General features: G+C 43.9%; 7 protein-coding genes and 3 non-coding genes across 22 annotated transcripts; 4 read left to right on the forward strand and 6 right to left on the reverse strand.

Annotated features, from left to right (window-relative positions):
- The first annotated feature begins 16,524 nt into the window (after positions 1-16,524).
- Positions 16,525-18,547, forward strand: LOC125553124 (Translation elongation factor EF1B/ribosomal protein S6 family protein). The gene is made up of 2 exons (XM_048716911.2): positions 16,525-16,958; positions 18,134-18,547. Exons 1-2 carry the CDS (start codon positions 16,593-16,595, stop codon positions 18,377-18,379), a joined length of 612 nt encoding a protein of 203 aa, XP_048572868.2. The 5' UTR covers positions 16,525-16,592; the 3' UTR covers positions 18,380-18,547.
- A 1,166-nt stretch (positions 18,548-19,713) lies between these two features.
- Positions 19,714-25,180, reverse strand: LOC125553123 (U1 snRNP-associated protein usp106). 5 transcript variants are annotated; one of them, XM_048716909.2, is made up of 13 exons: positions 24,882-25,180; positions 24,556-24,608; positions 24,267-24,435; positions 24,111-24,174; positions 23,661-23,740; positions 23,382-23,535; positions 22,817-22,878; positions 22,538-22,603; positions 21,469-21,527; positions 21,300-21,381; positions 20,407-20,453; positions 20,080-20,319; positions 19,714-19,991 (listed from the first exon to the last, which is right to left on the reverse strand). In XM_048716909.2, the coding sequence occupies exons 1-13, from the start codon at positions 25,026-25,028 to the stop codon at positions 19,973-19,975; spliced, it is 1,242 nt and encodes a 413-aa protein (XP_048572866.1). In that variant the 5' UTR covers positions 25,029-25,180; the 3' UTR covers positions 19,714-19,972. The 5 variants fall into 5 exon arrangements, 3 of the variants coding, with proteins under 3 accessions (XP_048572866.1, XP_048572867.1, XP_087375282.1); XR_015601759.1 differs by lacking the exon at positions 19,714-19,991 and adding an exon at positions 20,806-21,092 and having other exon boundaries at positions 20,407-20,708; XR_015601760.1 differs by lacking the exons at positions 19,714-19,991; positions 20,080-20,319 and adding exons at positions 20,603-20,708; positions 20,806-21,092 and having other exon boundaries at positions 20,426-20,453.
- A 1,907-nt stretch (positions 25,181-27,087) lies between these two features.
- Positions 27,088-28,124, reverse strand: LOC147977112 (E3 ubiquitin ligase PARAQUAT TOLERANCE 3-like). Its single transcript, XM_087519157.1, has one exon. It carries the CDS (start codon positions 27,591-27,593, stop codon positions 27,255-27,257), a length of 339 nt encoding a protein of 112 aa, XP_087375283.1. The 5' UTR covers positions 27,594-28,124; the 3' UTR covers positions 27,088-27,254.
- Positions 28,125-28,262: 138 nt separating this feature from the next.
- Positions 28,263-30,268, reverse strand: LOC125553121 (zinc ion binding protein). The gene is made up of 3 exons (XM_048716903.2): positions 29,984-30,268; positions 28,638-29,549; positions 28,263-28,541 (listed from the first exon to the last, which is right to left on the reverse strand). Exons 1-3 carry the CDS (start codon positions 30,169-30,171, stop codon positions 28,439-28,441), a joined length of 1,203 nt encoding a protein of 400 aa, XP_048572860.2. The 5' UTR covers positions 30,172-30,268; the 3' UTR covers positions 28,263-28,438.
- A 1,374-nt stretch (positions 30,269-31,642) lies between these two features.
- On the forward strand, positions 31,643-38,352 carry LOC125553122 (poly(ADP-ribose) glycohydrolase 1). Of its 8 annotated transcripts, none has more exons than XM_087519159.1 (5): positions 31,643-32,446; positions 33,521-33,589; positions 34,240-34,497; positions 34,567-34,672; positions 38,247-38,352. In XM_087519159.1, the coding sequence occupies exons 2-5, from the start codon at positions 33,523-33,525 to the stop codon at positions 38,350-38,352; spliced, it is 537 nt and encodes a 178-aa protein (XP_087375285.1). In that variant the 5' UTR covers positions 31,643-32,446; positions 33,521-33,522. The 8 variants fall into 8 exon arrangements, 7 of the variants coding, with proteins under 7 accessions (XP_087375285.1, XP_087375284.1, XP_048572861.1 ...); XM_087519158.1 differs by lacking the exon at positions 38,247-38,352 and adding an exon at positions 34,767-35,176 and having other exon boundaries at positions 31,644-32,446; XM_048716904.2 differs by lacking the exon at positions 38,247-38,352 and adding an exon at positions 34,903-35,176 and having other exon boundaries at positions 31,645-32,446.
- On the reverse strand, positions 33,954-34,025 carry TRNAC-GCA (transfer RNA cysteine (anticodon GCA)). The gene has a single exon. It is a non-coding gene; the product is annotated as a tRNA-Cys (tRNA).
- On the reverse strand, positions 37,149-37,220 carry TRNAC-GCA (transfer RNA cysteine (anticodon GCA)). Its single transcript has one exon. It is a non-coding gene; the product is annotated as a tRNA-Cys (tRNA).
- On the reverse strand, positions 37,795-37,866 carry TRNAC-GCA (transfer RNA cysteine (anticodon GCA)). The gene has a single exon. It is a non-coding gene; the product is annotated as a tRNA-Cys (tRNA).
- A 676-nt stretch (positions 38,353-39,028) lies between the features above and the next one.
- On the forward strand, positions 39,029-41,783 carry LOC125553120 (putative receptor protein kinase ZmPK1). Its single transcript, XM_048716902.2, has one exon. It carries the CDS (start codon positions 39,029-39,031, stop codon positions 41,540-41,542), a length of 2,514 nt encoding a protein of 837 aa, XP_048572859.2. The 3' UTR covers positions 41,543-41,783.
- A 19,583-nt stretch (positions 41,784-61,366) lies between these two features.
- On the forward strand, positions 61,367-68,392 carry LOC125553119 (putative ion channel CASTOR). Of its 2 annotated transcripts, none has more exons than XM_048716901.2 (12): positions 61,367-61,820; positions 61,903-61,974; positions 62,056-62,673; positions 63,183-63,365; positions 63,538-63,597; positions 63,668-63,871; positions 64,346-64,594; positions 65,239-65,337; positions 66,418-66,612; positions 66,728-66,820; positions 67,027-67,293; positions 67,637-68,392. In XM_048716901.2, exons 1-12 carry the CDS (start codon positions 61,413-61,415, stop codon positions 67,853-67,855), a joined length of 2,667 nt encoding a protein of 888 aa, XP_048572858.1. In that variant the 5' UTR covers positions 61,367-61,412; the 3' UTR covers positions 67,856-68,392. The 2 variants fall into 2 exon arrangements, with proteins under 2 accessions (XP_048572858.1, XP_048572857.1); XM_048716900.2 differs by lacking the exon at positions 65,239-65,337 and adding an exon at positions 65,390-65,488.
- The last annotated feature ends 1,100 nt before the right edge of the window (positions 68,393-69,492 follow it).

Genomic DNA, 69,492 nt, shown 5'->3' on the forward strand with positions numbered 1-69,492 from the left:
GTATTGTTGGATGAAGCGGCTCAGACCGACATTACACGTACGCTTATGCGAGACTGGTTCTACCGACGTGCTTCGCACACAGGTGGCTGGTGGGTGTCAGTTTCTCCAACTTTAGTTGAATCGGATTCAATTAACAGGGTTCTTTCTGAAGATCAAAAAGCAATCACTATATCGTGTTGTGATTTTTGATGCGTAGATAAGAACGGTTCTTGCTCAGCCCATAGCAGCCACGTAAAACTTGCAACAACAAAGTAGAGGACGTCTAACTTGTTTTTGCAGGGCATGTTGTGATGTGATATGGTCAAGACATGATGCTAAAGTTTATTGTATGAGAAGATCATGTTTTGTAACAGAGTTATCGGCAACTGGCAGGAGCCATATGGTTGTCGCTTTATTGTATGAAATGCAATCGCCATGTAAATTTCTTTACTTTATCACTAAGCGGTAGTGATAGTCGTAGAAGCAATAGTTGGCGAGACGACAATGATACTTCGATGGAGATCAAGGTGTCAAGCCGGTGAAGATGGTGATCATGACGGTGCTTTGAAGATGGAGATCAAAGGCACAAGATGATGATGGCGATATCATATCACTTATATTGATTGCATGTGATGTTTATCCTTTATGCATCTTATTTTGCTTAGTTTGGCGGTAGCATTATAAGATGATCTCTCACTAAATTTCAAGGTATAAGTGTTCTCCTAAGTATGCACTGTTGCTACAGTTTGTCGTGCCGAGACACCACGTGATGATCGGGTGTGACAAGCTCTATGTTCACATACAGCGGGTGCAAGCCAGTTTTGCACACGCGGAATACTCGGGTTAAACTTGACGAGCCTAGCATATGCAGATATGGCCTCGGAACACTGAGACCGAAAGGTCGAGCGTGAATCATATAGTAGATATGTTCAACATAGTGATGTTCACCATTGAAAACTACTCCATCTCATGTGATGATCGGACATAGTTTAGTTGATATGGATCATGTGATCACTTAGATGATTAGAGGGATGTCTATCTAAGTGGGAGTTCTTAAGTAATTTGATTAATTGAACTTTAATTTATCATGAACTTAGTACTTGATAGTATTTTGCATGTCTGTGTTGTTGTAGATAGATGGCTCGTGTTGTTGTTCCGTTGAATTTTAATGTGTTCCTAGAGAAAGCTAAGTTGAAAGATGATGGTAGCAATTACATGGACTGGGTCCGTAACTTGAGGATTATCCTCATTGCTACACAGAAGAATTACGTCCTAGAAGCACCGCTAGGTGACAAACCTACTGCAGGAGCAACACCAGATGTTATGAACGTCTGGCAGAGCAAAGCTGATGACTACTCGATAGTTCAGTGTGCCATGCTTTACGGCTTAGAACCGGGACTTCAACGATGTTTTGAACGTCATGGAGCATATGAGATGTTCCAAGAGTTGAAGTTAATATTTCAAGCAAATGCCCGGATTGAGAGATACGAAGTCTCCAATAAGTTCCACGGCTGCAAAATGGAGGAGAATAGTTCTGTCAGTGAACATATACTCAGAATGTCTGGGTACCACAACCACTTGACACAGCTGGGAGTTAATCTTCCTGATGATAGTGTCATTGACAAAGTTCTTCAATCACTGCCACCAAGTTATAAGAGCTTCGTGATGAACTATAATATGCAAGGGATGGATAAGACGATTCCCGAGCTCTTCGCAATGCTAAAGGCTGCGAAGGTAGAAATCAAGAAGGAGCATCAAGTGTTGATGGTCAACAAGACCACCAGTTTCAAGAAAAATGGTAAAGGAAGAAGGGGAACTTCAATAAGAACGGCAAGCAAGTTGCTGCTCAAGTGAAGAAGCCCAAGTCTGGACCTAAGCCTGAGACTGAGTGCTTCTACTGCAAAGGGACTGGTCACTGGAAGCGGAACTGCCCCAAGTATTTGGCGGAGAAGAAGGACGGCAAAGTGAAAGGTATATTTGATATACATGTTATTGATGTGTACCTTACTAATGCTTGCAGTAGCGCCTGGGTATTTGATACTGGTTCTGTTGCTAATATTTGCAACTCGAAACAGGGACTACGGATTAAGTGAAGATTGGCTAAGGACGAGGTGACGATGCGCGTGGGAAACGGTTCCAAAGTCGATGTGATCGCAGTCGGCACGCTACCTCTACATCTACCTTCGGGATTAGTTTTAGACCTAAATAATTGTTATTTGGTGCTAGCGTTGAGCATGAACATTATATCTGGATCTTGTTTAATGCGAGACAGTTATTCATTTAAATCAGACAATAATGGTTGTTCTATTTATATGAGTAATATCTTTTATGGTCATGCACGCTTGATGAGTGGTCTGTTTTTACTAAATCTTGATAGTAGTGATACACATATTCATAGTATTGAAGCCAAAAGATATAAGTTTAATAATGATAATGCAACTTATTTGTGGCACTGCCGTTTAGGTCATATTGGTGTAAAGCGCATGAAGAAACTCCATGTTGATGGGCTTTTGGAATCACTTGATTATGAATCACATGATGCTTGCGAACCATGCCTCATGGGCAAGATGACTAAAACTCCGTTCTCTGGAACAAAGGAGCGAGCAACAGACTTGTTGGAAATAATACATACTGATGTATGCGGTCCGATGAGTGTTGATGTTTGTGGCGGGTATCATTATTTTCTTACCTTCACAGATGATTTGAGCAGATATGGGTATATCTACTTAATGAAACATAAGTTTGAAACATTTGAAAAGTTCAAAGAATTTCAGAGTGGAGTGGAAAATCATCGTAACAAGAAAATTAAGTTTCTACGATCTGATCGTGGAGGTGAATATTTGAGTTACGAGTTTGGTCTTCATTTGAAACAATGCGGAATAGTTTCGCAACTCACGCCACCTGGAACACCCAAGTGTAATGGTGTGTTCGAACGTCGTAGCCGCACTTTATTAGATATGGTGCGATCTATGATGTCTCTCACCGATTTACCGCTATCATTTTGGGGTTATGCTTTAGAGACAGCTGCATTCACATTAAATAGGGCACCATCAAAATCCGTTGAGATGACACCTTATGAACTGTGGTTTGGCAAGAAACCCAAGTTGTTGTTTCTTAAAGTTTGGGGCTCCGATGCTTATGTGAAAAAGCTTCAACTTGATAAGCTCGAACCCAAATCGGAGAAATGTGTCTCCATAGGATACCCAAAGGAGACTGTTGGGTACACCTTCTTTCACAGATCCGAAGGCAAGATATTCGTTGCTAAGAATGGATCCTTTCTAGAGAAGGAGTTTCTCTCGAAAGAAGTGAGTAGGAGGGAAGTAGAACTTGACGAGGTAATTCTACCTACTCCCTTATTGGAAAGTAGTTCATCACAGAAATTAGTTCCAATGATTCCTACACCAGTAACTGAGGAAGCTAATGATGATGATCATGAAACTTCTAATCAAGTTACTACCGAACCTCATAGGTCAACCAGAGTAAGATCCACACCAGAGTGGTACGGTAATCCTATTCTGGAGGTCATGTTACTTGACCATGACGAACCTACGAACTGTGAGGAAGCGATGATGAGCCCAGATTCCGCAAAATGGCTTGAGGCCATCAAATCTGAGATGGGATCCATGTATGAGAACAAAGTATGGACTTTGGTTGACTTGCCCGATGATTTACAAGCCATAGAGAATAAATGGATCTTCAAGAAGAAGACTGACGCTGACGGTAATGTTACTGTCTACAAAGCTCGAATTGTTGCGAAAGGTTTTCGACAAGTTTAAGGAGTTGACTACGCTGAGACCTTCTCACCCGTAGAGATGCTTAAGTCTGTCTAAATCATGTTAGCAATTGCCGCATTTTATGATTATGAAATTTGGCAAATGGATGTGAAAACCGCATTCCTTAATGGATATCTTAAAGAAGAGTTGTATATGATGCAACCAGAAGGTTATGTCGATCCAAAAGGTGCTAACAAAGTATTGCAAGCTCTAGCGATCCATTTATGGACTAGTGCAAGCCTCTTGGAGTTGGAATATACGTTTTGATAGTGTGATCAAAGCATATGGTTTAATACAGACTTTTGGAGAAGTTTGTATTTACAAGAAAGTGAGTGGGAGCTCTGTAGCATTTCTGATATTATATGTGGATGACATATTGCTGATCGGAAATGATACTGAATTTCTGAATAGCATAAAAGGATACTTGAATAAGAATTTTTCAATGAAAGACCTCGGTGAAGCTGCTTATATATTGGGCATCAAGATCTATAGATATAGATCAAGACGCTTAATTGGACTTTCACAAAGCAAATACCTTGATAAAGTTTTGAAGAAGTTCAAAATGGATCAAGCAAAGAAAGGGTTCTTGCCTGTATTGCAAGGTGTGAAGTTGAGTCAGACTCAATGCCCGACCACTGCAAAAGATAGAGAGAAAATGAAAGTCATTCCCTATGCCTCAGCCATAGGTTCTATCATGTATGCAATGTTGTGTACCAGACCTGATGTGTGCCTTGCTATTAGTTTAGCAGGGAGGTACCAAAGTAATCCAGGAGTGGATCACTGAACAACGGTCAGGAACATCCTGAAATACCTAAAAGGGACTAAGGATATGTTTCTCGTTTATGGAGGTGACAAAGAGCTCGTCGTAAACGGTTACGTCGATGCAAGCTTTGGCACTGATCCGGATGACTCTAAGTCACAAACCAGATACGTATTTTTATTAAATGGTGGAACTGTCAGTTGGTGCAGTTCCAAGTAGAGCGTCGTGACGGGATCTACGTGTGAAGCGGAGTACATAGCTTCTTCGGAAGCATAAAATGAAGGAGTCTGGATGAAGGAGTTCATATCCGATCTAGGTGCATACCTAGTGCATCGGGTCCAATAAAAACCTTTTTGTGACAATACTGGTACAATTGCCTTGGCAGAGGAATCCAGATTTCACAAGAGAACCAAGCACATCAAGAGACGCTTCGATTCCATCCACGATCAAGTCAAGGAGGGTGACATAGAGATTTGCAAGATACATACGGATCTAAATGTTGCAGACCCGTTGACTAAGCCTCTCTCACGAGCAAAACATGATCAGCACCAAGACTCCATGGGTGTTAGAATCATTACAATGTAATCTAGATTATTGACTCTAGTGCAAGTGGGAGACTGAAGGAAATATGCCCTAGAGGCAATAATAAAGTTGTTATTGATATTTCCTTATATCATGATAAATGTTTATTATTCATGCTAGAATTGTATTAACCGGAAACTTAGTACATGTGTGAATACATAGACAAACTGAGTGTCACTAGTATGCCTCTACTTGACTAGCTCGTTAATCAAAGATGGTTAAGTTTCCTAGCCATGGACAAAGAGTTGTCATTTGATAAACAGGATCACATCACTAGAGAATGATGTGATTGACTTGACCCATCTGTTAGCTTAGCACTATGATCGTTTAGTTTACTGCTATTGCTTTCTCCATAACTTATACATGTTCCTATGACTATGATATTATGCAACTCTCGAATACCGGAGGAACACTTTATGTGCCATCAAATGTCACAACATAACTGGGTGACTATAAAGATGCTCTACAGGTGTCTCTGATGGTGTTTGTTGAGTTGGCATAGATCGAGATTAGGATTTGTCACTCCGTGTATCTGAGAGGTATCTCTGGGCCCTCTCGGTAATGCACATCACTATAAGCCTTGCAAGCAATGTGACTAATGAGTTACTTACAGGATGTTGCATTACGGAACAAGTAAAGAGACTTGCCGGTAACGAGATTGAACTAGGTATTGAGATTCCGACGATCGAATCTCGGGCAAGTAACATACCGATGACATAGGGAACAACGTATGTTGTTATGCGGTTTGACCGATAAAGATCTTCGTAGAATAATGTAGGAACCAATATGAGCATCCAGGTTCCGCTATTGGTTATTGACCGGAGATGAGTCTCGGTCATGTCTACATAGTTCTCGAACCCGTAGGGACCGCACGCTTAACGTTCGATGACGATCGGTATTATGAGTTTATGTGTTTTGATGTACCGAAGGTAGTTCGGATACCTGGATATGATCACGGACATGACGAGGAGTCTCGGAATAGTCGAGACATAAAGATCGATATATTGGAAGCCTATGTTTGGACATTGGAATGGTTTCGGGTGAGTTCGGGCATTTACCGGAGTACCGAGGGGTTACCGGAATCCCCTGGGGAGTATATGGGCCTTATTGGGCCTTAGTGGAATATAGGAGAGGAAGGGAAAGGTGGAGGGAGCGCCCCCCCCCCCCCCTAGCCCAATCCGAATTGGGTGCCCCCCCTTCCTCCCCTCTCTCTCCCCCTTCCTTCTCTCCTACTCCAACTAGGGAAAGGGGGAATCCTACTCCCGGTGGGAGTAGGACTCCCCCTAGGGCGTGCCATAGAGAGGGATGGCCCTCCCCTCCTCCACTCCTTTATATACGGGGGAGGGTGGCACCCCATAGACACACAAGTTGATCTCTTAGCTGTGTGCGGTTCCCCCCTCCACATATTTCCACCTCGGTCATATCGTTGTAGTGCTTAGGCGAAGCCCTGCGTTGGTAACTTCATCATCACCGTCATCACGCCGTCGTGCTGACGAAGCTCTCCCCTGACACTCAGCTGGATCTAGAGTTCGTGGGACGTCACCGAGCTAAACGTGTGCAGATCGCGGAGGTGTCGTATCTTCGGTGCTAGGATCGGTCGGATCGTGAAGACGTACGACTACATCAACCGCGTTGTCATAATGCTTCCGTTTACGGTCTACGAGGGTACGTGGACAACACTCTCCCCTCTCGTTGCTATGCATCACCTAGATGGATCTTGCGTGTGCGTAGGAAATTTTTTGAAATTACTGCGTTCCCCAACACAAAATACTATCAGGTACTAAGTTCATGATAAATTAAAGTTTAATTAATCATATTACTTAAGAACTCCCACTTAGATAGACATCCCTCTAGTCATCTAAATGATCACGTGATCCATATCAACTAAACCATGTCCGATCATCACGTGAGATGGAGAAGTTTTCAATGGTGAACATCACTATGTTGATCATATCTACTATATGATTCACGCTCGACCTTTCGGTCTCAGTGTTCCGAGGCCATATCTGCATATGCTAGGCTCGTCAAGTTTAACCTGAGTATTCTGCTTGTGCAAAACTGGCTTGCACCCGTTGTATGTGAACGTAGAGCTTATCACACCCGATCACCACGTGGTGTCTCGGCACGACGAATTGTAGCAACGGTGCATACTCAAGGAGAACACTTGTACCTTGAAATTTAGTAAGAGATCATCTTATAATGCCGCTGTCGTACTAAGCAAAATAAGATGCATAAAGGATAAACATCACATGCAATCAATATAAGTCATATGTGATGACCCACAAGTATAGGGGATCTATCGTAGTCCTTTCGATAAGTAAGAGTGTCAAACCCAACAAGGAGCAGAAGGAAATGATAAGCGGTTTTCAGCAAGGTATTCTCTGCAAGCACTGAAATTATAGGTAACAGATAGTTTTGTGATAAGATAATTGGTAACGAGAAACAAGTAACAAAAGTAAATAAAGTGCAGCAAGGTGGCCCAATCCCTTTTGTAGCAAAGGACAAGCCTGGAAAAATTCTTATATAGAGAAAAGCGCTCCCGAGGACACATGGGAATTATCGTCAAGCTAGTTTTCATCACGTTCATATGATTTGCGTTCGGTACTTTGATAATTTGGTATGTGGGTGGACCGGAGCTTGGGTACTGTCCTTACTTGGACAAGCATCCCACTTATGATTAACCTCTATTGCAAGAATCCGCAACTACAACAAAAGTATTAAGGTAAACCTAACCATAGCATGAAAAATATGGATCCAAATCAGCCCCTTACGAAGCAACGCATAAACTAGGGTTTAAGCTTCTGTCACTCTAGCAACCCATCATCTACTTATTACTTCCCAATGCCTTCCTCTAGGCCCAAATAATGGTGAAGTGTCATGTAGTCGACGTTCACATAACACCACTAGAGGAGAGACAACATACATCTCATCAAAATATCGAACGAATACCAAATTCACATGACTACTAATAGCAAGACTTCTCCCATGTCCTCAGGAACAAACTTAACTACTCATAAAGCATATTCATGTTCATAATCAGAGGGGTATTAATATGCATATAGGATCTGAACATATGATCTTCCACCAAATAAACCAACTAGCATCAACTACAAGGAGTAATTAACACTACTAGCAACCCACGGGTACCAATCCCAGACTTAGAGACAAGAATTGGATACAAGAGATGAACTAGGGTTTGAGAGGAGATGCTGCTGGTGAAGATGTTGATGGAGATTGACCCCCTCCCGATGAGAGGATCGTTGGTGATGACGATGGCGATGATTTCCCCCTCCCGGAGGGAAGTTTCCCTGGCAGAACAGCTCCGCCGAAGCCCTAGATTGGTTCCGCCAAGGTTCCGCCTCGTGGCAGCGGAGTCTCGTCCCGAAAGCTTGCTTATGATTTTTTTCCTCATTGAAAGACTCCATATAGCAGAAGATGGGCATCAGAGGGCCACCAGGGGGGCCACGAGGAAGGGGCGCGCGCCCAGGGGGTAGGGCGCCCCCCCCCCCCACCCTCGTGGGCAGGGTGTGGCCCCCCTCTAGAACTTCTTGTGCTCAGTATTTTTTATATATTCTGAAAATGACTTCCATGAAGTTTCAGGACTTTTGAAGCTGTGCAGAATAGGTCTCTAATATTTGCTCCTTTTCCAGCCCAAAATCCCAGCTGCCGGCATTCTCCCTCTTTATGTAAACCTTGTAAAATAAGAGAGAATAGGCATAAGTATTGTGACATAATGTGTAATAACAGCCCATAATGCAATAAATATCGATATAAAAGCATGATGCAAAATGGACGTATCAATATGATATGGCCATCATCATCTTGTGCCTTTGATCTCCATCTCCAAAGCACCGTCATGATCACCATCATCACCCGCTTGACACCTTGATCTCCATCGTAGCATCGTTGTCGTCTCGCCAACTATTGCTTCTACGACTATCGATACCGCTTAGTGATAAAGTAAAGCAATTACATGGCGATTGCATTTCATACAATAAAGCAACAACCATATGGCTCCTGCCAGTTGCCGATAACTTTGTTACAAAACATGATCATCTCATACAACAATTTATATAATCACGTCTTGACCATATCACATCACAACATGCTCTGCAAAAACAAGTTAGACGTCCTCTACTTTGTTTCGACCCAAGGTAAGTAATTAAGTAGTACTAGCTAGCTAGCTAGCTGCCATCTCTTTAATTATCATGCTTGATTAATTATTATCTGATCAAATTAAATTCCATTCTCGTAATAAAGGCCCTGAAGCAGGCGTAGGGGACTGATCTGTGTGCATTCTGCGTTTGCGAGAACATTCGCATGATGGCGTCCGAAAGGAGCAGATCTCAAAGACAGGAATGGGTACGCTTGTCAGAACACTATTCACAATTTTTACACCATTATCGATATCTAGTCACACAACTAATACACATGCATATTGATCTCCTTCTTAACAGTTCAAAGAGGTGTGGGACAAGCTCCTAGAAACGGAGCGCGTAGAAGCACTTCAAGAGGAAATAGCGGGATTTTTGCTCGACCAGGTCATAAATCCGAAGGGAGAATACTATTACCCACTACCGCCCCCATCGACCAGGTCATGAACCACTTCCAATTGTCATCGTGCTCCGAAGGCACCAATTAGGCTAATGCCACTGGCTCCGAAGGCAACATGCATATGTAGGAGAAATTGTATATAGCTATACATGTGTGTATATGTGAATTAATATGGTGGCTTGTGAGACATTGATGATATATATATGATTGGTTCTACTAGAAATTCTATTTATATATATATGCATAACGTGTACAATGTGTAGTATCGTAAAATACCAGCAAACGAAAAAGAATTAAAATGGAAAACACAAAATTAAATGAAAAAGAAATCATAAAACCAAAAACCCCCCAACATTTTAGTACCGGTTGGTAAAGGGCTCCCGGCCCCCGGAGCTGGCTCGTGCCACGTGGTTGCCCTTTAGCACCGGTTCGTGCTGAACCGGTACTAAAGGGGGGGCCTTTAGTGACCACACTTTAGTGCCGGTTAGGGAACCGGCACTAAAGGGCCTTACGAACCGGTGCTATTGCCCGGTTCTGCACTAGTATGTTGCAAGTTTTATGTGGCTGCTACGGGCTTAGCAAGAACCGTTCTTACCTACGCATCAAAACCACAACGGTTTTTTGTCAAGTGTGATGTTTTAACCTTCAACAAGGACCGGGCGTAGTCACACTTGATTCAAATAAAGTTGGAGAAACAGGCACCCATTAGCCACCTGTGTGTGAAGCACGTCGGTAGAACCAGTCTCATGAACACGGTCATGTAATGTTGGTCTGGGCCGCTTCATCCAACAATACCGCCGAATCAAAGTATGACATGCTGGTAAGCAGTATGACTATTATCGCCCACAACTCTTTGCGTTCTACTCGTGCATATAACATCTACGCATAGACCTGGCTCGGATGCCACTGTTGGGAAATGCAGTATTTAAAAAAATCCTATTATCATGCAAGATCTATCTAGGAGATGCATAGCAACGAGAGGGGAGAGTGTGTCTACGTACCCTCGTAGACTGAAAGCGGAAGCGTTTAGTAACGCGGTTGATGTAGTCGAACGTCTTCGCGATCCAACCGATCAAGTACCAAATGCACGGCACCTCCACGATTTGCACATGTTCAGCTCGGTGACGTCCCTCGTACTCTTGATCCAGCTGAGGCCGAGGGTGAGTTGCATCAGCACGACTATGTGTTGACGATGATGATGAAGTTACCGATGCAGGGCTTCGCCTAAGCACTACGACAATATGACCGAGGTAGAAAACTGTGGAGGGGGCACCGCACACGGCTAAAGATCAACTTGTGTGTCTATGGGGTGCCCCCCTCCCCGTATATAAAGGAGGGGAGGAGGAGGAGGGCCGGAATCAAGGGGCGCTCCCAAGGGGGGGATTCCTACTCCTAGTAGGAGTAGGTTTCCCCCTTTCCTAGTCCAAGTAGGAGAAGATGGAAGGAGAGGAAGAAGAGAAGGAAAGGGAGACCGGCCCCCCTAGCCCTAGTCCAATTTGGTTTGGGCTAGGGAGGGTGTGAGCCACCTCTTGGCCTGCCTCCTCTCTTCCACCACTACGCCCATAAGGCCCAATAACTTCCGGAGGGGTTCCGGTAACCCCCGGTACTCCGAAACTTATCCGAAACGACCCGAACCATTCCGGTGTCCGAATGTAGCCTTCCAATATATGAATCTTTATGTCTCGACCATTTCGAGACTCCTCGTCATGTTCGTGATCACATACGGGACTCTGAACAACCTTCAGTACATCAAATCACATAACTCATAATACATATCGTCATCGAACGTTAAGCATGCGGACCCTACGGGTTCGAGAACTATGTAGACATGACCGAGACTCATCTCCGGTCAATAACCAATAGAGGAACCTGGATTCTCCTATTGCTTCCTACATATTCTACAAAGATCTTTATTGGTCAAACCGCATAACAACATACGTTGTTCCCTTTGTCATCGGTATGTTACTTGCCTGAGATTCGATCGTCGGTATCATCATACCTAGTTCAATCTCGTTACCGACAAGTCTCTTTACTCGTTCCGTAATGCATCATCCCGTGAATAACTCATTAGTCACATTGCTTGCAAGGCTCATAGTGATGTGCATTACCGAGAGGGACCAGAGATACCTCTTCGATACACGGAGTGACAAATCCTAATCTCGATCTATGCCAACTCAACAAACACCATCGGAGACACCTGTAGAGCATCTTTATAATCACCCAGTTACGTTGTGACGTTTGATAACTAATAACCCACAAGTATAGGGGATCAATTTGTAGCTCTTTTTTGATAAGTAAGAGTGTCGAACCCAACGAGGAGCAGAAGGAAATGACAAGTAGTTTTCAGTAAGGTAGTGTCTGCAAGTAGCGAGTAGTTTGATAGAAAGGTAATTTGTAACGAGCAAGTAACGATAATTGTGACAAGTATGCAGCAAGGTAGCCCAATCCTTTTGAGGCAAAGGACAGGCCAAAACGATTTCTTATAATTAGCAAAGCGTTCTTGAGGGTACACGGGAATTTCATCTAGTCACTTTCATCATATTGGTTTGATTTGTGTTCGCTACTTTGATAATTTGATATGTGGGTGGACCGGTGCTTAGGTGTTGGTCTTACTTGAACAAACCTCCTACTTATGATTAACCCTTCCGCAAGCATCCGCAACTATGAGAAAAGTATTAAGAATAAATTCTAACCATAGCATTAAACTCTAGGATCCAATCGGTCCCTTACGGAATAGTGCATAAAGTAGGGTTTAAGTTCCTGTCACTCTCGCAACCCACCATCTATTTACTACTCCACAATGCATTCCCTTAGGCCCAAATATGGTGAAGTGTCATGTAGTCGACGTTCACGTGACACCACTAAGGGAATTAGAACATACATACTATCAAAATATCGAACACATATCAAATTCACATGATTACTTGCAACATGATTTATCCCATGACCTCAAGAACAAAGGTAACTACTCACAAACAACAAACATGCTCATGATCAGAGGGGTATTAATATGCATAATGGATCTGGCCATACAATCTTCCACCAAATAAACCATATAGTAATCAACTACAAGACGTAATCAACACTACTAGTCACCCCCTACCAACAATCTATAGTTCCGGTAACAAGATTGAATATAAGAGATGAACTAGGGTTTAAGATGAGATGGTGCTAGTGAAGATGTTGATGGAGATTGCCCTCCCCAAGATGGGAGAGTTGTTGGTGATGATGATGACGATGATTTCCCCCTCCGGGAGGGAAGTTCCCCCGGCAGAATCGCTCCGCTGGAGGGCAAAAGTGCTCCTGCACAAGTTCCGCCTCCAGGCGGCGGTGCTCCATCCCGAAAGTATTATTGTGATTTTTTTTCTAGGTCAAAACCACTTATATACCAGAAGATGGGCACCGGAGGTGGGTCGAGGAGGCCACAACCCACCAGGGCGCGCCAGGGGGGCCTGGCGCGCCTAGGTGGGTTGTGCCCACCTGGTGGCCCCCCTCTGGTACTTATTGGCTCCAATATTTATTATATATTCCATAAAAAATCTCCGTAAAGTTTCATCCCATTTGGAGTTGTGCAGAATAGGTGGCCTGACGTAGCTTTTCCAGGTCCAGATTTCCAGCTGCTGGAATTCTCCCTCTTGGTGTGTTCCTTGCAAATTATGAGAGAAAAGGCATTAAAATTACTCCAAAAAGCATTATTATGGATAAAAACATTGTAAATAACAGTAAGAAAATATGATGCAAAATGGACGTATCAATAGCACACAAGGTGTTCCTCCGGTATTCGGGAGTTGCATAATCTCATAGTCATAGGAACATGTATAAGTCATGAAGAAGGCAATAGCAATAAACTAAAGGATCGTAGTGCTAAGCTAACTGATGGGTCTAGTCCATCACATCATTCTCTAATGATGTGATCCCATTCATCAAATGACAACACATGTCTATGGCTAGGAAACTTAACCATCTTTGATTAACGAGCTAGTCAAGTAGAGGCATATTAGGGACACTCTGTTTGTCTATGTATTCACACATGTACTAAGTTTCCGGTTAATACAATTCTAGCATGAATAATAAACATTTATCATGATATAAGGAAATATAAATAACAACTTTATTATTGCCTCTAGGGCATATTTCCTTCAGAAATCTCTAAAAAATACTTATATTTAGAAATGGAGGGAGTAGTATTTTACTAGTATGAGCAATTGAACCACGTTTTTTATTCTGTTGAGTGGATTGTACCATCCAATGTTCAAGCGGCATACCCGCACACATCAAAGGTTGATAACGATTTTGCTTCTGGAGGGATTGATGAAGATGTTGGATTATGCAAGCTCTAGTACCTTATTCCTCAGCTTAAAGGCGGGTGGCCCAGTAATTCTGGCCAATTTATGATCTTGTGAAAAATTTATGTATACTTCAATAGTTGAGATATTTACTTAAATGAATATAAGCATAGTTTAGTTGGTTAGGTTCTATGTGTCGAGCGTCCACCAGGCGCCACCACAACCCTGAAAACTTACTCGTGGACATGCATTTACTTGCCAACCAACTTGCATCAAAAGCCACTACAGCTCGCACGTCCGGTGACACCCGATGCCTCCTCGGCGTCGAGTGTGGCTCCCCTTCCGGCGGTCACAGTTTCGGCTTATGCCCGACTTCCGCTTCTCTGTCTCATACTCAGATGGCTTGGGATTGCTCGGTACATGGTTAGGGAGAAATAACTTCATCTAATGCTGGTAGTGGCGACACCCATGGGTGTTGTCTCCTTCTTGAAGGCGCTGCCATGGCCGTTATCCATGCCCCACTTCGAGCATCAGGGGAAACTCTAGGTCTGATTTTTCAGACCGGACGACGATGGTGTCTTGGTGTCGTTCTTCTTCGTGAAGGCGTTGTCTTGTTTGGTCGCGGTGTCCTCAGTGCTAGATGTGGAGATATTGGTCGTCTAGTTGTTGCTTGGGCTGCTTTCCTAGTTGGCGAGTTTAGCTGTGTTTTTCTTTGTTTGGGTCAAGCATCTCATGTCTCTCTGCTTCGGCAACCATGTTCACGCCTCTTGTGTTCGTGCCATGGGTTGTACCATCCCGTGTACTCACTCTAACTTATTCTATGAATGAAATGATACTCAAGCTTTGTGTATTCGTGAAAAAAAAGTATTGTTGTGCCACTTCATCCATCCCACTCAAATCCGTGAAAGTGATTTGGCACTCCTCGACTTTATCCTTTTTTATTTGCTCATTGACCTTGATTGCAAGACTTTGCTCCTCCGCATTGCACCTTCCTCTCTTCAACATTCATTAAGCAAGCTTCTGTCACTACCTTCTCTCTCAACCTCTACTCCTCCAACATTTTGAGCTCCATCCACCTCACCATCTTCTCTTGCTTATGTTCGGCTGCCAACACTTTCTTTGTCTCGATCATCGCACCGTTTTCTTCTGTGAGGTGCCAACTTCACCATTCTTCTTCTTCTCATTTGCTATATTCGTCTCATTTGGCCAAGAGCTTGGAGTGAAGCCACCCTCTTCCCCCTCACCATGATCGCCCACATCAAACGAGTTGGAGATCCTCAATCTTAACCCCCTCAATATTGTTTCTTAATTTTCCTAGCCCGCTTCTATTCTTTTTGGAGAACTTTGAATCAATGGTGCAAAGTGAAAGGTTTGTTTCCCACCCATTTTGCTTCGTTGCTCATACAGAACTTGAATGATGGTTACATACTCGATGGTTAGCAATCCACTCGGCGGTGAGTTGTTCACTTAGTCAACAATTGGGCCACCGGTTACAACCATGTTGGATGACACTCCATCATTGAGCGAGAGAACCTTGTGTCCGGTTGGAGGGAACCGAAACATTACGTGTATAGTCTTCCTTAACAATTCTCTTCAAAAAAATCCTTGGTTTGATCAGCTCCAATTGTGTCATCAAGGGAGATGCTCATCTAAGCATTTCCCAAAGTCTCACCCTCCTCAGCCTTGTAGTTCACCGACCTTGTTAGCTTCTTCATAATATGTGGGTCCATCTCCTCCACTTTGGGACTATATTGTCTCGCCACTTGGATTTCATCCGTCATTGACAAGGCAATGTCCTCGAGGCCGTTGGTGTTAGTTTCATCCAACACAACCATGAAATTTCCATGTCCTTCAAGACGGTTTGCCCACTACAACGGTGACATGGCCTACTTCCTCACTGTCGCCTCTTTCATCACCTTAGCCGTCAGGCGGCGATGCCTCTTGCCTCTGTCTGGTAGGAACAATCACAATTGTGTTGTAACTTAGAACTTCATTTATTTATATCAAACACTTTGAATTAATTAAATAATTCGAGTGAAATCCACGAGACAATTTCTGCACTAGGTAATATCCTTGTACTGCATGTTTTTTTAGTTTGTTTTTAGAATATCAAAATATAGTAAAAAATATTGATAGTATCCTGTCGTCTCCCGGGTAGATGGGCTAGGTCGAGGACCCCCCTAAGATAATTTACCAGTGGACCATGATTCGTCGGGCCTAGGAGCGCCAAAGATGGTTTGTTTCCGAAGACTTGGCACTTACTCCAAGACTTAGAGGCTGTCTGCACCACGATTTCCCCTAGATGTATCCTATGTACACCCTGGTATCTATCTAAACCGAGGGGTGAAACCTGTAGACGATACCTGATGCACACATAGATCTCACGGTAGATCAACATGTAACTTGTACTTCCTCGAAATCAATACAACCAAAGTAGGACGTAGGGGTATTATTTCTTTGGGAGAGCCCGAAGCTCCCGAACATCCCATAATCGTTGTTCAAAATTCAAATGGGATTTTAGAAAACCAGTGGGGGTGAGATTTGAAAAGAAACACGCATTTGAATTCAAGTGCAGGCCGCTTGCCCCTATCCTTATCTATCCACGGGACTCCACTATCCCGCACTGCCTCCTCCCCTCTCCCTCCCCCGCCCGCTCCAATGCCGCCGCCCATGGCGCTCTCCGTCTCCTCCTCCGCCGCGGCCTTCGCCCCGCGCCACCGCCTCCCCGCACCCCGTAGCCTCACCCGCACCGCCCGCGCCTTCTCCACGGGCTACGCCGCGAGCTTCTACGGAGGCGCGGCGTCCGCGACCCGCACCCGCGGCCGCGACGAGGAGGAGGTCGGGGACGAGGATGGGTCGTCGTCGGGGTTCGGCGGGATGTCGGCCTCGGAGGCGGCGATGGCGCTGGAGGAGCGCGAGATGCCGCCCTGCCCGCCCGGCCTCCGCCAGTACGAGACCATGGTCGTGCTCCGCCCCGACATGTCCGAGGAGGAGCGCCTGGCCCTCATCCAGCGCTACGAGGAGGTAACCCTAACCCCCGCCCGCGCAGTGTCTCTTATTCCAACGGATTCGGTCATCTCCTCCCTGCAATTCACAGATGGACTCCTGCGAAAATCTAGTCTAGTGTAGCAGATAATGTGACATTGCATATCTTGAATCGCTGCTTAGTTCACTAGGATTGTCCAGCTGCAATTCACACATGAATTCCAGTGAAAATTCAGTGTAATGGCCAATGTGACAGTCTTGGCTTCAGTCTTCAAGGCTTGGATGAAATGCGGTGCATGAACAGGATATATATCTTTACCAGTTAAATGAACCTAGTAGGTTGAGCGCATAATCAATATTTACCCTTGTTCATCGATTTTTCCGCCTGTCAGTTAATGGTCTATCAATTGGCAGAGAAAAGGATTAGAGAATAGCATCTTGCCACTGACGATCATCCGGCTGCAATTTACACAGGAATTCCTGTGAGAATTCAGGGTGGTGGTGGCCACTGTGACAGTATTGGCTTGAGTCTCCAATCATTGTACTGATGTTTTGCTAATCTGAAGGCCTTGGGTAAAATGTGATGCATGAAAAGGTTATCTTTATTTACCAGTTTAAGATGAACTGAGTAGGTTGATTGAGTGCATGATCGCTATTTACACCACCTGATCGAAACAATGCCCTCTTATTGTTCTCTTGGTCATCAGCGTTCCACCTATGAGTTAGATGTTCTCTCTGCCAATTGGGAGAGAATAACATCTCACCACTGATGATAATGGTGTTCTAGCATCGCACATTGCTGCATTAAACATGTTGGGTACAATAATAGCCTTTCATATAACTTATAATGACAAACTGTGGTTCCATTAACCCCACAAATCCCGACAGATTCAGGGGAATGGGGTTCAGACTCACGTAAGCAAGCGTGCCATGAACCATGCGGTAAATGGTGTTCTAGCATGCACATTGTTGTATTAAAAAAGTTGGATACAATTATAGCCTTCAAAACTTTACTGACTAATGATGGTCCCTTTAAAACCCACAAATTTCAAGCCTGATTTGTCAAACCCGAACAATTTCAGGAGAATGGGGTTCAGGTTCACTGGGATTCGGAAACAGTGTGCCGCGAACTCTAGTACAATTGTATCAAATCTGTTGGCATTTGTCATTCTGCGTACTGATGGAGCTCCTCCCTCGCTGAACTGTTATTGCAGCTGCTCGTGGCCGGGGGTGCCATGTACGTGGAGGTGTTCAACAGAGGGGTCATCCCACTGGCCTACAGCATCAGGAAGAGGAACAGCAGGACCGGGCTGCCCTTCACCTACTACGATGGCATCTACCTCCTCTGGACCTACTTCACCAAGCCCGAGTCGGTGGACACCCTGCAGATGAAGCTCAACGCTGATGACGACGTCATCCGCTCGACCAGCTTCAAGGTCCGCAAGAGGAGAGTCTACTAGAAAGGACGGTTGTGTAAGATTGATTTCATCTCAACTTGGGACTGGATTGAAGAAAGCTCCAGGTTTTGGTTTATGTTTATATAATACGAGAATGCTGCTGCCTTGGGTGTAGATGTATGCCTCCTTTTGAAATTGCTGTTGAGAGAAAATGTTCATCTGTCTTGTTTATATTTGTACAAATTCATGATTGCCCATGACTTTGTGCTAGTTATGGCGATTGTCGAGCAGGAGAGAGACCGAGAGATAGGACTACAGGTCTGTAGAAGACTCATTTTTAGTGCATTTCACCAGAGGATAACATAAAATGATCTTGGGCTGAGCCTGATTTTCAAAAAAAAAAACTGAAATTGTCTACACAGGTGTACATATACAGAACAAGATAACTATGTACCTGTAAAATTTCACAAAGAAAATATGTCAATTTGTGGGACAAAAGATATGATTCTATCGACATGTTTTGTTCCTTTTGAGCACATAAATGAATGTACTCATAAGTATGCAGATCACATCTTGCTGTATATATGTGCGGTTTTCTATTTTAAAAGCTGGAACTTCCAAATATGCTATGTACTCCCTCCGTTTCTTTTTACTTCGCATATAAGATTTGGTCAAAGTCAAACTATACAAAGTTTGACCAAATTTATATAAAAAATATGAACATCTACAATACTAAAACTATATAGTATGAAAATATGTTTCATGGTGTATCTGATAATATTGATTTCATATTGTGAATGTTTATATTTTTTAATATAAAGTTAGTCAAACTCTACAAAGCTTGACTTTGACCAAATCTTATATGCAAACTAAAAAGAAAGGAGGGAGTACTGCTCCCTCTATAAACAACTATAAGACGTTTTAGATCACTATTAATATATTTATTCACAGAGGGAGTAGTTCTTAATTTTAACCACCTTTCAATTCACAAACTGATAAAATAGTCCCTTGATTCTAATAGTTGAAGTTCTAGGATTGTCCCAAGTCAAACATTTTAAGTTTGGCCAAGTGCCAAATCTATAGAAAAAACTGCAAAGATCTATGATACCAAATATATGTGATACGAAAACATATCTCATAATGAATCAAATAAAGCAAATTTTGGTGTTCAAGGTGTTGAAATATTTATAGCTTGACTTAAGACAAACCTAGAGCTTCAATTATTAGGATCGGAGAGAGTAATCACTAATCAGGCATGGAAAATTCTTTAGGCCACGAACCACCTGAGGAGTAGAGCCTTAACAAGACGGAGAAAATTAGCTCCATACCATCATAAGATAAGCAAATTACAAATACCGTCACATGTGAGTTTGACAACCGGGCCAAGGAGGCTTGAGTAACACAAAACTCATACATTGTTGGTAACATATAAAACAGTATAAGTACACAACATCAGGTCAGATAGACAGAAAAGATGCATAACAGGAGCACAGGGTTTGTGACTAACAATCCAGCAGCGAAGACAAACATCAAGACTATCTTCCTTTCTCCAGTACAAAGCGCAACCTCACCATATATCTTAAAAAGCACCATCACTATCATGCAGGAAGACGAGAGTATCCCCCAGGGGAATCAGCCAGCCATGGAGCAACAGACTCAGTATCTTTCATGGCGCCTGAGAATCAAAACAACTGTCAGGATTGGCCTATGATAGTAGCAAGCCTCTGAAATCAAACAGGAAATAAAAAAACATTCAGCAATACCTGCTGCGGTCCCTGGATCGAGAGCGTTCCCTTCTCCTATCACGGTCATGCTCTCTACCACGGGAGGAGCGGTCATGGTCTCTATCACGGTCGCGGTCATGGCGACGGTCCCTGTCATGGCGCCTATCACGATCCCTATCGTGGTCTCTTCTGCTATCTCGGGGCTCAACCCTGTCCTTTCTTTCTGCATCTCTATCCCTGGATGCCCGCCCATTGCGGTCCCTGCTGTTTTCCCTTGATCTAGGAAAACCAAGTATGAACTTTCAAATTACGTCGCTTAAGAATAATCGCCATGATAGAACAAAGCAAAGCTGGGAAAGACCATACCGTCTGTCATCTTCAGGTTTCTCGGTCCTTTTTTTGGTCCTCTCCTCCTAAAAGGCAAATATGACATGGTTTTAGAATAACATTATTCACAATATAGAGATGCTTACCGAGTGGAGATAGCTCGATTCATACGACGACGGAATGAAAAGGGCAAGGGATACATTACAGTTGAGATTTTCTGACAATGACAACTTACATATTTATGGAGCAGGCAGCATATTGAACAGGTTGTAACTTACAGGAAAAGATGGCAAAAGGGTGCGCTTTCAGGGTAACTTAACCGGTACTATTTATCACCAGCTCTACAAAATATGGATCACCAAGCAGAAAGCAAGCTCCAGCTTCTGATCAGTATATATGAGAAAGCTGACACAATTAAGTAAACATGATTCTCCATACCATGTTCTGCTCACTCTTATGCTTACATTTGTCAACATACAGTTGGCAGCTGTTGTTGCCATGGGAAGGAGGACGATTGTCACATGAGATTCCGCTTATGCAACATTGACTAATTCCTGTAATGACTATCGTAACAACCATGGCGCCCTCCAATGTGAGATAAAATTAACATATAGAGAAGGCAAGAACCTGAAGGCTCTTCCTTGAGATGAGAAAACTCACAGATGCCAAAAGGCCCAAAACAGAGTAACTCTTTAAAGCAGAAAATGGGACATTACATTCAGCACCTGATAAAGACGTTCAAAATTTGCAACTTAACAAACTTAGAAAAACGGCAAAAAAATAAAATAGCCACAAACTATTTTGAAAAACAGAATGCAAGTGTTAACAGAATCATGTAGATTTATTGGTTTTAATGTGTATAATATCTGAAATACTACTTTGTTCAATCGCTCCCACCATCGTATTTGTACTCTGGGCATGCAAGAATGTACCTGGAGTTCTTTCAGTTTCTCACGAATCAACATATAACCCAAGTGTAGCTTCCCTCCAAAATGGTCAGCAAGACGTCGATCACTGTATATAATATGGCATGAGATACATTTCCATCTGAAAGATCCAATTTGAATCAACATTTTACAAGTGAGAGATAAAAGGCATTACTTGTCATAGACACTCAAAAATGCTCCACAGATGTCACAGAGGCGCAACTTCTGATCAGTCTATAGAATGAACAGAAGATACGATTAGCAATGCTGGGCGTATGAGCAGTAGTATGAGATGTTTATTCAGATATAAATAAAAGGAAAAGAATAGATAACCCTCAGAAATAATGCAGACCATAGCGGTGACCAAATTCTTAAGAGCACATTACATATGATGCAATTCCTAATTCACCACATTCATGAACATGAAGAATGCACAATGCATCTATACCAATTACAGCACAAAAGAACAAGCTCATAAATCAAAATATGCGACACACAGGAATTCATTCTTCATTGTATAACAACAAAAATCTAATTATGATGAAGAATGAAGGAGTTAGTTCCAAAGTTTAATAGTGTGGGATGGTACAGAAAATAATACAGGAAAACATTAGCACAAAAAATTATAAATATATGTATCCAATATCATCTATTCTGACGATATAGTTACACAAAGTTCATGCAGCCACTTGTGGAACAACTACAAATTCCTGCATAACACTTTATATTCCATTACTCGCTAGCTAATTTGAGAACCATGCAAGTAATAATATACAAAAGGAACATAGATATCCTAATGCACAAGAGTCGAGCTGTCACTTCAATGAGTTTTAAACTGATACAAGAAGTGAATTATAGTACAATATAAGATCAATTTTATCAGAAATTTCAACTTATGCAAAATACAGCCTTTTTCCTAACGCCAATGGCTGGGAAATGCATGAGTTTAATTAGTATTCGAAACTATAGAGAGAAATCACATCAAATACCAAGGTTGCAGAAAACCTTTGCATGTAAGACTTGGTAATAAATACCATTGGATAGTAAAATGGCTGAAAAATACTAGGAATCAAGGAAACTACTAATGTTGGAAGCATTTCTGCAGCATGTACGAAAAACTAACATATGCTACTAACTAAACGATCATCAACGTACATTTAAGCAGAAAAACCTAGTGTGCTAGCAATGTGTAAATTAATGCAGTAACACAAATAAGAAAAAAGAAATGGCCCTTCATAACTCACAATTCGGACATCAGCAACACTGTATTTAGAAGGATCAGCAACTGGCTCCTGCCGTGCCGCTGCCAACTGGTGATAATAAAGTCAAGGAAAGGAGATAAGTGATGGTTCATACAAAACAAAGAAAAGAATGGAAGTATCAGTGACCTAACAGTGCCAAGTTATCTCTACCATATTCTGCAAAGGTAGTGCTAAAAATATATAAATTAACCTTCCACAATTGAGTAATTTACAGATGAAAAGCTAGACATGATAAAATTAGGTAATGATGGCAACAGCTACCTTTTTGAGAGCTTCTGCTTCTTCTAAAGCCTTCTGCGCTTCTTCTACCATCCCTTGTTCACCTACCGAATGGACAAACATGAAAACATCACTGCATACTTTTTTGTGCTTAGATAAACTATCCAGAAAAACTTAATTATCCAACTATTGAAGAAACTGATGTGCAATGTACCAATAAGTAAAGATCTATATAATACCGCAAACCTAATACATGACCCCGACAGGCACTGAGGTCAAAAACATCAAGTCACGCCTAAATGATCCAGATAAAAAAAACTAAAAGCAATGATAAGTTTACAATTCTCCAATAAAACCTTTTAGTTTCTCACCTTTAAAAGAACAAATATATCAAACTAAAATTTCCAGCATATATCAATACAAAATATCTTACTGGTGTGTCAACTGTCAAGTAATCAACTAATTGAGTGGTTGAATTCAAAGCTAGAATGTATTGGAGAAAATTCACACAACTTGGTCCCAATTACTCACACAAATATATGCTTTCAAAAGAATATAAACCCTATAGATGTACTTTGTAAAGAAAAAAGGTAAAAAAAAAACATACCAAGGGCTTCAGCTTTACTTAGCTTCTCATTGATCAGTTCTTGAGTACGAGCATCAGGAGGAGGAGGTGCTGGCAGTGTTGCCATTTGAGGAGGTGGAATAGGTTGAGGTATTGCAGCTCGGTCCTTGTTAAAGGCATCAAGCAAGAGGGTAGCCTGCAATGAAGTGGAAAAAAGAACCTATCGTATTAAAACTAAAACATTACCTGTTTAGTAACATGCGCTTGCAAGATATATGAGAACTGATAACACAGATATTCAAAATTCTAAATAATACATACCTGCAGGTCAGCCCTTTTAGATCTTAATTCTTCGACCAATTCCATGGTCTTGATTTTATCATCAGTCTTCCCTTCAAAATCTGTTTGGGAAGTGTTGACGAGAAGAAACATTTAGTAACATTTCAATTCCTCTGTTTTTCCAACTCCTGCGGTTTCCTATCCTATGTTGTTGGCCCGTAATAAAGAAACCATATAATCAGCTCTAAAACCAGTGCTCGTTTTGTTAGTTTATGAAAACTATGCTGAGAGACTAATTATACCATCTCCCATCCATAGTACTGGTTGAGAATATATATTAGAGACAGGTATGTTTTTTCAGTGTAGTTTCATGCTGTGTCTGCTGAAGAGTGTGTTAAACTTAAGACAGCTACAGTACCGTGAACCCGCTGGACTACCGTGAACAGAAACACTACAACGAACTGGGCATAATATGAATGAGGTGGGCATTACCGAAGATATCAGCTTCTTTCATCTTCTCCTTGATTTCCTTTGACAGCTGCGCAACTTCTTCAGACTGCAAAATCAACAGGAACGCAGGCAATTTAGCTGAAGCCATTAGCCTCTGACAAGAAGATGGGCCTTCATAACACAGGGGTGTCTAAATACCTGAGTGACCTCGGACACAGATATCGCGATAGCAGCCTTGGCATCCTCGTCGGCGAGGCGCTTCAGCGCCCTCTGGATTTTCCGCTCACACTCCACGATGAGCCTGTCTATCATGTCCTCGAGCTCCCTGTCGAAATTCTCCGACCCCTTTGCTTTTACCTCTTCATAGCTACCAGGAGCTCAGGAAGGCAATCGATGAACAAACACTAGCACGCGTGGGAAGAAAAAATTGCTGAAGCGAAACATGCTGAGCCGCATAACAGAGGTGGTTAAATGAAACGAAGGATACTCTTTCCGCAGCTGAAGCGAGTGGACCTTGGGGCAGGGTCCGAGATCCATTTTCTGTCATGAGCGAAATTGGCTGGTTAGATCACAGCATAACAGAAGAGAAACTAATTGCTTTAGATAATCTCAAAGCAGACCACACGCCATACACCAGTTTTTTGTTCTGTGGATGAATTCCACTAACAAACGCAATAGCACAGGGGCCAATTTGAAACCAAATCTACTGCAGGCAGCCTGACGGCAACAGTCGCTCCTCCACCGACCGGAATCAGGCGCCAGGAGAGAGGGAGGGGCGCGGGGACTGGGGGGACGGGGACGGATGGGAAGTACCGTGAGCTGGAAGAGGTCGTGGGGGCAGAGGCCGGCGAGGAAGAGGCGGCAGACGTCGCGGTCGAAGTACTTGCGGTTGACCTCCCGCACGTCGCCGTTGCGGTTGGCCCCCATCAGCACGTCCAGCTGCTTCCGCATCGCGTCCATGGCGGCCGGCGCCTCCGGCTGCTGCCGCCGCTCCGGCGAGGCGGGGGGTTTGGGTTTATACGAAGCTAGGGTTTCTACCCGACGAGCGAGACGAGTCGGGGCGCTCTCCTCTCCAGCCCCAAGCCTAAAGACGGAGAGAGACAAGGGGAGACGGAACGGGACACTGGGAGGATTCGGCCGGGCCGGGCCTCTTGCTTTGTGTAGATGGGCCTCCGTGTCGGTCCGAGGTACCGGCCCGTGGGCTTCTTTCCAGCCCGGCCCGCCAGCTGGCTCCTACACACACATTCTGTTTTGCCTCCACTAAAAAAAACACACACTCTGCTTTGCCTTTAAAAAAAAAACATCCATACTGTACGTGTGCAAGACGAATGCAGAGGCTGGCTATTCTGCGGTGCCCTTGAACTGAATCATGCAGATTCCTTCCTCCTTCAGCCCATGCATAACAGGCAGAGCCTCTGCGTGTTCCTCGCAGCAAGATAGGCATGTGATGACTCCAAGAACAGGCCGCGTTTGGAATCTCAGACCCGTCGACAAATTCGTATTCGAACAGCAATGGATTCTGATGTCCGTTTACATCTCGGAAAAAATGCCAGGCCGGGTTTGTAACAGTTACTCTGAATTCTTGAAGAACCTTATAAAGTTCAGGATATGTATTGCGAAGGGAATGTGCAGTGCCTTCTTAATTCACCCCCGCAAACAGAGGCTCGCTGTTAACCTACGCGCAGTGCAATTCCAGTTCTCGGAAGCCTGCCATGCACTCCTCTGCTATTCATTCTGAATCCGTAATAGTAAATTCCTTTAAGGTAACATCTGAAATCATAAGTACTTATCTAGCACCAGCCTTACATGTTAAGTCAGCTGGGCCTTGTTTTTCCACACTTTTTTTAACTGATCATTAAGTTTTCTACGAATGAACTAAAGCATGCACAGTTCTTGGCCTTCTAATATACTACTACTCCCGCCGTTCTTAAATATAAGTCTTTGAAGAGATTTCACTATGGACCACGTACGGAGCAAAATGAGTGAATCTATACTTTAAAATGCATCTAGATACATCCGTATGTGGTTCATAGTGAAATCTCTACAAAGACTTATATTTAGGAACGGAGGGAGTAACAGGCATGGTAGGCATCGGTTTGGTCATTCTGGTCTTTATATAAAGCGGGGCAGAAGCCTGTTCCGAGAGAAAGCTCTTTTGCTTGTTCATCACAGCAAGGTAGGCATGACTTGGATACAAATCGCGATTAGAGTTCTCATGTTCAATCAACAATGGATGCTGATGTTTATACAAAAAATGCAGATGAATCACAGCAGAAACGTATTTCGATTGCTAATGCTAACACTTTGGTAAATCATTTGAATGATATAGGAGCATATTACTAGTATAGTTGGAAGCATACAATTACAGAGACTGAGCTGTAAATGCCCATTTTTCTTCTCTAAATTCTGGTAATCATCATTTCAATTACAGAAGAGAAACTACGCTCCTGGCGCCTCCGCCCTCCGGTCTTGGCGATCCACACCTTCTCTTGAAGCTACGGTCCTGTTGCCTCCGGTCTTCAAGATCCGCCCTCTTCCTCCCATGGTGGCGATGCAAGGTAGCCCGATGTGCTTCATGGTCACTCTGTGCGTTCGGTTTATTCGGTTTACATGGTTCGGTTTATACGGTTTTTTGATTTGTATGGTATTAATACTTTGATAAATACGGTATAAAATTAAAATACGGTTCGGTTTTGGTATATACCAAATTATTTCGGTATGATTTCGGTATATACCATAAAAACCAAACCTAACGCGAATTTGAAAATGACGTAATAATAACTTACAAATTTATGACTCAAAACACATACTATTTTACACAAATAGTATATAACTATATATATAAGTGTATATGCTTGCATTGATTCATCTGTTGATGGTTATGGACGTGTTTAGCATTTTAAAAAGAGAAAAATAACTATGCTATAAGAAAAAATTACGTGCTTAGTAGTGAATTTGACTCATGTACAAGAAAAATGACAGCTTGTATGGTTGTTTATCTCAAGAAATATAAATTTAGTTTTTACTTCGGTTTATTCGGTTAACCGTTCGGTTTTTCGGTATATATCATATAAACCAAAGTTCAAAACGGTATGAAAAGTTTATACCATACCGAAATCAAAAACTATAAAAACCATAAATCGGTTCGATTTGGTTTATTTTCGGTATGGTTTTTTGGTTCGGTTTTCAAATGCACAGAGTGACTTCATGGTTTTCCATGGTCGTCGTCGCCGCGGTCTTGGATGTGGGCGATGAGCTGCTGCCATCGCCATCTCTGTGCTTGGACGACACGGCGCCGGGTTTCTTGTGTGGAGCGTCCTGCGGAGGCGGCGTCGCGTTCTCCGTTGCGTCCAGCGCGGCGAGCAGGTTGGCGATGGTCTTGCGGACCGCCGGGTTGCGGACGAGCTCGTCGGCGCGCGCCGGCGCTCCGCACGCGCACCTGGACGTCTCGGCGATCCGGCCCCTGACGCAGCGGTCGCAGTAGCTCCAGAAGCAGCAGTTGCTGGCGACCACTGCGTCGGCCATGACGTTGCCGCAGATCCTGCAGTGGAGGTCCGCCGGGATCGAGGGCGGCGGGGCCGGGGCGAGAACCGGAGCAGCAGCAGGTGACGACGTCGCGGCCGGGGACGTCGCAGACTAAGACGAAGAGCCATGCCGCCGCTCCTGCACCGATTTCGGGATTATAGGGGACGAAGGGGTGCCCCTGACGATGAGCTCGGCGGGCGGGCCAGGTGGGACGCGCGGCACACGATCACCGTGGAGTGGAGGGGCACGGGCTGGGCGTCGTCGTCATACTCATCGTCACAGGCCATCGACTTGTAGAGCCTGACGACGCTCTGCCCGTGCCGACGATTGCTGTAGCGGGGCGAGGCCAGGATGAGGCGCTTCAGCTCGCGGACGGTGACCGTGCCGCCCGCCGGCACCGAGAACGTCTTCACCTCGCTCCTGTATCTGTAGTACACGACCGCCATGGATCGGGGCCCCTCTAGTCTAGTCGTTGATCGCTCGATCGAAAGGAGACGGCGGGTGTGGTGGCAATGGCATACTATATAAAAGCCCGCATTGCTGCGCCCGTCTACGTTGAAGAAAGAATGGTATAAGTATTTGACAAATTTGAATTAACCAAGAATTTGGATCAAATACGCTCTACCCATATATTCAGCATTCATGCAATAAGAGTAATACGAATCGGTCTAAACTGAAACACGGAATGTTTTTTGGATTAAGGAGAAAGACAGGGAGAGGGGTGACCAATGGCAATCTTCTGTTGTCTACAATATCCAGATCAAATGCAGCAACACCAGCAGTTTACCAGCAGCGGCAAGGGCCACAACCATAACATGGATTTTGTAGCAGGGTAGGTTGATCATCTATCTAGCAGTAAAAATAGGATCGGCATCAGCGCTTGGTTGCGTTCTTCTTGCGTACTTGATCAGCAACCCTTCTGAAGACGCACCAGGTACGCGCAGGTCCCTGAACCATAGAACATTGGGAAACATGTTTGAGTGAGAAAGATGTGAGAATTACACTACAGGGTTTCTACACACAAAAATGAAGTATAAATTATACCTGATGAAGGGCTGCAGGTCTTTCCATTCCCACCTTGGCCGCTCCCGGAATAGTGCCGCAAACCTCTCAGCTGGAGTCAACGGCAGATCGGCGACACTGAAAGCATGCACCCAGGTCTCAGCCCCAAGCCTTTCGTACAGCACTTCCCCTTCAAGCATCTGAAGATCTGGACGCATTCCTGAAGGGATGCTTCGTTCCCATTTATCCATGAAGCTGTTGAGCTTCATCTTTCCCGTGCTGAGCGCTCTTCGGGCAAACTGCAAGCAGACCAGTCTCTCATCAAGCCTCCAACAACTTCCTCCTTCTTGCTCAACCTTCGTGCCGAATCTGCTGAGGCAGTGGGTTACAATCTTATGGATAAAACCGTCAGATTCCATGACAGATAGCACACCATTTTCCGGCAAAGCATTTAGCAGCCAGTCATGCAACACGGAGTTGTGCAGAATCATGTCCAGAACCGTGTTCACGGAACCGACATCCACGGTCCTCCAGAACCCATCAATCTCGACAGCCGAGAGGGAATTCAGCCCCTCCAGCAGCTCGCTGTCACTGGACTGAACAAGCACACATAGGTCTTGCCACGTGTACAGCCCCTTCTTGTCTTCAGAGCCATCTCCAAGATCCTCATCAAGCACGTATGGCCTCTCCCTGAGAAGGCTCCTGAGTTTGTCGAGCCGCGGAGCCGTTCGGACTAATTCGATGCTCCCTGGTGCAACCTTGATGATCGAAGCGGCCGCATCGCTGGCAACGGTAGCATCCTCATTGGTATGGTCGGGTCTTAGGCTTGCCGCGACAGCTTCACCGGGTGGTATGAGGAACATGGAGTTGGATGTGCCCACAAACTTCATAGCGTAGGTCGCCGATGGTGTGCACAGAACAGCTTCTTCTTCAGGGCGGCCCCTTACTGTCACCCTGCATCAAGAGAGTTCTTCATCAAATTTTCTCAGATGGAAACACCGTGTGTGTGCCCACTGTACAACAATAGCATGACAGATAATGATCTCTCAGTTGAAGCTGGACTAGTGGTGCAAAGATCTGATTAATAACATAGCTGTGGCAAATTTCACTGTTTATTTAACAGGCCTCAGCCTTCGGCTCAGGAACAGTCAACGAACTAAGTTTTTCCATGGTGATGCTCTTTGCCACAGCCCACAGATCGTGTACTCATCTGACTGAAGGGCTAAGAATCAAGAACTACTGTACATATCAACTAAGATATTACATCGACTGGTCTAGGGATTTCACAGCTAAATGGCCCAAATCGAAGATCTGAAAAAAGAGCTCGGCTCTGAATAAAGAGGACCGATTGGATCAGAAGCTTGGTAATCTCGAGGAGAGGGGCTTACCGGCCTTGCAGGAGGTCGGGGAGGAGGTCGTCGGCGGCCTCGAGGAGGATGAGGTCGGCGTGGGGGCCGAAGGCCTCGTGGTAGCACACCGACAGCGAGGCGCCGGCGCCGGCGAGGCCCAGCACCGCGTCGGCCCCGCCGCTGCCGCGGTCCCACTCGCTCCCCGCGTCCTCCATCGCCGCGTCCATGGATCGGATCGAGGCGGCTGAGTTTGGTCGCTCCTCTTTCTTCCTCGCGGGATCTTTTTCCTCGGCGCGTGCTGTGTCGACTGATTTTGGCGCGCGTTATACTTTCGCGGGCGCGTTTCGCGCGGGAATGGCTCTGGTTTGGTGGGGTCAGGCGGTCAGCCTGTGTACACGGTGTGGCAACGAATATTCTCACTTTTATCTTTTTCCCCGAAAACACATGTTAGGCTCAGTTTGCCGGTGTTGAACTTTTTTAGTCTGCTGTGGAAGAATACACACACAAAACTAAAAAAGGTCGTGACTTTAGTTGAGCTTTAGTTCGAACTAAAACCTCGAAACATATTTTCACCCTGCTTTATAACTAAAACAACACTCGAAGAAGTACATAGCTGAATGATACAAGATGATGAGGTAGTCCTCTTACAAAGCAGATCCCGAGACATCCGAAACACCCAAAACGCATATGCGACTACGCTACCCATAACGAGCACGGGAAGAACTGGGCACCCCACTGTACGATCCTAGCACACCTAACCTCCACAGCAACGCCCCCTCCCAGAGGAGAACGGTGCAGAGTGTGGTTGTTGCCAAGTCCACACTGGACAAAAAGTCTTCATCCGGAGCCCTGACATGGAGAGAAGAACCATAACAACTTCTTCAAGAAGAGCGCGACACCCACGGGTGTCGCCGCCGTCAACGCGAAGGCACTGAGCTTTCACTCGGCAACTCACCTGTGCCACCACCTGGCCACCAGGGAAAGCGCGAGATGTCAGAGCCTCAGATATGGATCAAGATGCCGCCCCTCCGGAGAGAGGGCACGTCCGAGCTACTGGCCGCAATGCCTCCAGTTGCCCACACAATCCGGGAGGAGAGCAACCACCACTGTGATGATGTCTACCGTATAGCAACCATGCAGACCGTCATCCGGTGTCGCCGCCCTGACACCCCCATCGCAAGATACTGTACACTTCTCACATCACAACGCACTCAACTAAGATAGGAAGAGCAACGGCCATCCATCTACTTCTAGCCCGACATCAGTCCCCAAGTTTGGATAGGCGCCTCCACCGTAGGAGGTACCCACACCCGTGTGCCCCAGCCAATGCCCGATGGATTAGAGGGGGTCACGACTTAGAGACTGCCGCCGGCACCGGCGAGCCAACCCCGAGCCCTTGGCCAGGCGAGCTCACATGACGCCATGTCCGTGGTCACCGGCGCCGATCCGTGCACCGATGCAACGGTAACACGACCACCACCACCGAGCACCATACCCACGAGGGGAACACGAGCACCGCCCACGAGCATGTCCCAGCAAAAGAAAGGAAGGAAAGGGCTGGAAATGCATAAGCTTTGGTCCAGTGTGGAGGATGGGCCGTGTTGATCATGTTGGCCGAGCCGAGGCCGTGCTTGGCCCAACAAAATAAATCACATTAAGGCCCAACGACCCCTTGAAAAAAATTAAGGCCCAACGATCAAGCATGCGAAGCTACGAAGCGGTTGTGTATTCTCAAAAAAGAAAAAGGAAGCGGTTGTGTCATCCCTAAAAAAAAAGGAAGAAGAGCGAGAGAGAGAGAGAAGGGAAAGCAGTTGAGAGAGCAGCAGCCATGGAGATGATGGAGGCGCGCGGCGACCTGCGATCGATCCCGGTGGTGCCGCGCGGCGGGGCGCTCTTCTGGCCGGCGGCAGCGCAGGAGCAGATGAGGGCGCTGTCCCCCGGCCCCGACGTCAGCCGGGTCGCGTCCGGCGCGCTCCACGACCTCCGGCAGGCCCTCGCCCTCCCGGCGCTCCCCGCGCGCGCCGCCGAGGGATTCGCGCTCACGATCCTGCCTTAGCACCGCGCTCCCGGCGCTCCCCTTCTTCGACGACCTCCTCTTGCGGGCCCACACGCGGGACTGGTTCGCCGACGTGCTCCCCCGCCTCCTCCTCCGCCTCCCGAAGCTGCTCGAGGACCACTACGCCGGCGCCCGGGCCACGCTCGGGCTCCGCCTCCTGGGCTCCCAGGGCGCGGGCGTCGTGCTCTTCGGCCAGGAGCTCGCCACCGTACTCTTCTGCTTGTTCCCCGCCGCCAGCCGTGACAAGGCCCGCCTCCCGGCCATCAATTTCGACGCCTTGCTCTCGTATGCCGCTTGGCTCATTATTTACACTTTGCAGGAGTAAAAGCGATTAGCTGTTCTTACTGATCTCCAGGGCACTTACCAACAATGTGAGGTGCCGGTTTTGTGTCGTCTGACAGTGATGCTTGGATGAAAGCTAGCGCACCCTTCTCTGCCCATTCCGGGTAAGTGGCTTCATCTGTTCCATCTTATTGCTTCTGCACAGTTCCTCTGAAATTAACTAGCACACAACTTAGATGGGTTCACCTGTTTCAGTTGTGAATCAAAGGTTGGCTTGTATACCAACATTGTTTCAGACCATATGCCTCTTTACATGAGACGATATAGCTTACAGAAAGTTGATTAATTAGTTAGTAATCTGGTCGCATCCATCCTAGAATGTGATACCTCCGGGTAGCATACATACTGGATTGCTTATTGAGATTTAGCTGCTCAAGCAATATCAGGACGACAATCTGGTCTTGTAACAACGTAGAACAGCTAGGTACTTATCTTCATATTTCACATTTCCATTAATATTAAGATATCACCCCTTTTTAGGTGATCCCTCCCATTGCCCTAGGCATCCCCAGGGGCATCTTCGGATTTATGCTCAAAACAGGCAACTGCTGTATGTTACACTTACATCAAGTTCAACTTGCTCATAGTACCATGCCTATGGTAGAAAAGTGTCAAGAAAATATCAACAGCTAAACCATAACAGCCTGTTTGTTTCGGGGAAAGTAGTATTAGGGAATGGGAATTAGTAGGGCGTAGTGTTTAAATTCCCTTGTTTGATTGGAGGACATGGGAATTGATGATGGACGGGGAAAGGGAGTTGCCGGTCAAACTCCCACATATCTCTTCCCACGCGGGGCCTAGTAATTGGATGAGGGAATGGGAAATGAGTGAGAGAAAGCCGATCGCCATGTTTGTTGCTCCCACTCCGCAAGCTACGGAAACAAGATTCCCACGACTAACTCCCACCTCCAAACCAAACGTGGGATTGGGATTAACAGTCTACTTTTCATGCCTAATCGTTCAGCTAACTCCCACTTAAAAATTCCCATGCCTTTTCCCTCAAACTGCCAAACACGTTGTAAGGGTGAAGATGTATTCAAAGAGATGGGGGTAGTTTCTAGATTGGCATCTGAGGATTGCCGAGCAAATTTGTCAAAACTGTTTCAATTCAGTGTTGTATCTTTTACGAAGGCCTATTTAGAATATTCATTTGTTTTCAAATTTGCATCCCCTGGCAGGCATGCTTTGGGTCCATACTCATACCAGTTGCATGAGCTATCATAAATTAGGTAAAAATGCACTTCAAGGTGAGCCCATGAACTGCTTTCATGTAATATACTACTTTTGGGTTGTGTAGACCATTCTTGGATTCTTTTAAAGGGCCCTGATTCGTGAAATGTTCTCTAGTATGAGCCTAAGCATAGGTTGGTCTACCATGCTCCACAACATAATGAGCTCAATTTTGGGCATGTCGATTCTTCTTTCTGAGAACCGTTTTGCTAACACTAGATGGTTACCGCTATTTGACCAGTTCTCCAAAATGCATAACATATGAAAAGGGAATAAAGCTAGATATGGTTAAAACTTAGAACATGGAAGTAAATACTTGCAAAGAAAGTGGACACAAGGCAAGACAGTAGTTAAAAATGGAAATAAAAATAGAAGAAGAAAAGGGCCCAACCGGGTTCGAACCGGTGACCTATTGATCTGCAGTCAATTGCTCTACCACTGAGCTATGGACCCATTAATATTATTTAAGTTGACCCTTGTAGATATATAATTAGAGAAGCAATTAGACGGTCACTCTATCCTTGTGTTTAAATATTAATTGGTTCACTCTGTATGATGAATGCAAATTGAATATCATTTTGTATCCTTACAGATTTAGATGCGCATTAGAATGCTAGTTAGGAACTTACACATACTCATATCAGTTGTATGCGCCATCATAAATTAGGTACACATACTTCAAGCTGTGCTCATGGTTCGCGGACGTGCTCCCCTGCCTCGCCCGCCTCCTCCTCCGCCTCCCCACGCTGCTCGAGGACCACTACGCCGGTGTCCGGGCCGCGCTTGGGCTCCGCCTCCTGGGCTCCCAGGGCGCGGGCATTGTGCTCTTCGGCCAGGAAGCTGACCCCCCGTGCTCTTCTGCCTGTTCCCCACCGCGACGTGGCGAAGCCCGCTTCCCGGCCATCAATTTTGACACCTTGTTCGTGTATGCCCCTTGACTCATTATTTACACCTTGTAGGGGTAAAAGCGATAGCTGTTCTTACTGATCTCCAGGGTTTTATCGGCAGGGCACTGACCAACAATGTGAGGTGCCGGTTTTTGTGTCGTCTGACAGTGATGCTTGGATGAAAGCTAGCGTGCCCCTCTCTGCCCATTCCGGGTAAGTGGTTTCATCTGTTCCATCTTATTGATTCTGCACAGTCCCTCTGAAATTAACTATTAGCACACAACTTAGTTGGGTTCACCTGTTTCAGTTGTGAATCAAAGGCGAGCTTGTATACCAATATTGTTTCACACCATATGGTTTCATTTGTTCCATCTTATTGCTTCTGCACAGTTCCTCTGAAATTAAGTATTAGCACACAACTTACTTGGGTTCACCTGTTTCAGTTGTGAATCAAAGGCGAGCTTGTATACCAATATTGTTTCACGCCATATGCCTCTTTACACGAGATGATGTATAGCTTACAAAAATTTGATTAATTAGTTAGTACTCCTTCTATAAAGAAATATAAGAGCATCTGGTATACTGGATTGCTTATTGAGATTTAGCTGCTCAAGCAATATCAGGGCAACAATCTGCTCTTGTAACAACATAGAATAGCTTCTTGTCTTCCTATTTCACAGTTCCATCAATATTTTGGTCTATAAAGAAGTGAAGATATCACATGTGGGGGCATCTTGGGATTTTATGAACTCAAAACAGGGAACTGGTGTATGTTACATCAAGTTCAGCTTGCTCATACTACCATACCACTTTTGGGTTGTGTAGACCATTCTTAGATTCTTTTTAAAGGGCCCTGATTTGTGAAATGTTCCTTGCTACATGTCTAACAATGCGTAGATTGCTCTTCCATGCTCCACACAATAATAAGCTCAATTTTGGAGTACTTGAGAACTGGTCGAATAGCAGTAACCATCTAGTGTAAGCACAACGGTTCTTAGAAAGAAGAATCAACACACACTTAGAACATTACTTGCGAAGAAAGTGGAGAAGGCCAAGACAGTAGTTGAAAAAGGAAATAAAAAATAGAATAGAACAAGGGCCCAACCGGGTTTGAACCGGTGACCTATTGATCTGCAGTCAATTGCTCTACCACAGAGATATGGACCCATTAGTATTATTTCATTTTACCCTAGTATATATATATTTACACAAACAATAAGATTGGCTATGGGTTAGTATCCTTGTGTTTGAATATTAATTGGTTCACTATGTATTGTTAATGCAAATTGAATATTAGCTTGCATCCTTAGAGATTTAGATATGGATTAGAATGCTAGTGTTTATTTTTGCTTGGTAGTACGTGTCTTATTTATATCATAAGGACCATAGTACAAGCCACGTACGTACTGACCTGCCAAAGCTGAAAATAATAGAACGCTAGCCTTTGAACAAAGAAACACTAGCCTTTGAACAAAGAAACACTAGCCATGGAGTAAAATTACAAACAAGACCGAAGAAATCTTTGACCTTGGCACCAACGCCCGACACCTGTCTCTGGCACCACCACAACAGCCATCAAACAAAAAATTGACGGATCACCTCCACACCCTGAGCTCGACGTGGCTCCATCATTGATATGCAGCTTTACAGACCTCCAAGGTGGCTCGCCAAAGGCGAAACCATTACCGTTGAATAAATCAGATTGAGGCAACACCTGGACACGCCATCGAACTCCAGATCTGGCACCCCCACATGACTAAGACGTCGGAGGAGGAAATCATACCTATCATCCACGTACCACAAAGCTAGCATACGACCCACCATCTTCCAGATGCCGTCGATGCAGACCACAATCTGCATCCGTCCTTGGACTACCTCCCAAGCTCCGCGCCGACGCTGGAGAAAACGCCGTCACAATGGCGAAGCCCGAGGACATAGGTTCACCGCGAGGATGCCACCGTCGTACCATCCTTACTTGAACAAACTGGATTCCAAATCCAACCCCAACCATAGGCCCGATCGCCTTCTCGGAGTAGGATCTGAAGAAACTTTATTCCCCGACGCTGAAGCCAAGACGATGAACAACCTTGAAACTAAGCTACTTTGGCCTAAAACTATCCACACACGTGGGTCCGGTGACCCCCCTCACCACTGACGACCGAGGTCATTAACGAAGGGGAGCCGCCGGAGGAACTCCCTGACAAGGGCGCGAGCAAGATCACGTCTAACTTGTAGAGGATGAAAGAACGGCATTGGAACGGTAGTTAGGAACTTACACATATGCATATCAACCGTAGTGCCATCGCAAATTAGGTGCACGTACTTTACGGCTGTGCTCATGGATTGCCAGTTCCTGGGTTATGAAAACTATTTTTAGATTGAAGGGGCTTCATTGGATAAATGGTCTTCCTACATGTCTAAAAATACGTAATATTAGTCTATCATGCTGCACATAATATACATAATTGCCTTAATTTTGAAGTATTTGAGAACTATTCAAATAGCAATAGTGGTAACCATCTAATGTATGTAACCATAACAATTCTCTCAAGGAAGAATCGACATGGCAAACATGCATAACGGATCAGAAGGAATTAAGTATATGGCAAAGAAGGAGTAAAACACTTGAGAAGAAAGTGTGGAGGGGCAAGACAGTATATAGAAATTAAAAAAAAAGGAAAAAACATAGAGGGCCCAACCGGGTTCAAACCGGTGACCTATTGATCTGCAATCAATTGCTCTACCACTGAGCTATGGACCCATTGATATTGTTGCATTTGACCCTAATAAACATATAATTACACAAGCAATAAGATGGACGGTGCATGCACACATATCCTTGTGTTTAAATATTATTTGGTTCACTCTGTATTATGAATGGAAATTGAACATCAGTTTGTATATGGATATAATGGATTAGAACGCTAGTTATGAACTTACACATGCTCATATCAGTTCCATGTGCCAAGCTTTTATGTAACAAGCTATTTTTGGGTTTGCCTATTCTTAGATTCTTTTGAAGGGGCCTAATTGGAGAAATGTTCTTCCTACATGTCTAAAAGTACATATATCAGTCTATCATGCTCCACAGAGTATAATACATAATCGCCTTAATTTTGAAGTAATTGATAACTATTCAAACAGTGGTAACCATCTAAATTCTAATGTAAGCATAACAATCCTGTGAAAGAATTGACATGCACAAAAATACATAATGAATGAAAAGGAATAAAGCTAGATATATGGTAAAAAAAAGAAGTAATACTTGCGAAGAAAGTGTGGAAGGACAAGACAGTAGTTGAAAAAGAAAATAAAAATATAAAGAAAAAAACAATAGGGCCCAACCGGGTTCGAACCGGTGACCTATTGATCTGCAGTCAATTGCTCTACCACTGAGCTATGGACCCTTTGTTATTGTTTAACTCGAGCCTAAATATTTGTAAGACCGTCGATGAGCTGTGAGTATCATTGTATCAATATTGGGTGCTAATGGTCTCGTGTCATATTTGACTGTCTCTGTTGCATATTTTCACTGATATTCTGTTGCAATGTACTCCCTCCGTCCCTTAATATAAAAGATGTTTAACTTGCAAAAACGTCTTATATTGTGGGACGGAGGGGGTATTTGGAAAAATGGTTTAGAATTTTTATGCTACTGCTCGTCTCATCTTGCCTTTTTACTGACATGAATTTTTTTTCTGAGTCTTTTCTTCCGGATTAATAATAAAACAATGATCTGATATGACTGCATCTCCCATTTTCTATGCTTGCATGTTTATCGGTGCAGGGTACCAAAAAGGGTGTGCCATTGCCCACAAAAATGGCGAGAATACGTGAAAACAAGGATTGTTCCGAGACCCAAAACGGTGTACTATAACCGACGAAAACGGTAAAGAACACAAAAATGGGGAGTTTTCAGGACATCCTAGTAACTCTGTACCCGGATCCACTGGATATGCCTAACACTGTAGTAACCATTTACTAGGATCTGTCGGACCTTGAATGTCTTGAGATCTCAAAACGGTGTGCCTTCATAGTTATACCTCCTGAAAAGGATGAAACAATGGCATTTGTACTGGTAGGAGGATCTTAGGACCAAAGCTGATCAGACTAGAGAAGAAAAGCTTAAATTCTTGTCATTTGGACAAGACACGTTACAAAGTAGAAGCAAATGGGCATCTTGGTACCCAACGCAGTATTTTTCAACTTTCTCCATATTTGCAGCGGATGTCGCTTGTATTATTCCACGTATTAGCAAGTTCACATTTATTCACAAAAAAAGCAAGTTAACATCACAGTTATGAAATAGACTGTTTTGACCTGATTCTCACTCCTGAAGCCGGGTCAATTCCTTTGAGTGTTAAGTACAAAAATATCAATACAAAGCACATCAGCTTAGCTGTACATGGATAAGGGAGACCCCACCCTGATTGAGAGTTATAAGCCTGGTACATTGTCTTCATTCATCTGTCCAAGATGTGTCATTCTCCTTGAGGACTTTTCATCAAGCTTGGCGGCCGCAAAAGTCGAACTTGGTCTACTTGCATTGAAAAGCTCTTGTCTGTTGACATGGGTGACACTGAAGCACTCTGTATGCACTCACCTAGAAATTTATGGTATACAAGTAGTACTTGTGCTGCCATAGCTGAAACCATCTCTGCAACCATGGCTCCTACTCTTTCACTTCTGCTTGCCACCACTTCCATAGCTCTGCTCTTATTTTCAAGAGCTATGGCACATGACGCTCTGTCGTTGGGATCCTCTCTAGCCGTCGAAGCCTTCCAAACCGACGTGCTGCAATCACCGGATGGCACCTTCTCCTGCGGCTTCTACAGCATCTACACCAACGCCTTCACATTTTCGATATGGTACTCCAAGGCGGCAGACAAAACTGTCGTGTGGAGTGCAAATCGCGACCGCCCTGTCCATGTCAAAAGGTCAGTCCTGACCTTGCAGAGAGATGGCAATATGTTCCTGATAGATTATGATGGCACAATTGTGTGGCAAGCTGGTGGCAACTTCACAAATGTTCAGCATGCTCAGCTGTTGAATACTGGGAATTTTATCTTGAAGGCTACCAATGGTAAGACAATATGGCAGAGTTTTGATTCACCCACGGACACTATACTGCCGACGCAACACTTCACTGCTTCTACAAAGTTAGTGCCTACAACCCGGTCACATGATTCTGGTAACTACATATTCCGTTTCAGCGATCTTTCGGTACTGTCACTTATATATGACATTCCTGAAGTTTCGGATATATACTGGCCAGACCCTGACCAGACTCTCTATGAGGATAATAGAAACCAGTATAACAATACTAGACTGGGGATTTTGGACAGTAATGGGAGTTTTGGGTCGAGTGATTTTGCTGATGGCCAGCCACTGGTGGCCTGTGATGCAGGACCAGGGATTAAGAGAAGGCTAACTCTAGATCCTGATGGTAATCTCCGGTTATATAGCTTGAATGACTTAGATGGGTCATGGTCAGTTTCAATGGCAGCAATGTCTCAACCTTGCAACGTCCACGGCTTATGCGGTCCTAATGGAATCTGTCACTACTCACCTAAACCTACATGTTCGTGTGCACCAGGCTATGTGATGAGCAACCCGGGTAATTGGACTGAAGGCTGCAGCGCTATTGTCAACATAACATGTGATCATCAGGAACCTATGAAGTTTGTGAAACTCAAGCATACAGATTTTTGGGGCTCTGATCAGAAACATTTGCTCTCGGTTTCCTTTTATTATTGTAGGAATATCTGCATGAATGACTGCACCTGCAAAGGCTTTCAGTACCAGGAAGATACATCCTCATGCTATCCAAAAGCTAGTCTTTTCAGTGGACGGACCTACCCAACAAATGATGCGCGGACAATATATCTCAAGCTTCCTGCCAGGGTAAATGTTTCGAACACAATTTTCCCTCGCTCCGATGTGTTTGATCCTGCACCACCTCATCTTGACTGCAATCAAATGAGCATACCACCAATTCTAGAAGCGCATAACACCGATGTGGAAGAACCAAAGTGGCTCTACTTCTACGGTTTCATAGTTGCATTTTTTGTCGTTGAGGTTTCCTTCATAGCATTCACATGGTTCTTTGTTTTGAGAAGAGAGCTTAGGCCATCAGAAGTATGGGCGACCGAGGAAGGATACAAGGTGATGACCAGTCATTTCAGAAGATACAGTTACAGAGAACTTGTGAAGGCAACAATGAATTTCAAAGTTGAGCTGGGAAGGGGAAGCTCGGGCCTGGTGTACAAAGGTGTCTTAGAAGATGAAAGACCAGTTGCTCTGAAGAAGCTGAAGCATGTAAGTCGGGGCAAAGAAGAGTTCCAAGCTGAGCTGAGTGTGATTGCTAGGATTAACCACATGAATCTAGTGAGAATATGGGGGTTTTGTTCGGAAGGATCTCACCGGCTGTTGGTTTGTGAATATGTCCAGAATGGCTCACTGGCTAGCATTTTGTTCAGTGACAACATCTTGTTGGACTGGAAGCAACGGTTCAATATTGCATTAGGTGTTGCGAAAGGGTTAGCCTACCTTCATCATGAGTGCCTAGAATGGGTCATTCACTGTGATGTGAAACCCGAGAATATACTCTTGGACCAAAACTTTGAGCCTAAGATCACCGACTTTGGGTTGGCAAAGTTACTAAACCGAGGTGTGTCCAACCAGAACACATCTCATGTCCGAGGAACCACAGGCTACATTGCTCCTGAGTGGATCTCCGGCCGCCCTATCACGTCGAAAGTCGACGTGTATAGCTACGGGGTCATGCTTCTTGAGCTTTTATCTGGAAGCAGAGTATCGGAGTTGACCGTCGGTTCAGATGCAGAGGTGCACATGGTGCTCAGGAAGCTTGTGACAATGCTTGCAGATAAACTGGAAGGAAGTGATGAATCTTGGATCGATGAATTTGTGGACTGCAAATTGGGTGGGCAATTCAGCTATGTGCAGGCTAGAACGTTAATAAAATTGGTCGTTTCTTGTTTGGAGGAAGATACAAGAAAGAGGTCGACCATGGAATCTGTTGTTCAGACTCTCCTATCATTACATGAAGATGATAAGTCGTAGTAGTAATTTTTTTTGCGCAAAAGTAGTACTAGTAATTTGATTTTGTTAGTATGTTTTAAATAAAGTGATGATATTTTATTGTAAGGTCAAGGATGTATGTGTGCAACAATGTGGAACAACTATGATATTTTTTCTAATCGTAGTCATTGATTAAAAAGATGTAATAGATCGATGCTAATACATAAGTGTGGGACAGATTTAGTAAGCAATAAAGTGAAAGACGGGGTAGTTGCACATGTGAGGCCATGTGTATGATTGCCATCAGTGTGTTGTATCTTGATTTCCAGCCTTAAGAGTAAAAGGTGGTTAGGCCATGAGTTACATTTTGAAGATGTCAAGATCGCGTCCAGCTTTGTTCGCCTTTAATAGCATTACTTATGTGTATCCTAATTAGATTATTTTAAATTGATTTTTTATGGAGGGTTTGCAAAAAAGATTACATCAGAGATAATGTAGACTTTACGGTTCAATTGAAGAATTTTATTTTGTTTCTCTAAAGTTTATGCAAAGCATATATATTTGGTCCTTCAAAAAAAATGTTGTGCTACATTTCCCTCATGTTTTCAAACAGGACATGGGCCGTCCAAAACAAGACATAGGGCTGATGTATCCCCAGTTTTGAATCTCACTTTGCCTTGCCAAATGGCGGTCAAAGTCAGCTCCAATGCCACGTCATATCTTCTTCTTCTCTCTCCGTGGCAGGCATTTTGTCGAGCACCTTGTGAGCCGCGACGACCCTGCACATTTCCCTTGCCGCCGGCGGGGAGAGCAGGGGTACTCGATGAGATCAGCCAGATACAGCGACGGGTTTTTCTTAAACACAGTACAGACGCAATCGCTCATATACACACGCATACACTCACCTCTATAAACGCACACACGCACACCCTATCCCTATGAGCACCTTCGAAAAACCGAGCTGGCATTTCATCTTGAAATTTATGAAGTCACCGTAGGCACCTCGTCGTCGACGGGAACGTTTCCTCTTACTGAATGCGCATTGCCGAAAATTCTGAAATAAATGCGAGCACCAGAATTTGAACCCTGATGGGCTGGAGATACTACAGTCCCATTAAACATCCAACCACATGTTGGTTGGCAACACAACGACGGGTTGATGCAGTCTGGCCCGGGTGGAAGGTGTGGCAGCAAGCCGGGAGGACCCGTGCTCGTGCTTGTTCATGAACCCGGAGTTCCTGCACATCCGAAGCGAACGAGCGCATGTAGGATCGGAAGTATGTCTAGAGGGGGGGGGTGATTAGACTACTTGACCAAATAAAAATCTAGCCTTTTCCCAATTTTAAATCTTGGCAGATTTTAGCAACTTAGCACTAGTCAAGCAATCAACCTACACATGCAAATCTAAGAGTATAGCAGCGGAATGTAAAACGTTGCACATGAAGGTAAATGGAGGAGTTTGGAGGGAGCAAACACAATGTAGACACGGAGATTTTTGGCGTGGTTCCGATAGGTGGTGCTATCGTACATTGGTGAAGACTTCAACCCATGAAGGGTAACGGTTACACGAGTCCACGGAGGGCTCCACCCACGAAGGGTCCACGAAGAAGCAACCTTGTCTATTCCACTGTTACGCCCTCGATGCGGCTATATCTCCCATGTGTCGAGGCACGACTTAGAGGCATAACCGCATTGAAAGCAATGTCGCAAGTCAGGAAATCATCACACATCCCATGTACATAAATAATATAAAGGGGAGGTACATAGTTGGCTTACACTCGCCACGTCACATCAAAGTACATAAATAACATCCATCAAGCAAACACTCATGGCCCGACTACTGCGCCAAAACAGAAAAGAACCCAACATGCGACAAGGCCCTGAATCGATAACCCCAACTAGGCACCACTACTGATCGTCGGGAAAGGAAACATAATAACGCTGAGAGTCTTCGTCGAACTCCCACTTGAGCTCGTACTCGTCACCTGGACCTGCATCTGAAATTATAGTATCTGTGAGCCACAGAGACTCAGCAATCTCGCACCCTCGCGATCAAAACTATTTAAGCTTATAGGAAGGATAATCAAGTATATGTGGAGCTGCAGCAAGCGACTAGCATATGTGGTGGCTAACTTATCCGCAAAAGAGGGCGAGAAGAGGAGGCAAGGCGCGAGCGAGAAACTAGAGGAACAACCTGCGCAAGCATAACTCCAACACCGTGTCCACTTCCCGGACTCCGCCGAGAAGAGGCCATCACGGCAACACACGCAGTTGATTCATTTTAATTAATTAAGGTTTAAGTTATCTACAACCGGACATTAACAAATTCCCATCTGCCCATAACCGCAGGCACGGTTTTCGAAAGTTCAATCCCTGCAGGGGAGTCCCAACTTAGCCCATGACAAGCTCTCACGGTCAACGAAGGAATAGACCTCCTCCCAAGACGTTCCGATCAGACTCGGTATCTCGGTAACTCAAGACACTTCGACAGGTTAAAACAAGACCAGCAACACCGCCCGAATGTGCCGACAAATCCCGATAGGAGCTGCACATATCTCTTTCTCAGGGCACACTCAGATAGGTCAAGCTACGAGTAAAACCAACCCTCAAGTTTCCCTGAGGTGGCCCCGCAGGCTGCCCAGTTCGGACCAACACTCAGAGGAGCACTGGCCCGGGGGGGGGGGGGGTTAAAATAAGATGACCCTTGAGTCTGCAGAACCCAAGGGAAAGAAAAGGACTAGGTGGCAAATGGTAAAACCAAGGTTGGGCATTGCTGGAAAAGCTTTAATCAAGGCGAAATATCAAGGGGTTCCCATTATAACCCAACCGCGTAAGGAACGCAAAATCCGGGAACATAACACCGATATGACGGAAACTAGGGCGGCAAGAGTGGAACAAAACACTAGGCGAGAGGCCGAGCCTTCCACCCTTTACCAAGTATATAGATGCATTAAGATAACATAGCAATATAGTGATATCCCAACAAGCAAATAAAAGATGTTCCAATAGGAACGGCTCCAATCTTCACCTGCAACTAGTAACGCTATAAGAGGGGCTGAGCAAAGCGGTAACATAGCCACTCAACGGTTTGCTAGGACAATGGTAGGTTAGAGGTTCAATCATGCAATTGGGAGGCTGACAAGCAAGTGGTAGGCATCGTAGCAGTGGCAAAGCAAAAGAGCGAGCAAACTAGCATAGCAAAGATAGTAGTGATTTCGAGGGTATGATCATCTTGCCTGCACAGTTGTCAGAGTTGACTGGATCCTCACAAGCAAACTCAACGGGCTCCTCGGTAGCGAACTCGTCTCCCGGCTCTACCCAAACAAGACAAACAAGCAACAAGGATACAATCAACCACGTGCAAGACCAAGCAATGTGATGAAATGATGACATGCTATGCGGGATGCGATGCGGGATGCAAAATGCAAGATATGACAGGAAATGCATGAACCTGGCCTCAACTTGGAAAACCAAGTGTGCCACTGGATAGAGGGGATGAAATCGCTTGAAAATGATATAAAGATCATTGGAATCGGAGTTACGGTTTGGAAATGGCAAGCGTTTTGAGATATGACACCGGTCTGCGATTTACAGCAAGTAGGCATCTAAATGCAACGAAATAAACATGCTACAGCCACCAAACATGAAAACAAAATACATGGCAGTGATTTACACAAGATGCTTAACAAATCACTAGCACTGAGCCATAGGCAAATTCATCCATTAAGGGGTTCAAACAAGCATGGCAAAAATGAATATGCAAAACAGATTCCAGACTTAGTGAAATTCACACTAGCCTGAAATTTCAGATCACGAAGCCCTCTTCGGAGCAGCAAAACAACATGATACATGACCTGAACATGACAAGTGAGAACATGGCATGGAGCTACCCAACAAGCTTAACAAAACACCCAAAGTGACCTGGGGCCAAAAGGGTTCACAAAATGCTCTACCGAGCTCACGAACATAGCTCGAACACAATCAGTTTTCAGACTTAGTGAAAACTGAGACATGCTGAAATAATAGCTCACGAAGGCATGTAAACGAGCTCGATGCACTCACTACGGTGCAAGTCATGGCAAGGCAAGCATATATCCAGAAAGAATACACAATATTCTAGCTACACATGGCAAGAACAAAGGCATAGCATGCATGGAACACTAACGGTAGCATCGGCAAAATCGCAAACAAGTTGACGATCTGCCCAGATTAACAACGAAGCAAAAGTTGAGCTCGATTGAGTCAACCTAGAGCACTCCACATATGCAAAAAAAGACATGGATGGATAGAGCATAACATAAATATCAAAACTCCCTTACTGATCATCCTCAAAAGAGGCACGGATCACTAGGAAACAAGCTGGACATATAGCATCACGAACTAAAATATCCCAGACTTAGTGAAAATCACTAAGTCCCTGAAATCAGCAATCTCAGGTACCTCTCTTCGCAAGTTTGCACAAGACAACACACACATCCTAAAAATGCATGGGTGGCACCTCCGGAAAGAAGACAAAATGCTTAACAATTCATCCCAAAGGGGCACAGGCATATCATGCACGGATTAAACATGGCAAAAATGACAAAAGTGCATGATGAACTAACGGATCTGCAATTTAACTCACGAAGCCTCCTTCTAACAGCATTTTTGGCATCAAGATGACCTCAAATGCTAATGATGCAATGGAATGAAATGATGTACATGTCGAGACGAAGATTTTGATATATTATACGCCCAAAACGGAGCTACGGATGCAAAGATACGGGTCCTCGAACAGGTCAACTTTGATCAAGAGTTTCAGGACTTAGACAAAAAAAACGAGGTTAGGGTTTACTGTAGCACCCGCGGATCTGGATCGGGGCGCCTCCCGAGGCTGGATCCGGCGAGGTCGCTCGCCGGCGACGAGGCCGGAGGCGGCCGGAGCGGGGAGGAGGTCGCCGGGGGGGGGGGGGGGCGGCGCCGGCGAGGAGGCGGCGGAGGGCGCGGTGAGGAGGCGGCGGCGGGCGCGGTGAGGAGGCGGCGGCGGGCGCGGCGGCGGACGGCGGGGCCGCGGCTCGGGGCGCCGGCGACGATGGCGGTCGGCGACGGCCCGCCGGAGGAGGAGAAGAAGGGCGGCGGCGGCGGAGCTCGGCCACGGGCGCCTCTGGCCCGGGCGGAGGAGGGGGGCCGGCGCTGGTCCTCGGGCCCGCGTCGGTGGCGGCGGCGAACTGGTCCCGCCCCAGGGACAGGTGGCGGCGGCCGATTGGCTGGCGGCGGCGGGGCGGACGGTGTCCGGTCCGATCCGGACACGTCCGTCGGTGGCGGGGTCGATCTCTTTTTTTTAGGAGGACGGGGAGAATCTGAGATTTGGAATGGGGGGTGTTTAAATAGGCAGAAGTGGAGTTAGGAGAGTCCAAATGAGGTGCGGTTTTCGCCCACGCGATCGTGATTGAACGCTCTAGGTCATGGAGCAGAGTTTGGTGGGTTTTGGGACAAATTTGGGGGGTGTTGGGCTGCAACACACACGAGGCCTTTTCGGTCCCTCGGTTAACCGTTGGAGTATCAAACGAAGTCCAAATGACCCGAAACTTGACATGCGGTCTACCGGTAGTAAACCAAGGCCGCATGACAAGTCTCGGTCCAATCCGGAAATGTTTAATCCCCACACACGAAAGAAAGCTAGAAATGGCCACCGGAGGAGAACGAAGCGCCGGAATGCCAAACGGACAACGGGGAAAATGCTCGGATGCATGAGATGAACATGTATGCAAATGCAATGCACGAGATGACATGATATGCGATGCACGAAAAACGAAAACAACACACGGAGGCAAAGACCCGAACCCGAAAAATAAATATAACTTAACACCGGAAACGGCAAGAGTTGGATACAAATATGGAAAGTATATCTGGGGCGTTACATCCACCATGACCATCGCCCATGAAGGACTTGCCTCACTAGGGTAGATCTTCACGAAGTAGGCGATCTCCTTGCCCGTACAAACTTCTTGGTTCAACTCCACAATCTTGACGGAGGCTCCCAAGTGACACCTAACCAATCTAGGAGACACCACTCTCCAAAAGGTAATAAATGGTGTGTTGATGATGAACTCCTTGCTCTTGTGTTTCAAATGATAGTCTCCCCAACACTCAACTCTCTCTCACTGATTTGTATTTGGTGGAAAGAAGATTTGAGTGGAGATCAACTTGGAGAAGACTAGAGATCAAGATTCATATGGTTGGAATGGAATATCTTTGTCTCAACACATGAGTAGGTGGTTCTCTCTCAGAAAATGAATGTTGGAAGTGTAGGCATGTTCTGATGGCTCTCTCCACGAATGAAGAGTGGGTGGAGGGGTATATATAGCCTCCACATAAAATCTAACCGTTACACACAAATCACCAAACTCGGTGGGACCGAATAATGAAACTCGGTCAGACCGATTTAGTTCAAAATGTGAACGTTAGGGTTTTCGGTGGGACCGACATGTCAACTCGGTGGGACCGATTTCATTAGAGTTAGGGCATAACGTAATCTCGGTGAGACCGATTACACAAACTCGGTGGGACCGGTTTTGGTAATAGGCTAACCAAAGAGTTGGTCAGGCAAACTCGATGGGACCGATTTGCTCATCTCGGTGAGACCGAAACGTTACGAAGGGGAAGCAGAGAGTTTGCATTGCGAACTCGGTGGGACCGATCGCTCATCTCGGTTGGACCTAAACGTTACGAAGGGAAAAATAGAGTTTGCAATCCCATCTCGGTGAGACCGAGATCCCTGTCGGTGAGACCGAAATGACTAGGGTTTGTGGCAGTGGCTATGTCAAGAGAACTCAGTGGCGCCGGATGGAATGTTTCGGCGGGGCCGAGTTTGACTTTTGGTTTGGGACACATGTGGATATGAGAAAGTGGTTGAGAGTTTTTGAGCGTATCACTAAACATTTTGAGTAAGCAACCCATTAAGCAACACCTCATACCCTTTTAATAGTATTGGCTTTTTCTATGAACTCAATGTGATCTTGGATCACTAAAAGTAAAATGTAGAGTCTTGAGCTTTAGAGCTTGAGTCAATCTTTTGTCCTTAGCATTTTGAGGGGTCCACATTCTTAATCCATGGCATGCCAATCATTGAATTTTCCTGAAATATTTATCTTGAAATAGCATTAGCTCAATGAATTATATGTTGTTAATAATTACCAAAACCACTCAGGAATAGTTGCACTTTCAGCATACCGGTACCAGCTCTTTCAGGGTGACTTCACACCCAAGTCCTGTAAACTACCATGATCAATTGATTGAACGCATTTGCTATCTTCTCCCTACTTAATATATAAATGCCAACGATACGCTGGTTCTTTCAAAAAGGTACCATATGAATGCCAGCGATACGTTGGTTCTTTCAAAAAGGTACCAGTCCTCACTATCAGTGAAACTTAAGCGGCAGGACACGAGCTTGCTTGGAGATTCGTTCATGAAAGAGAGACTAAAAATGTGCAGTGTGCTTATGCATGATGGAAGCACATCGACATGGCTCAGCCCCGTTCGCTCCTTCTACATCCAGATCACAGGCACTGCTGGCCAAGACACCATTCAAGTTGAGTAAATAGCAAAAAGTAAAATAAAATACCACATTTGGGGCTAGCGTTAGTACAAAATTACCACTTACTTTAGTTTCTCAAAAATACACTGCTATTTTGGTTTACTGTTTGAAAAAAACACTAGTGACTGAAGCGTTAACATTTAACCGCGATTATGACAAGGTTGGCCCCCGCCTGACATGGCATAAAAGTCAACACCGTCAGCTTTGACTGTTATGACATGGGAAGCACACATGTAGGCCCCTTTCAAAAACAAGCAACCGGGTCCATGTAACTTTTTAAACAAAGCAATCAGGTCCATCTAACTTTTTCGAAAAAAACAATAGAGTCCCTTGAATAAGAGTTTTTCAATGAAAGACCTCGGTGAAGCTGCTTACATATTAGGCATTAAGATCTATAGAGATAGATCAAGACGCTTAATTGGACTTTCACAAAGCACATACCTTGATAAAGTTTTGAAGAAGTTCAAAATGGATCAAGCAAAGAAAGGGTTCTTGCCTGTGTTACAAGGTGTGAAATTGAGTAAGACTCAATGCCCGACCACTGCAGAAGATAGAGAGAAAATGAAAGATGTTCCCTATGCTTCAGCCATAGGCTCTATCATGTATGCAATGCTGTGTACCAGACCTGATGTGTGCCTTGCCATAAGTCTAGCAGGGAGATACCAAACTGATCCAGGAGTGGATCACTGGACAATGGTCAAGAACATCCTGAAATACCTGAAAAGGACTAAGGATATGTTTCTCATATATGGAGGTGACAAAGAGCTCATCGTAAAAGGTTACGTTGATGCAAGCTTTGACACTGATCCGGACGATTCTAAATCACAAACCGGATACATGTTTACATTAAACGGTGGAGCTGTCAGTTGTTGCAGTTCTAAACAAAGCGTCGTAGCGGGATCTACATGTGAAGCGGAGTACATAGCTGCTTCGGAAGCAGCAAATGAAGGAGTCTGGATGAAGGAGTTCATATCCGATCTAGGTGTCATACCTAGTGCATCGGGACCAATGAAAATCTTTTGTGACAATACTGGTGCAATTGCCTTGGCAAAGGAATCCAGATTTCACAAGAGAACCAAGCACATCAAGAGACGCTTCAATTCCATCCGGGATCTAGTCCAGGTGGGAGACATAGAGATTTGCAAGATACATACGGATCTGAATGTTGCAGACCCGTTGACTAAGCCTCTTCCACGAGCAAAACATGATCAGCACCAAAGCTCCATGGGTGTTAGAATCATTACTGTGTAATCTAGATTATTGACTCTAGTGCAAGTGGGAGACTGAAGGAAATATGCCCTAGAGGCAATAATAAAGTTATTATTTTATTTCCTTATATCATGATAAATGTTTATTATTCATGCTAGAATTGTATTAACCGGAAACATAATACATGTGTGAATACATAGACAAACAGAGTGTCACTAGTATGCCTCTACCTGACTAGCTCGTTAATCAAAGATGGTTATGTTTCCTAACCATGAACAAAGAGTTGTTATTTGATTAACGGGATCACATCATTAGGTGAATGATCTGATTGACATGACCCATTCCATTAGCTTAGCACCCGATCGTTTAGTATGTTGCTATTGCTTTCATCATGACTTATACATGTTCCTATGACTATGAGATTATGCAACTCCCGTTTGCTGGAGGAACACTTTGTGTGCTACCAAACGTCACAACGTAAATGGGTGATTATAAAGGTGCTCTACAGGTGTCTCCAAAGGTACATGTTGGGTTGGCGTATTTCGAGATTAGGATTTGTCACTCCGATTGTCGGAGAGGTATCTCTGGGCCCTCTCGGTAATACACATCACATAAGCCTTGCAAACATTGCAACTAATGAGTTAGTTGTGAGATGATGTATTACGGAACGAGTAAAGAGACTTGCTGGTAACAAGATTGAACTAGGTATGGGATACTGACGATCGAATCTCGGGCAAGTAACATACCGATGACAAAGGGAACAACGTATGTTGTTATGCGGTCTGACCGATAAAGATCTTCGTAGAATATGTAGGAGCCAATATGAGCATCCAGGTGCCGCTATTGGTTATTGACCGGAGACGTGTCTCGGTCATGTCTACATTGTTCTCGAACCCATAGGGTCCGCACGCTTAAGGTTTCGATGACAGTTATATTATGAGTTTATGAGTTTTGATGTACCGAAGTTAGTTCGGAGTCCTGGATGTGATCACGGACATGACGAGGAGTCTCGAAATGATCGAGACATAAAGATTGATATATTGGACGGCTATATTCGGACACCGGAAGTGTTCCGGGTGATTTCGGAGAAAACCGGAGAGCCGGAGGGTTACCGGAACCCCCCCCCCGGGAGAAGTAATGGGCCATATGGGCCTTAGTGGAGAGAGAGAGAGGGGCAGCCAGAGGTGGGCTGCGCGCCTCCTCCCCCCTGGTCCGAATTGGACTAGGAGAGGGGGGCGGCGCCCCCCCTTTCCCTCTCCCTCCCTACTTCTTTCCCCCTCCTAGTAGGAGTCCTACTCCTACTAGGAGGAGGACTCCTCCTTGGTGCGCCTATAGGGCCGGCCGGCCTCCTTCCCTTGCTCCTTTATATACGGGGGCAGGGGGCACCCCTAGACACACAAGTTGATCCAGGTGATCATATTCTTAGCCGTGTGCGGTGCCCCCTTCCACCATAGTCCTCGATAATATTGTAGCGGTGCTTAGGCGAAGCCCTGCGACGGTAGTGCATCAAGATCGTCCCCACGCCGTCGTGCTGACGGAACTCTTCCCCGACACTTTGCTGGATCGGAGCCCTGGGATCGTCATCGAGCTGAACGTGTGCTAGAACTCGGAGGTGCCGTAGTTTCAGTGCTTGATCGGTCGGGCCGTGGAGACGTACGACTACATCAACCAAACGCTTCCGTTGTCGATCTACAAGGGTACGTAGATCACACTCTCCCCTCTCGTTGCTATGCATCACCATGATCTTGCGTGTGCGTAGGAAATTTTTTGAAATTACTACGAAACCCAACAGTGGTATCCGAGCCAGGTTTTATATGTTGATGTTATATGCACGAGTAGAACACAAGTGAGTTGTGGGCGATATAAGTCATACTGCTTACCAGCATGTCATACTTTGGTTCGGCGGTATTGTTGGACGAAGCAGCCCGGACCGACATTACGCGTACGCTTACGCGAGACCGGTTCTCCCGACGTGCTTTGCACATAGGTGGCTTGCGGGTGACAGTTCCTCCAACTTTAGTTGAACCGAGTGTGGCTACGCCCGGTCCTTGCGAAGGTTAAAACAGCACCAACTTGACAAACTATCGTTGTGGTTTTGATGCGTAGGTAAGATTGGTTCTTGCTTAAGCCCGTAGCAGCCACGTAAAACTTGCAACAACAAAGTAGAGGACGTCTAACTTGTTTTTGCAGGGCATGTTGTGATGTGATATGGTCAAGACATGATGCTAAATTTTATTGTATGAGATGATCATGTTTTGTAACCGAGTTATCGGCAACTGGCAGGAGCCATATGGTTGTCGCTTTATTGTATGGAATGCAATCACGCTGTAATGCTTTACTTTATCACTAAGCGGTAGCGATAGTCATGGAAGCATAAGATTGGCGAGACGACAACGATGCTACGATGGAGATCAAGGTGTCGCGCCGGTGACGATGGTGATCACGACGGTGCTTCGAAGATGGAGATCACAAGCACAAGATGATGATGGCCATATCATATCACTTATATTGATTGCATGTGATGTTTATCTTTTATGCATCTTATCTTGCTTTGATTGACGGTAGCATTATAAGATGATCTCTCACTAATTATCAAGAAGTGTTCTCCCTGAGTATGCACCGTTGCGAAAGTTCTTCGTACTGAGACACCACGTGATGATCGGGTGTGATAGGCTCTACGTTCAAATACAACGGGTGCAAAACAGTTGCACACGCGGAATACTCAGGTTATACTTGACGAGCCAAGCATATACAGATATGGCCTCGGAACACGGAGACCGAAAGGTCGAGCGTGAATCATATAGTAGATATGATCAACATAGTGATATTCACCAATGAAACTACTCCATCTCACGTGATGATCGGACATTGTTTAGTTGATTTGGATCACGTAATCACTTAGAGGATTAGAGGGATGTCTATCTAAGTGGGAGTTCTTTAAGTAAATTAATTGAACCTAAATTTATCATGAAACTTAGTACCTGATAGTATCTTGCTTGTTTATGCTTGATTGTAGATAGATGGCTCGTGCTGTTGTTCCGTTGAATTTTAATGCGTTCCTTGAGAAAGCAAAGTTGAAAGATGATGGTAGCAATTACACGGACTGGGTCCGTAACTTGAGGATTATCCTCATTGTTGCACAGAAGAATTACGTCCTGGAAGCACCGCTGGGTTCCAGGCCTGCTGCTGGAGCAACACCAGATGTTATGAACGTCTGGCAGAGCAAAGCTGATGACTACTCGATAGTTCAGTGTGCCATGCTTTACGGCTTAGAATCGGGACTTCAACGACGTTTTGAACGTCATGAAGCATATGAGATGTTCCAGGAGTTGAAGTTAATATTTCAAGAATGCCCGGATTGAGAGATATGAAGTCTCCAATAAGTTCTATAGCTGCAAGATGGAGGAGAATAGTTCTGTCAGTGAGCATATACTCAAAATGTCTGGGTATAATAATCATTTGATTCAATTGGGAGTTAATCTTCTAGATGATTGCGTCATTGACAGAATTCTCCAATCACTGCCACCAAGCTACAAGAGCTTCGTGATGAACTATAATATGCAAGGGATGAATAAGACTATTCCCGAGCTCTTCGCAATGCTGAAAGCTGCGGAGGTAGAAATCAAGAAGGAGCATCAAGTGTTGATGGTCAACAAGACCACTAGTTTCAAGAAAAAGGGCAAAGGGAAGAAGAAGGGGAACTTCAAAAAGAACGGCAAGCAAGTTGCTACTCAAGAGAAGAAACCCAAACCTGGACCTAAGCCTGAAACTGAGTGCTTCTACTGCAAGCAGACTGGTCACTGGAAGCGAAACTGCCCCAAGTATTTGGCGGATAAGAAGGATGGCAAGGTGAACAAAGGTATATGTGATATACATGTTATTGATGTGTACCTTACTAATGCTCGCAGTAGCACCTGGGTATTTGATACTGGTTCTGTTGCTAATATTTGCAACTCGAAACAGGGACTACGGATTAAGCGAAGATTGGCTAAGGACGAGGTGACGATGCGCGTGAGAAACGGTTCCAAAATCGATGTGATCGCAGTCGGCACGCTACCTCTACATCTACCTTCGGGATTAATATTAGACCTAAATAATTGTTATTTGGTGCCAGCGTTAAGCATGAACATTATATCTGGATCTTGTTTGATGCGAGACGGTTATTCATTTAAATCTAAGAATAATGGTTGTTCTATTTATATGAGTAATATCTTTTATGGTCATGCACCCTTAAAAAGTGGTCTATTTTTGATGAATCTCGATAGTACTGACACACATATTCATAGTGTTGAAGCCAAAAGATGCAGAGTTGATAATGATAGTGCAACTTATTTGTGGCACTGCCGTTTAGGTCATATCAGTGTAAAGCGCATGAAGAAACTCCATACTGATGGACTTTTGGAACCACTTGATTATGAATCACTTGGTACTTGCGAACCGTGCCTCATGGGCAAGATGACTAAAACACCGTTCTCCGGTACTATGGAGAGAGCAATAGATTTGTTGGAAATTATACATACAGATGTATGTGGTCCGATGAATATTGAGGCTCGTGGCGGATATCGTTATTTTCTCACCTTCACAAATGACTTAAGAAGATATGGGTATATCTACTTAATGAAACACAAGTCTGAAACATTTGAAAAGTTCAAAGAATTTCAGAGTGAAGTAGAAAATCATCGTAACAAGAAAATAAAATTCCTACGATCTGATCGTGGAGGAGAATATTTGAGTTACGAGTTTGGTGTACATTTGAAAAATTGTGGAATAGTTTCGCAACTCACGCCACCCGGAACACCACAGCGTAATGGTGTGTCCGAACGTCGTAATCGTACTTTACTAGATATGGTGCGATCTATGATGTCTCTTAATGATTTACCGCTATCGTTTTGGGGATACGCTCTAGAGACGGCCGCATTCACGTTAAATAGGGCACCATCAAAATCCGTTGAGACGACGCCTTATGAACTGTGGTTTGGCAAGAAACCAAAGTTGTCGTTTCTGAAAGTTTGGGGCTGCGATGCTTATGTGAAAAAGCTTCAACATGATAAGCTCAAACCCAAATCGGAGAAATGTGTCTTCATAGGATATCCAAAGGAAACTATTGGATACACCTTCTATCACAGATCCGAAGGCAAGACTTTTGTTGCTAAATTCGGAAACTTTCTGGAGAAGGAGTTTCTCTCGAAAGAAGTGAGTGGGAGGAAAGTAGAACTTGACGAGGTAACTGTACCTGCTCCCTTATTGGAAAGTAGTGCATCACAGAAAACTGTTTCAGTGACACCTACACCAGTTAGTGAGGAAGCTAATGATGATGATCATGAAACTTCAGAACAAGATACTACCGAACCTCGTAGATCAACCAGAGTGAGATCCGCGCCAGAGTGGTACGGTAATCCTGTTCTGGAAGTCATGCTACTAGATCATGATGAACCTACGAACTATGAAGAAGCGATGGTGAGCCCAGATTCCGCAAAATGGCTTGAAGCCATGAAATCTGAGATGGGATCCATGTATGAGAACAAAGTATGGACTTTGGTTGACTTGCCCGATGATCGGCAAGCAATTGAGAATAAATGGATCTTCAAGAAGAAGACTGACGCTGACGGTAATATTACTGTCTACAAAGCTCGACTTGTCGCAAAAGGTTTTTGGCAAGTTCAAGGGATTGACTACGATGAGACCTTCTCACCCATAGCGATGCTTAAGTCTGTCCGAATCATGTTAGCAATTGCCGCATTTTATGATTATGAAATTTGGCAGATGGATGTCAAAACTGCATTCTTGAATGGATTTTTGGAAGAAGAGTTGTATATGATGCAACCAGAAAGTTTTGTCGATCCAAAGGGAGCTAACAAAGTGTGCAAGCTCCAGCGATCCATTTATGAACTGGTGCAAGCCTCTCGGAGTTGGAATAAACGCTTTGATAGTGTGATCAAAGCATTTGGTTTTATACAGACTTTTGAAGAAGCCTGTATTTACAAGAAAGTGAGTGGGAGCTCTGTAGCATTTCTGATATTATATGTGGATGACATATTACTAATTGGAAATGATATAGAATTTCTGGATAGCATAAAGGGATACTTGAATAAGAGTTTTTCAATGAAAGACCTCGGTGAAGCTGCTTACATATTAGGCATTAAGATCTATAGAGATAGATCAAGACGCTTAATTGGAATTTCACAAAGCACATACCTTGATAAAGTTTTGAAGAAGTTCAAAATGGATCAAGCAAAGAAAGGGTTCTTGCCTGTGTTACAAGGTGTGAAATTGAGTAAGACTCAATGCCCGACCACTGCAGAAGATAGAGAGAAAATGAAAGATGTTCCCTATGCTTCAGCCATAGGCTCTATCATGTATGCAATGCTGTGTACCAGACCTGATGTGTGCCTTGCCATAAGTCTAGCAGGGAGATACCAAACTGATCCAGGAGTGGATCACTGGACAACGGTCAAGAACATCCTGAAATACCTGAAAAGGACTAAGGATATGTTTCTCATATATGGAGGTGACAAAGAGCTCATCGTAAAAGGTTACGTTGATGCAAGCTTTGACACTGATCCGGACGATTCTAAATCACAAACCGGATACATGTTTACATTAAACGGTGGAGCTGTCAGTTGGTGCAGTTCTAAACAAAGCGTCGTAGCGGGATCTACATGTGAAGCGGAGTACATAGCTGCTTCAGAAGCAGCAAATGAAGGAGTCTGGATGAAGGAGTTCATATCCGATCTAGGTGTCATACCTAGTGCATCGGGACCAATGAAAATCTTTTGTGACAATACTGGTGCAATTGCCTTGGCAAAGGAATCCAGATTTCACAAGAGAACCAAGCACATCAAGAGACGCTTCAATTCCATCCGGGATCTAGTCCAGGTGGGAGACATAGAGATTTGCAAGATACATACGGATCTGAATGTTGCAGACCCGTTGACTAAGCCTCTTCCACGAGCAAAACATGATCAGCACCAAAGCTCCATGGGTGTTAGAACCATTACTGTGTAATCTAGATTATTGACTCTAGTGCAAGTGGGAGACTGAAGGAAATATGCCCTAGAGGCAATAATAAAGTTATTATTTTATTTCCTTATATCATGATAAATGTTTATTATTCATGCTAGAATTGTATTAACCGGAAACATAATACATGTGTGAATACATAGACAAACAGAGTGTCACTAGTATGCCTCTACTTGACTGGCTCGTTAATCAAAGATGGTTATGTTTCCTAACCATGAACAAAGAGTTGTTATTTGATTAACGGGATCACATCATTAGGTGAATGATCTGATTGACATGACCCATTCCATTAGCTTAGCACCCGATCGTTTAGTATGTTGCTATTGCTTTCATCATGACTTATACATGTTCCTATGACTATGAGATTATGCAACTCCCGTTTGCTGGAGGAACACTTTGTGTGCTACCAAACGTCACAACGTAAATGGGTGATTATAAAGGTGCTCTACAGGTGTCTCCAAAGGTACATGTTGGGTTGGCGTATTTCGAGATTAGGATTTGTCACTCCGATTGTCGGAGAGGTATCTCTGGGCCCTCTCGGTAATACACATCACATAAGCCTTGCAAGCATTGCAACTAATGAGTTAGTTGTGAGATGATGTATTACGGAACGAGTAAAGAGACTTGCCGGTAACGAGATTGAACTAGGTATGGGATACCGACGATCGAATCTCGGGCAAGTAACATACCGATGACAAAGGGAACAACGTATGTTGTTATGCGGTCTGACGATAAAGATCTTTGTAGAATATGTAGGAGCCAATATGAGCATCCAGGTTCCGCTATTGGTTATTGACCGGAGACGTGTCTCGGTCATGTCTACATTGTTCTCGAACCCGTAGGGTCCGCACGCTTAAGGTTTCGATGACAGTTATATTATGAGTTTATGAGTTTTGATGTACCGAAGTTAGTTCGGAGTCCCGGATGTGATCACGGACATGACGAGGAGTCTCGAAATGATCGAGACATAAAGATTGATATATTGGACGGCTATATTCGGACACTGGAAGTGTTCCGGGTGATTTCGGAGAAAACCGGAGAGCCGGAGGGTTACCGGAACCCCCCCCGGGAGAAGTAATGGGCCATATGGGCCTTAGTGGAGAGAGAGAGGGGCAGCCAGAGGTGGGCTGCGCGCCTCCTCCCCCCTGGTCCGAATTGGACTAGGAGAGGGGGGCGGCGCCCCCCTTTCCCTCTCCCTCCCTACTTCTTTCCCCCTCCTAGTAGGAGTCCTACTCCTACTAGGAGGAGGACTCCTCCTTGGCGCGCCTATAGGGCCGGCCGGCCTCCTTCCCTTGCTCCTTTATATACGGGGGCAGGGGGCACCCCTAGACACACAAGTTGATCCAGGTGATCATATTCTTAGCCGTGTGCGGTGCCCCCTTCCACCATAGTCCTCGATAATATTGTAGCGGTGCTTAGACGAAGCCCTGCGACGGTAGTGCATCAAGATCGTCCCCACGCCGTCGTGCTGACGGAACTCTTCCCCGACACTTTGCTGGATCGGAGCCCTGGGATCGTCATCGAGCTGAACGTGTGCTAGAACTCGGAGGTGCCGTAGTTTCAGTGCTTGATCGGTCGGGCCGTGGAGACGTACGACTACATCAACCAAACGCTTCCCTTGTCGATCTACAAGGGTACGTAGATCACACTCTCCCCTCTCGTTGCTATGCATCACCATGATCTTGCGTGTGCGTAGGAAATTTTTTGAAATTACTACGAAACCCAACAAGTACACTATAATAAGAAAACTTATCCAGTCAAAGTAACTTGTCTAGAGAGGAAATCATAGGGGGTGGCTAGAGATCACGGTCAGGATATTTTTTTCTTGTGTGCTAAATAAGTCTAAGGTGAGCATTGATTGATATTGGCAAAGTTGGGGGTACTGGTTTCAAGGACTATCGGGTAGGGATTGATTCAACTCAGTCTACCACTACAAAGTTAAGATTTAAGATATCAAATTGTAGATCATACTAGTTCTTGGACATATGTTTCTCTGCAAGCCATGCATGTCATGTGGAATAAACACATGTTTTTTATATTATGAACTAACATGCATATTCGAAAAAGCAATGCACAAACATGCTTTGTTTTAAAGGTTAAGTCAGAACGACAAACTTTATGTTTAAATCTGAACTCATTTGTAATACTTTTGTGTGAAGATGTTGGAACCATGTGCCACCGGGAAGGAACACATACTGATCTAATGATTTACTTGATAAACTTTACCTAGTTGGTGATTATTATAAACAATATCACCTCAATGCAAGCCGCTAATTATTGATCCCACCGAAACATGTTAGACATTTGATAGAAAAAATCACTAACGGAATGGTCAACAATTCGATAGAAGTCCTTATAAACACAATATGCACTCTAGAATTTACTATATTTGCTTAGACCTAATCATGTGCTGCTATCAAGATATTTGTTAGATTGTATGCTTTTTAGGTCTCTACCAATATTTTTATAAATATTATCCCCCCCCCCCTACACACACACACTATAGTTCATGAAAAGTAGCATACATTATTCATTGAAGCATGCATTTTGTCCTACTTCATTTTTCACATTAAAACATGATTTGTTATAAAGATGCAAACCTTCTAAAAAATAAAGTGCTAACCTAAGTTTTCTTAAAACATATGGCAACATCACATAATATTACAATTTAATGGCATACATTGGAACCATATAAGTAAAGACACTATAGTCCACATTAATAATATTTTTATGTGATTAATTATACTCCTAAGTAATCAAAGTTGATATGCGTTTTGATATAAGTAAATAATGACAAAGTATAAAAGTTTGATATAAATAGTATTTATTTTAACTAGACTCGACCTAAAATTTGTTTAGAAATAATAAAAAAAGGTTTTTAGTCCGTTAATTTTAAAATACACAATCTTGAATCTTTATATGCAATTTAATATTGACAACAAAAAGAAGTATTATGTAGAGCGTTGATGCACCCATGACTTGTTATATACATGTAGCACAATTGACACTTTATTAAGGATAAATGAGCATTAAGCCTCAATCATTTTGTTATATTTTTCATTTTTTTATATTTTATTTTGATGATTTTCATAAGCTGAATCATCTTTATGAACCGGAGGCAATCTTTCGACATTGGAAGTTATAAAGTTTTTAATGATTGAAATTATTATGATATCTCCTTGGACCAAAACACATTTTACATAAATATTGTCTCGAGCAATTTTTGGATAAAGATCAATAAGGCATGTGAAAAAATATAACAACAGTCATGCGATGTTTTTATTATCTTCTCTATGCAATGTCGTTTCTTTTCTCTTTCTCCTCACAATTGAAACTAAAATACCCTATTTTTCTCAATCATATGCAAATTCGAGGTAAAAATTATTAGTTTTGTCATTGAAGTGTTAATGATTTACTAGACTATTTTTTGTGCAGTCTGAATTTTGAACCCAAAAATGAACTTAGAACTAAAATACCAAGTTTGTCTAGAATCGTATGTTAAATTTAGTTGAAATATGGCCACATTGGCGAGTGAAGTTATTCCAGTTTTACTGGAATTGTTTCATAGATCCGAGTTACAACCCACAAATTAAAACTAAAACTAAAAAATATATGTTTCTCAGAAACAACATGCCAAATTTAGCTAAAGTTCTAGCAATTTCATCATTGAATTATTTTTTGATTTATTTGAATAATTTCAATTTTCTATAGAACCCAATTTTTGCAAGTTTTATAGCTAGGAGTGGAGAGATGAAAAGATGTGCCAGATAATATAAGGTTTTCAAGATGGTCACGTTATCTAAATAAATATAAATGTAATGTTTAAACAAGTTTTAAAAAATGTAAAGTTTAAACACACCATAGACACCGTGTCCAGCTGATTGAAAATTTAGAAAAACCAAAACAAAATTCTAAATTTTAACCTCTGGGCCTGCAAGTCAACGACAAGGGAGGAATTATTCCACCCAACCGAACATGCGGCAACCCAACAAACCCCAACGAACCCAACGACATCCCTTTCCATCTCATCAAAAAACGAAAATAAATAAATAAATAACGACATCCCTTGCCTCGCCCCCACTCCTCAGCGCCGGGATACCGAGAATGCCCCTGGACCCCGACCACTCGCCGTCGCCGCCGCCGCAGCCGCCGCACCGCGACTGGTTCTTCCCGCCGGCGCCGCCCTTCCTCCCCTCCTCCTCCAGGTCCCTCGCCCCCAGGGCCCCCTTCCCCTCCACCTCCCGCTCCTACAAGCCCTACTCGCCCGCCGACCGCCGCCCGCTCCCGCCCCCCCGCTCCCGCTCCCCACACCCCTCGCCGGAGCAGCAGTCGCCGCAGCCCCCCTCCGCGCCGCGCCTCCGGGGCTGGGACCCCCGCTACGCGGGCGTCCGCCGCGGCGATGCGCCCGCAGCTGCTGCCGCGCCGCCGGCTGCCCCGCCGGCGGTGCCCGAGAGGAAGTCGCCCCCGGCGTCGGCGCTCACCCTTCGGTGGTCCGGGATGCTCTCCGCGGCGGTGAGTCACGGTGAACTCCGGGGGTTTGACTTTTGTTGACTGCCTACAGTTGTCTGATCATTCTGCTCTGCTTCCATTCCAGGCCATTCTCCTCTGCTTCGCCTCCCTCCTCCACAGGAACTTCTCGCTGCACGACCAGGTCCACCATTTGCGGGTAAAATCCTAACCCATTTCACCCTGCGCACATTATGCAAGAGGGCGGCAGCCTTACCGCCGCTCGTTTCGATTCTACCAGGGACAGCTTGGTGCGGCCACCGCGAAGTTGCAGTCATGTATCGTCGTCATGGACTCGTCGCTGGACATGAGCAGCGTGTTTTCGTACGAGAGCAACGACGAGTTTGTGCCCAGCAGAAGCCTGAAGAATTTCTCCCTGCTGCTCTCGCTGTCCGCGCTGTATGCGCCGATAGTTATTCTCAAGTACATCGACATTCTGTCCAAGCTGAGGAGATCACGACACTCTGAAGATGTCGCCTTCAACAAGCGGTTGGCGTACAGAGTAGATATATTTTTGTCGCTTCATCCATACGCTAAACCCTTGGTTCTTCTTGTCGGTACAATGTTGCTTATCGGTCTTGGTGGACTCGCTCTTTATGGGGTTACTGATGATAGCTTATCGGATTGCCTCTGGTTATCGTGGACCTTTGTGGCTGATGCGGGAAACCATGCAAATGCCGTTGGCGTTGGACCTAAGTTGGTTTCAGTTTCAATCAGTATTGGTGGGATGTTGGTTTTTGCCATGATGCTTGGTCTTGTGACTGATTCAATCTCAGAGAAGTTTGATTCTTTGAGGAAAGGAAGGAGCGAGGTCATAGAGCAGAGTCACACCCTGATCCTTGGGTGGAGTGACAAGTTGGTAATCTTGGAATCAAACCTTTGCTGATTTCTTTCGTGCAGCATTTTCTGTTATTTTTCTTATTATTCAAATATGAGTGTCATATCAATAGCGAATAGCTGAACATGATTGTTAGAGCGCTTCTTATTGCATAAGTACACTCTTTTAACTACTTCCTGGAGCTTCAAGTGTAGAGGCATGTTACAGAAAGATGATCAGATCTCCAGTTTACAGTGTGAATGTTACATGAAGTGTGGTCTTTTTTATTTTTATTTTCTTGCATCTGATTTGTTGTCATTTTGGTGAGGGGTGAAACGCTTAAAATAGCCAGTTACGGAGACAGATGGGACCTTTAAAATCAAGAGTGTAATGCAGATGTAATATTTCCTCTCACATTGTGTTTTCTGTTGTCAGTTCCTATTAGCAGTATGGTAGGTACTAGATACTGATACTTAGTTGTATTATGCATATGGATTTATAGCTGTTTCTTGCGTTTCTCCAGACTAACCTATTTCCCGTTACGTCAATAGGGATCTTTACTGAACCAAATTTGTATTGCTAACGAAAGTTTGGGAGGAGGGACTATCGTAGTGATGGCCGAGAGAGACAAAGAGGAAATGGAAGCAGATATTGCTAAAATGGAGTTTGACTTGAAAGGAACGGCTGTAATATGCAGAAGTGGAAGCCCTTTGATTCTGGCTGACTTGAAAAAGGTAAGAAATATGGTTACTGATTCAGAGACATACTTTGATTTTCCTCTGTTTGCTACATCTGTTAATGTTAATGCCACTGTGGTATCTTTAGATAGGTCGATTACTGTGATGTTATTAATTTATTCTGTCTCTGTTCTCCTATTTTTGGACTAAATCTACCATAATGCTCAAGGTCTCAGTTTCTAAGGCGCGTGCAATTGTGGTTTTAGCTGAAGAAGGAAATGCTGACCAGGTTTGTTCTGCTGATCAAATTGCACCGTTTAATATGAAATCCGTGCTTACATTAGTTGTCCCTTCTCCAGAGTGATGCCCGAGCACTGCGAATAGTCTTGAGTTTAACTGGAGTTAAAGAAGGACTAAGAGGTCACATTGTCGTTGAGCTTAGTGATCTTGACAATGAAGTGCTAGTCAAACTTGTTGGTGGAGACCTTGTGGAAACTGTTGTTGCACATGATGTAATAGGTCGGTTGATGATACAATGCGCGCGTCAGCCGGGCCTTGCTCAGGTTTTTCCTATCCAGCAGTTCTGAATATATCTCGCTCCTTAAAAAGGAACTCCTCTTGAGCATTCTGATTGATTCATTCTATTTATTATTGCATTGTGGAATTGCATGTAGGAGACCTTTCTAGTACAAAGTCTGTTTTCTTCAGAAACTTTATTGCACTAAGCTTATGATCTTCGCTTGATTTTAGATGTACATAAGCTAGTTGTTCTGTTTAATTCCACTATGCTGTTCCTCCGCACTGCCAATTACTGGCTCACTTCCACACTGCATTTTTTAGCTTGCGGCTGCAGATTTTATGAAACTAAAGTAGGAGCTTGTCCTACATTTGCAACCTGCACACACTGACAGGTTTACCTACATCATGCTGGTTATAATTCCCTTTCTGGTTGAGTATTTTATAGACTTCAGTAACTATATTTAGTCTTTCTAATTTCTGAATGTACCTTCAAAGACTAATTGAGTATACATTCACAGATATGGGAAGATATCCTTGGCTTCGAGAACTGCGAGTTCTACATTAAAAGATGGCCTCAGTTGGTCGGAATGCAATTTGAAGATGTGCTGATTAGTTTTCCTGATGCTGTTCCATGTGGAATAAAGATGGCATCTTACGGGGGGAAGATTATTTTAAATCCTGATGATTGTTATGTCTTGCAAGAGGGCGATGAGGTGATAGTAATTGCAGAGGATGATGATACATATACCCCAGCACCGTTACCCAAGGTAAACTATTTATCTTTATAACCAAGTGCATCAACTGAATTTTGCCCATACAGAGCTAGCTTCAAATGTTCCTTTTGGGCTTACGCTTATCAGTAGCTGTAATAGTCCATGGTGTGGTCAGTGCCATCTAACGTCATAGTGTGCCTACTGTATTGAACCTTTTATGTTAATCTTGAAAATTGGATTTTGTCTGAATGTGGGCCATCGAATGCCATATTGTGCCTACTTTATTGAACCTAATGGATTAATCTAAAAAATCGGATTTTGTTTGAATGTGGGCCATTAACTTGTGTCATAGAATGTCCTCCAATATTTCAAATAAATTATTCCTATGCACCTTCTGGAAATATTTCCCTCAGAGAAGTTCTTCTATCAGGATACATGAAATTAAACACAGCTTGATTGCTTTTGCATTAAGATTTGAGAAGTATCCTTTCCCCCTTGTGTTCAGTGAGCACCAAACATCAACTGCATGATACCATTTTATGCTTTACAGATGTCATCTATGGGGCTTGTCTTCACTTTCTTAAACTATAAAAACTACTTATGTTAGCTTCCTAAGAAAGCGTAGTATTGACACTGCACATATATATAGAACATCCTGTAATGAAGTTTACAAAAGCAAAGTCAATTTTATTATTCAGGTTAAAGAAGCTGTTTACATAGACATTGTTCGCCATGAAAGAAACTCCCAGAAGATTCTTCTTTGTGGAATGCGACGGGATATAGATGATATGATTGTGGTAAGCCCTTTCTTCAAGCCCCTAATTACCTTTTTTCTGTAAACTTGTGCAGGTTAGGAGAGGCTACCCGCCTAAAGATTTTGTTGGTCCAAAGTCTCCTGAAAGAATATTATTTTGTGGTTGGCGACGTGATATGGAGGATATGATAATGGTAAATTGATTATGGATACAAACTGGCATTCTCACCCTCTTCTGGAATATTCATGTGGATGTAATGCAGTCATTTGGAGCATTTCAAGGCAAAATTTGACCGTCCTGAACATCTTGAAACTATTAAAAATATATTAGTTTTTCCTGCTTTATACCTTCCTTATGTCTAATGGTGCTCCTTAAATATGTTGTCTTGCCGTACTTTTGAATCCAATGTTTCTTACATCATACTGTCTTCTCTAACTTTTGATGCACATGGCTAACTCTAGTTGGGAAATTCTCGCATCTTCTGCATGACTCCTATATGCGATGCACTCTAATTTGGCATATATGCAGATATGGGCCACCATAACATAGGCATAAATTCTTACTTATGGTGTGCTTGGAGTCTCACATTAGTTGTCCATTTAGGCTTGACTTCTACTTTTATGCGGTATGACTACATTGATGCATGTGCGACAACAAACTCGTGCATTTAGCAAACAGCTCATAATTTTCAAGTGTTGGTTGAACAAAATTGTACACAAAGAAGATAAAATCTGCTAAATTTATAACTTTGTCATAATAATAATATGAACATGCTGTACTGACTGTAGCTCAAAGTTGTAAGTACTGTAAGAATTGCTTATATGGCTGTAATCGATCCGACCTGTTTTTCTCCCCTTTTTGTTTGCTGGGTCTTGGCCTGTCTTAGGCTTGTAGCCTTGTACCATAAACCCTTCTTTCTATTAATGCATTGAGACACGAACTTCTGCATTTTCTCAAAAAAGAATAATAATAATTGTTTATACATCAACATATCATGCCATAATTAAACAATATACAGATATGCAACACCAGGCCTTTTGTTTGTCTCAATTGCACGCACGGTGCATTTACTTGGTGCACAGCAAGTCAACAGCATATTGTAACTTGGTTTTAGATATTCAGGTACTGGATGCTTTCCTAGCTCCAGGGTCAGAGTTGTGGATGTTCAATGATGTCGCTGAGATAGATAGAGAAAGAAAGCTAATTGAAGGAGGTCTGGACTTTAGTCGTCTTGAAAATATTACATTGGTTCATCGAGAAGGAAATGCTGTTATTCGCCGTCACTTGGAGAGCCTCCCTTTAGAGTCGTTTGATTCTGTAAGTTCTGCAAAAATAAGAATGTTTTCCTGGATAAAAGGAAGTATTGAGCTTCCTATGAGTTTGATTTCTTGTTTTTTCCATTTGACTGAGTTTCCTATGATTTCAATTGTAGATATTGATTTTGGCAGATGAATCTGTAGAAGATTCAGCAATCCAAGCTGATTCGAGGTCTCTTGCAACGTTACTGTTGATCAGAGATATTCAGGTTCTTCTAGAAATGCAAAATCATCTGGACTTTTCTTTTGACTTAAGTCATTATCACTGCAGATTATGTCGTTTTCTAATAGTGATTATCTTGGTTATGTGCTATTTTTGTTTTTGGTTATCTATTTATCTTTCCTGATGCTATAAACCTATACTATGATTCTGTACACATACTTATTATTATTCTTGCACTTGTAACTACTGCAGGCAAAACGGCTTCCATACAAGGAAGCGATTGGTTCAGATGGTTTCCGAAGAAGCTTATCAGAAGGTTCTTGGATGGGAGAGATGCAACAAGCATCTGATAAATCTGTTATAATCAGTGAGATATTGGATCCTAGGACTAAAAATTTGTTATACATGTCAAAAATAAGTGACTATGTTCTTTCAAATGAACTCGTGAGCATGGCATTGGCAATGGTCGCAGAAGATCGCCAAATAAATTATGTGTTGGAGGAGCTCTTTGCTGAACAGGTATGATTCTTGTATTATTCTCAGTTTTTTTTCCTCAATGAACGTCAAGCTTTTACCATCATCATATAACATGTTTCTTGTCAACATATATGTTAACTGATACATACATATACCTGTCTTTGTAGAGTCTTGAAGTTTTGAACCTGATGTTACTATATAGAGTACTAGGTTAACTTTACCTATAGATCATTACCTCCAGAAAAGGGAATTTTGTAAGAATACTTGACAAGTTTGCCACTGTACACATACATGTTCTCCCCAGGTTAAAGATGTCGACAGTAAGCACTCTTGTCAGGTTTAGGTATCAGTATCGCTAATACCTTGCATTTGTACTCTTCTGCAGGGGAATGAACTGCAAATACGACAATCTGACCTGTACCTTCGAGAAGACGAGGAGCTAAACTTCTTCGAGGTCATGCTACGAGCTAGGCAGAGGAAAGAGGTTGTCATCGGGTACCGTCTCGAGGACGCCGAGCGTGCCATAATCAATCCACCAGACAAAGTTTCAAGGAGAAGGTGGTCACCCAAGGATGTTTTTGTCGCTATAGCCGAGAAAGAATGAAATATCATCAGACAAAATATTACAATTAAAATACACGCCTCGCTGATAACTCGGATGAAACCAACAGTAACAGCGGATGGCTGTTGCATGGCGTGCCGCCACATCCGAAAGATGAACAAGGGCTGAGTGTGGAGGTAGCAAAGCAGGAAGTATATACTGGGGCAAATCTAGAGTCTAGATGCACCAAGCCACCTTTGCGTATAGATTCAGTTTATAGTATATTCCTGTGTGAGAAACTTTGGGAGCATCATTTCCAGAGTCCTAGGTAAAGGCCACATAGAGATGAACATTCATGTGGCATGTGGGATCTGGAGTTTTTAGGGGCTGTAGTTTAATTTGTTGTACTCTGGGTATAGACTTCAGTGTTCGTTAAACGGACCAATTGTATACCAAGTGTACATTTGAGAAAAAAAAACATGTTCTATTGTCACAAATTAACAACTCCCATGTCCTTGTTCATGCATGCATGAATAGAGGAAGCTGCCGTTACACAATGAAAAGGACAGAAAGTCTGAAAAGATAAGCTTGTATCCGTCATAGCAAGAGTTCAGTGCATTATTATTTTGCTAAGTTTTTTTTATCTTTTACCTCTTTCCACCTATTTTTTTATTGTATTTTGCATCATAAAAAGTGGGGCAAAATAACTAAAAGGCATACCCCAAAGGACAGATCATCAACTATATACGGGAAAAACAAATATTAAATAGATTACAATAATGAACTTATGGATTTTTTGCCTCATTTTTGCGTTCTTTTTGTTTGCTTGTTTATGGCAACATGACTCAAAATATATGATTTTGACAACCCATGTGTTTGCCTAGTTTAACGATGGTAGAGCTAACCTTAACCTAGCCGATATCACTGCATCTCTCAAAATTTTGGCTCTAACATATAGCCTTGTTTAGAAGACTAATGAAAGTGCATCTAGTGCCCCCTTAGTGGGTTTTGATGATTAATGACAAACGATTAAGGAACTAATGACTTTTACCGAGTACACACAAATACATATATAGTCCCAAAGATATTGTTTAAACAAACTGGTTTCAACCCCTAATTATTTGAAGTTGAAGAAAGGATGGGATCTAGAAGATCAAAGGAGGTTTCTATTTCCTTTTGTGGTTTAATGAATCAAAATGTGAATAGGACAAGCCATACTATAATGATGGGAATGATAACTATGTTTCTAGAAGAATCTTGATGATTGCTTAGTCATAGCTTAGAAGAATTCCTTTGAAAATCTCCTTTGATGTTTCTGGAAAAATCTTGATGATTGCTCAATCATACCTTAGAAGACTTTTTTTTTAAATCTCCTTTGAGACATAGACAGTGATTCTCGGTGATACCGATTTTGAGACGGTAAGTACTGAGATTGGCCTCCGTTGTAAGGGCTGAAAACTTAGCCGTCCACGGTCTCGAAGAGCTTCAATGTCATTACGACTAGTTTCCATCCCGATGTTGCTCAAAATGGCCTGTGTATCAGAGTGTTAAGAGAGCCATGCCTCTAGGGGTTGCCCTAAATGCTTGACCTATGAATCCGGCACGACCAATTTGGAAGCCATGCTCTATATTGATCTGGTTCTTTCAGTTTCATTTCAAGTCTTCCCAAGAATCTCGTTCGGACTCGTGGCTTCAAGTCA

This window comes from Triticum urartu, chromosome 4A (genome assembly GCF_056163025.1).
Source record: "Triticum urartu cultivar PI428250 chromosome 4A, HENAU_Tu73, whole genome shotgun sequence".
NCBI classification, from domain to species: Eukaryota; Viridiplantae; Streptophyta; class Magnoliopsida; order Poales; family Poaceae; genus Triticum; species Triticum urartu.

What these genes read in the sequence shown, in the direction of transcription:
- LOC125553121 (XM_048716903.2), bottom strand. Translation starts at nt 30,171, where the DNA reads ATGGACGCGGCGATGGAGGACGCGGGGAGCGAGTGGGACCGCGGCAGC. An exon ending in CCCGACCTCCTGCAAGGCCG is followed by an intron (nt 29,550 to 29,983) that starts GTAAGCCCCTCT and finishes CTCTTGATGCAG; the next exon opens with GGTGACAGTAAGGGGCCGCC. An exon ending in GACCTGCAGCCCTTCATCAG is followed by an intron (nt 28,542 to 28,637) that starts GTATAATTTATA and finishes TCTATGGTTCAG; the next exon opens with GGACCTGCGCGTACCTGGTG.
- LOC147977112 (XM_087519157.1), bottom strand. Translation starts at nt 27,593, where the DNA reads ATGGCCGACGCAGTGGTCGCCAGCAACTGCTGCTTCTGGAGCTACTGC.
- LOC125553123 (XM_048716909.2), bottom strand. Translation starts at nt 25,028, where the DNA reads ATGGACGCGATGCGGAAGCAGCTGGACGTGCTGATGGGGGCCAACCGC. An exon ending in CTAAAAGGGCTGACCTGCAG is followed by an intron (nt 23,536 to 23,660) that starts GTATGTATTATT and finishes ACTTCATTGCAG; the next exon opens with GCTACCCTCTTGCTTGATGC. An exon ending in AAACCTGAAGATGACAGACG is followed by an intron (nt 20,320 to 20,406) that starts GTATGGTCTTTC and finishes TGGTTTTCCTAG; the next exon opens with ATCAAGGGAAAACAGCAGGG.
- LOC125553119 (XM_048716901.2), top strand. Translation starts at nt 61,413, where the DNA reads ATGCCCCTGGACCCCGACCACTCGCCGTCGCCGCCGCCGCAGCCGCCG. An exon ending in ATATAGATGATATGATTGTG is followed by an intron (nt 65,338 to 66,417) that starts GTAAGCCCTTTC and finishes TTAGATATTCAG; the next exon opens with GTACTGGATGCTTTCCTAGC. An exon ending in CTTTAGAGTCGTTTGATTCT is followed by an intron (nt 66,613 to 66,727) that starts GTAAGTTCTGCA and finishes TTTCAATTGTAG; the next exon opens with ATATTGATTTTGGCAGATGA.
- LOC125553124 (XM_048716911.2), top strand. Translation starts at nt 16,593, where the DNA reads ATGCCGCCGCCCATGGCGCTCTCCGTCTCCTCCTCCGCCGCGGCCTTC. An exon ending in TCATCCAGCGCTACGAGGAG is followed by an intron (nt 16,959 to 18,133) that starts GTAACCCTAACC and finishes CTGTTATTGCAG; the next exon opens with CTGCTCGTGGCCGGGGGTGC.
- LOC125553120 (XM_048716902.2), top strand. Translation starts at nt 39,029, where the DNA reads ATGGGTGACACTGAAGCACTCTGTATGCACTCACCTAGAAATTTATGG.
- LOC125553122 (XM_087519158.1), top strand. Translation starts at nt 33,523, where the DNA reads ATGCTTTGGGTCCATACTCATACCAGTTGCATGAGCTATCATAAATTA. An exon ending in AGGTAAAAATGCACTTCAAG is followed by an intron (nt 33,590 to 34,239) that starts GTGAGCCCATGA and finishes ATCATAAATTAG; the next exon opens with GTACACATACTTCAAGCTGT. An exon ending in CCCCTCTCTGCCCATTCCGG is followed by an intron (nt 34,673 to 34,766) that starts GTAAGTGGTTTC and finishes CACCTGTTTCAG; the next exon opens with TTGTGAATCAAAGGCGAGCT.